This window comes from Vanessa cardui, chromosome 29, assembly GCF_905220365.1.
Source record: "Vanessa cardui chromosome 29, ilVanCard2.1, whole genome shotgun sequence".
In the NCBI taxonomy this organism is placed as follows: domain Eukaryota; kingdom Metazoa; phylum Arthropoda; class Insecta; order Lepidoptera; family Nymphalidae; genus Vanessa; species Vanessa cardui.
Window position 1 is genome coordinate 4790848 of NC_061151.1, and position 72089 is coordinate 4862936.

Below are 72089 nucleotides of genomic sequence, written 5' to 3' on the forward strand. Positions count from 1 at the left end.
TATAAAAATGAATTTTTCAAACGTTTGTCACTTTCTTGTAAACTTTGCTTTTCTACTATATGTACTACAGATTAAAATACAAGAAAGTGACGTCACCGACTCCATTGCAGCTCCATATTGTCCAATTAGTGTTTTTGCGCGCTATTTAAATATGGAATTTTTAATATGACAATTTTCGGCAAATATGTACTACAAAATAAAAAAATCTACTTTTACTGGGTACCTTAACCTCTACTAAATAATATAAAATGGATTTTAAGAACCAGTCAAATAGTCTATTACTGGTTTTCGTATTTCTTCCTTTACTTGAGCTTTAAGCTACTCCTTGCCAAATTTCATGGTAATAGGTCAACAGGAACCATCAAATAGCTTTTGATTTTCTTGCGAATGTATTTGAAACTAGGTGTGCCCGCGACCTTGTACGCGTTTGAATTTAACAAAAAAATATTATTGTAGCCTAAGTTACTCCTTATTATATCAGTTATACGCCAGTGAAAGTCCCGTCAAAATCGGTCCAGCGTTTCCAGAGATTATCCGGAACAAACAGACAGACAGACAAAAATTGTAAAAAAAATGTTATTTTGGTATATGTACCGTGTATACATACATATGCATTGAGTTAAAAGGGCTATTTTAATATTAAAAATCGGCCATATCTTTTGATACCTTTGACTTAGAGGTTTAATATATATTATGCTCCAAGTGATCACAAATTTCAGTATTTGGTATTCATTTCGATTTTATCTATGCGAAAACAACAACAACAACAACAGCCTGTAAATTTCCCACTGCTGGGCTAAGGCCTCTCCCTTTGAGGAGAAGGTTTGGAACATATTCCACCACGCCGTTCCAATGCAGGTGGAATACACATGTGGCCGAATTTCTATGAAATTAAACACACACAGGTTTCCTCACGATGTTTTCCTTTACCGCTGACTCGAGATGTATTATAAACACAAATTAAGCACATGAGTATTCAGTGCTTGTCTGGGTTTGAAACTACAGTCATCGGTTAAGATACACGCTTTCTAACCACTGGGCCATCTCGGCTGTTCCAATGCGGGTTGGTGGAATACACATCAGCATAAATACGTTTATTAGAAAAAGGTCTTAATAGATAGATAGAAAGCGATGTGATTGGTCCGTTTTTCGTTTCGAGGTACGGAACCCTAAAAATGAAAGACAATAACTCACACACGCCACGCTTAGTTCAATTCATTATTAATGGCTATGAGAGTTGGAATCACCGTTACTAAGGGATTAGTTATACAAAGGGCTCTAGACTAGTCACAGAAGTTTAGCTATGTATTACATTACATAGTATAAAACAAAGTCGCTTTCTCTGTCCCTATGTATGCTTAAATCTTTAAATCTACGCAATGGATATTGATGCGGTTTTTATAATAGATAGAGTGATTCGAGAGGAAGGTTTTTCGTATATAATACATGGACAATATAAAAAAGAAACGCTGACAATTATAGTAGTTTTCTTGGTGGTAGAAGCTACTTCTAGCCAAATTTCATGGTTCTAGGTCAACAGGAACCATCGAATAGCTTTTGATTTCCTTGCGAATGTATTTGAAACTAGCTGTGCCCGCCACATAGTACTCGTTTAAATTAACCAAAAAAATACTATTGTAGCCTAAGTCCTTATTATATCAGTTATACCTATGCCAGTAAAAGTCCCGTCAAAATCGTTCTAAACGTTCCAGAGATGAGCAGGAACAAACTGACAGAGACAAAAATTGTAAAAATTGTACATATGCATTGAGTTAAAAGGGCTATTTTAATATTAAAAATCGGCCATATCTTTTGATACCTTTGATTTAGAGGTTTAATATTTATTCTGCTCCAAGTGACCACAAATTTCAGTATTTGGTATTCATTGTGCTTTGTGCCCGCCTGGGTACCCACCCACTCATCAGATATTTTACCGCTAAAAAACAGTACGCAGTATTATTGTGTTTCGGTTTGAAGGGTGAGTGAGACAGTGTAACTACAGGCACAAGGGACATAGCATCTTAGTTCCCAAGGTTGGTGGCGCATTGACGATGTAAGGAATAGTTAATATTTCTTAGTGTCATTGTCTATGGGTGATGGTGACCACTTACCATCAGATTGCCCATATGGTCGACCGCCACTCTTTTTCATAAAAAAATTCAAATTCTGTAGGATATTTAATATCAGTATTACACCGAAGCGCTGACGGGGCGGGTCGCTAATGTATTAATAATTAATTCAATGTTTTAACACATTGGCAGCGGCATTATTTTTTCCATTCCTGCGGTACGGGGTGGTTTAGTCCACGTATGAAAACTATCATACCGGTACTGGGCTTAATAGACCCCGTAACGTTTAAGAAACTAAAACTCGATGTGATCTGATCGAATTTTATTTCTTCAGTGCAGTACGTGGTCAAAGAGACCCCGTATTAAAGTAGATTCACTATAGCATGCTCTTTCAATAGGCATCATATAAATATATTTATCTCTTTCCCACAACACATCAAATAGATGTTACATCCTCCGCACGACAGAGAAAATCTATGGTTTTCTTAGCCTTACCGCAAGTGAGACGTACGGGGCATATTCGACCTCGTTCCGCATTGAACATGTTAATATTTAATAGTTCATAATTAAACGTTCCAATTAGTTTAATATATAATTCCATTAAAGTAATGGATTGCAAGACTTCGGACCCAACCGCTCAATGATTTAAACTACCAGTAGTGTGAAATTATCTCGTTGTCAACTTCTTGGAACTACCTGCTTTGTATAACAATAACAACAACTGCTGCTGTGTGCTGCTGCTGTACTTGGCTAAGGCCTCCCATCGCTGAAAAGGTTTGGAACATATTCCACCTCGCAGTCTCAATGCGGTTTGGTGAAATACGCATGGGGCAGAATTTCTATGAAATATGCATGCTGGTTTCCTCACGATTCCTTAGCAAAAATTTTACATAACATACAATTAATATATACTTTTCGTTAATAACAAGACGTGAAATTAATTATTTATCGACTTCCAGGCAAGATATATAACATACATATACATATATAGTATTTAACTAACATGACTTTGTATTCTTAAATGTTGAAAAATTCTAACTACTGAGTCTCTTGTCTAAATTGTCATATATCTAAATATTTTACTTAATTATTAAAATTATTATTAAATCTATATTTAATATTATAAATGTGAAAGTAAATCTGTTTGTCTGTCTGTTGATCTTTCACGACTAAACCAATGAACCCAATTTGATGAAATTTTGTTTGAAGCAAACTTAAACTCGAAGAAAGGACATAGGCCTCTTTTGCCGATTGCACGATAAGCAACCTCTGAAATGCAAGCGAAGCCGCGGGCAACAACTAGTATTATATATGATACAAATATATCAATGGTCCAATAGCTCGTTAAGCTGGCCCTTGTGGGATTCTATGGTCAAAGAAAAAATATTCCATTTAATTGGCTGTTAATCATAAATTAGTTAAAATATTTTTTCCGATTCTTCGAACATAGGCTTAGAGAAATAATTACTCCCAAGAATAACAAGCCATTCTGAACTTTAATGTCTTGAACTTAAGAATCAATTTGAAAACGATAAAAGAAATATCGACATGATTTTAAAAGACTTTCAAGGATACCCCACTCGTTGGATTAAGTGGAAATAATCGCCCTCCAATTTTGAAGTGGGGTCGATAAAAGAAAAAATTGATATTTGCTATTTTGATAAATAATTGAATATCTGAGGAGTCCTTATATTCCATATTTCAAGTTATAAATAATTTTTATCATTACATATAAGGCCAAGTTGCTTACCGTTGTCCGTCTCTATATATGCTTAGATCTTTAAAATTACGCAACGGATTTTGAAACGGTTTTTTCAACAGATAGATTGATTCAAGAGGAAGGTTTTTTTTTCTTTATTTAAAGAGTTTGGTCACACAAATGACTAAGGCACTCTATAAGTCTTCCTTAACCAGAAGACTGGGCTTGAGACATGATGATCTGGATCATCTTACCCTCAAACCCAGTCTTACAAGTTTGTAAAGCGCCCTGGCACCCGCAGACAAAGGAAATGCCAGAACGCAGTTTAGTTCCCCGACGTCTCTAATTACACTTTAAGATATTAAATATTTCACGACGTAAAGATTCATTCCGGACACATTCTATAGCAATATGATACACGTCTTTCTAATTTTATCACATTCCCTACAATTAGGGGAATCGTTCTTCTTCATCAAATAAGCAAACTTGTTCAATGGAATGGTCCAGATCGTATTCTTAGAGCTATTTCTAAATCTGATCTATTTAAACTGTTGTTGATCCAAGGTTAACTCATCGGTTCCGGCTGAATAGTCTTATACCAGATTCCCTTCTTGGTGGACCTTTCATCAAAATATATTTTCCATAGATCCAAACAATGACTCTTAGAAAAAAAAAATGGCAAAGTTGCTTACCACCGTCCCCATGTATGCTTAGATCTTTCAAATTACACAACGGATTTTGAAACAGTTTTTCCAATTGATTGATTCAAGAGGAAGGTTAAATGTATAATATATACACAATATAGTATTGAATGACTGAAAAACCGCGAACATTGTAAGAAATTCTGCAGAATATTTAGTCTCAGCATTGTAACCGTGCGAAGCCGAGTCTATCATGTCTGAGCTGAACTGATTTTGATAGAATTAGACACATGCAGGTTTCCTCACGATGTTTTCCTTCACCGCCGAGCACGAGATGAATTATAAACTCAAATTAAGCACATATAATATATAGTGGTGCTTGCCTGGGTCTGAACCCGAAATCATCGGTTAAGATGCACGCCTTTTCTTTTTCAAATTATTATTGTTCAAGTTTTATTAATATTTCTTTTTTTTTTATGGTATAGGTTGGCGGACGAGCATATGGGCCACCTGATGGTAAGTGGTCACCATCGCCCATAGACATTAACGCTGTAAGAATTATTAACTATTCCTTACATCGTCAATGTGCCACCAACCTTGGGAACTAAGATGTTATGTCCCTTGCGCCTGTAGTTACACTGGCTCATTCACCCTTCAGACCGGAACACAACAATACTGAGTACTGTTGTTTGGCGGTAGAATAACTGATGAGTGGGTGGTACCTACCCAGACGGGCTTGCACAAAGCCCTACCACCAAGTAAATTTCCTTTTTTATATAATGTAATTTTGTCAGTTTTTACAACTTTCTCTGTGTTACGGCGGCCTTAGTAACAAATGCAAAATTAAATCTATCTGGCTACCTTTAAGATAACTTACAATACAGCATGTAATCTACTTTTCTAGTAACATATTACATAACGCCAGCACGTAGCAACACTCGCTCTATGTAATCCCTAGTAAATTAGATTTGTTCAGTAACATAATACATTCACACTTTAGTAAAACAATCTTCGTGTTATAAATACAGCTGAATATTAATACTATAAATATATAAGTATATATAATAAAATTGGAGTGTCTTTTTGTAATAATAAAATAGTCTGTTTGTTCCGGCTCATCTCTGGAACAGCTAGACCGATTTTGATGGGACTTTCACTGGCAGATAACTGATATAATAAGGAGTAACTTAGGTTACAATAATATTTTTTTTGTTAAATTCAAACGCATACAAGGTCGCGGGCACAGCTAGTAATTTATAGAAAACTAGTAATCGCCCGCAGCTTTGCTGGTTTAAAATGTTGGTTGTCATTGTGTTAGTTAAAGAGTAGCTAAGAGTTTTTCCGATTCTTCTCGGTAGAATCTACTTTCAGAACCGGTGGTAGCTTCAATTATTATAGTTGTTAAATGACGATTCAAAAGTGCTTGTAAATATATATTGATTTGAACATACTGCATTTCGTATGTATAGTGCGAGAGTGAGCAAGCGTATATGGTGATCATCCGTCTCGCTCTTTCAAAGTCATACGATAATAATAATAAGAGTCTTTGGTGGTCATGGATAGATAAACCTGATATTCAACGAGCAATTTGATTTCTAAAATTATTTCAACTTAATTGGATAAAAATTAACATACAGTTAATTTTTATCCAATTAAAATTGTATTAGTTTTTATTGGTAAGCTTTGGTGATGCAAATTGTAATTATTTTATGTAGGTACTGACACATCACTACCTACATAGTATAAAACAAACGCTTTCTCTGTCCCTATGTCCCTATGTATGACTCTCCGTGGGTAAGTGATGTGATGAGTCGATGTACGTTGTCTTGGGTCTGGGTGTTTGTGGTACCGTCGTTACTTCTAATTTTCCATAACACAAGTGCTTTGGCTACTTACATTGGGATCAGAGTAATGCATGTGATGTTGTCTCATGTTTATTTATTTATTAATCTTTAAAATTATGCAACGATTTTGATGCGGCTTTTTAATAGATAGAGTGATTCGAGAAGAAGGTTTTATATATAATATACGACCAATTTAGTAAAGAAACACTTGTAATTTAAGAAGTTTTACTGTCTTCTGTGACGTCATATTATTGCACCCGTGTGTAGTTATCTAAGTCTGTCTGTCTGTCTATCTTACGTCTAAGTTCCTTGTGATGTTTTTTTTTTTGTGTAATATGTTTTTTTTCTCAAGGATGAGGGCTCTTTAGTTTTAGTTTTTTGTTCCTATAATTTCATTTGTTTATTTTCGTGTGCGCGCATTTGTGTATGTTTACCCAATAGTCAGGGGCCATCTGAAAATCAATGCTGTGCATTAGCACAGCTTATACTGAGATGAACCCCTTGCTTACACTGTGTTCTTTAAATTTAATTATTTTCTTCTGTATAATCTATTTAATGTATGTGTGTAGCAAAATAAATGGTTTCAAATGGTTTAAGTGGTTTATTGAGATGATTGATGATGAGTTTTTAATCAGAGTTAGATACATTTCAACTTAGATAACAGTGTAAGTTACATTAAAATCGGTCGAGTAGTTTCATATACATATATATAGTATTTTTTATTTATAGTTCACTCGCTGTTTCTTATTTTAAAATCTATATAAATATTATAAATGTGAAAGTAAATCTATCTGTCTGTCGCTCTTTCACGACCAAACCGCTGAAGCGAATTTGATTAAATTTGGTGTGAAGCAAAGTTGAACTCCAATGCAATAGGCAACTTTTTTCCATAACACATGACAATCAATACTCTGAAACGCGAAATACTAAAGATATATTTTCAGGTTTCCTTATTAGTCATAGAAGTAACATTAATATATTCATTAATGTTAATTTATCCTATTATATTATCGTTGGTATTCATTGATTTTTGATTTTGTAATTGTTTAAATTAATTTTAAGTGTTTTTGTCTGCCATGCTTCCTGCCTCTAATTTGTGTGAAATAGAAACTAAAATAGTTCGAAGCTTGATTTGGTTATATGTTATATACTTTATTCAAGAAGGCTTGTACAAGCACTTTTGAATCGTCATTTAACAACTATATTAAGGGAAGCTACGACCGGTTTTGAAAGTAGATTCTACCGAGAAGATTCGTCAATAAACTCAGTATTTAGTCTTTTCAATATTTCAAAATACAGTCAAGTTAGTATGCTGATGATGTTTTATGTTTTTTGCTGATTTATTATTTACAAAATATATATTTAAAAACAGCAAAATACATTCAGAATATCATCAATGATGATCAAGTAAATCTACAAGCGTTTACAATGCATAAATAGCCGTTTTCAATTACATTTATATCTTGTATTATTCAGAGCGAGTTGGCGTGATCCAAACAAACCAACGTGGGCCGTACTTCCTCAATAAACATGATAGGAATATTCGTCAACAGATGGCGCCACATTCTGATGCTGATATTTGTCGTGCATAAGAAAAATAAGGCTCAATATCAATAGGCTAAATTAGAAACGTAATTAATATATAGCAAAACCTTCTTGCACGGTATTATGAAGTATTAGTTTTATGGCTAATTTTTTTTCTTGACTATCAAAATTTTTTAACCTGATTCCATTATCTGTTCCAAGGTATCTCTTTCGATAGTCTAATGGCTAGATATCATGTCGCAGATTCCAAGGTCATAGGTTTAAATCTCAAGTCGGACCGATAGAAAGTAACTGGGATTGGAACTTTAAGGTGTGTACATTCCCATACCTCGGAAAGCACGTAAAGACGTTGGTCCTATGCTGAAACTGTCCGTGTAGGTACCACCCACTCGTTACAAAAGACCTTAATTCTCAAAGATGGTGGTATTATATCAAAATGTAGCTATAGTCGGTCCTCAGCTACGATAAAAGCAACACTTTGCTGAACCACTGTATTCGCTACGAAAAACGATCGAAAACAAGTAATTGTGACGACCTCTGTGGTCGAGTGGTGTGTACACCGGTTTTCATGGGTACGCCACTCCGAGGTCCCGGGCTCGATTCCCTCCCAAGTCGATGTAGATTATCATTAGTTTTCTATGTTGTCTTGGGTCTGGGTGTTTGTGGTACCGTCGTTACTTCTGATTTTCCATAACACAAGTGCTTTAGCTTACATTGGGATCAGAGTAATGTATGTGATGTTGTCTCAAATGTAAAAAAAAAATTGTGAACAATGGAAAGTATGTCCCTAGTTTCATTCATCTTTCAGTCCTCTGATAATACTTCAGCGAAAACAATGATAACATATGAATCCGATATACTCCATGGCGCGCCAATATATTGCACATCAAAATAGACGCTATGTAATAAAAAGACAGTGGTAGGACTTTCTGCAAGCCCGTCTGGGTGCCACCCACTCATCAGATATTCTACCGCCAAACAACAGTATGCGGTATTGTTGTGTTTCGGTTTGAAGGGTAACCGGCACAAGGGCCATAACTTCTTAGCTACCAAAGTTGGCGCATTGACGATTGGCGAAGACAACATAGAAAAGTAATGAACTATTTAAGCAACTTAAAAAAAAGGAGTGCACTCAATTCCACCTGTACGTATATATATATATATGTTTGTTCGTCGTTTACTTCGCCATTTATGAACCGATTTTGATGAGTTTTTGTTCTGTTAGAAAGAAGATACTCCTGGAATGGTACCATGATGAGGATATCAGAGTCTGATGATGAGATCCAGGAGAAATCGAGGAGAACCCTCAAATTTTAATGCACATGTACCGTGTTTTACATATTTTCTGAAGTTATATAGTTATTTGCTTCTGGCAATCATAATGTTATACTGCTGAGCTGATGATGGAAGGTGTAAGTCTTCAATTACTGAGAGTTAGGAAATAGTTCTTTCAACATCAATATATGGATTTATACTCCTCTTCGTAGCTTTTATGAAGAGAAGTACAGGTTCACTAAATATTTCTTTTGTAATGTTATTGTTTGGTATATCATGCTCCAGAAGTGGTCCCATATAAGTTTTATTGAAATAGGTTCAGCGCTTTTTGAAAAAAACAACAAATAACCATTTGTCACACAAGGTCTTTTAATTTCTATTTTGCGAAAATAACACTAAAAAGAGTAAAATAAAAGATTTAAATAATACGTGTTTAAATCATATTATTTTATTAATTTTTTAGTGATCTTTGAAGTCGGTGTTATTTTTTTTTAAAAAAATATTTTATTCTACATCGACTCTACCTGGAATTGAATACGGGACCTCGGAGTGGGGTACTCATGAAACCCAATGTACACACTACTCGACCACTGAGGTCATCATATATGGAATAGGGATGCCATAGGGATGCAAAGAGATGCCCTTTGTTAAGTAAGGAACATCAATAAACTATAAGAGTTAATTGAATAATGCATAACTTATCTCCAGTACGACGCTTAAAATTGACGAGTCGTGTTATCACAATACAATGTGCATTATCTGATAACAGCTTACTAATGGTTTTATTATTAAATTGGTCCTGAAAGGATACCACTTCGATGTGTGAAGTGTCATTATGAATTTGCATGTCTTGTTATGGGTGCTATGGAAAGGGCTATGCTCGGCGTTTCTCGGCGGGAACGCATCAGAAATGGGACGATCCGCCAGAGAACCGATTAGGTAGAAATAACCTTGAGGACGAGGTGAATAGAAGAATTCAGCTGGGTTGGGCAGCGTTTGGGAAGTTACGTCGAATCTTTACATCGTCGATCCCACAGTGCCTTAAGACGAAAGTCTTTAACCAGTGCGTCCTACCCGTTATGACATACGGAGCCGAAACGTGGACACTCACGGCAAGGCTGGTCCACCAGTTTAAAGTCGCTCAGCGTGCTATGGAAAGGGCCATGCTGGGCGTTTATCTGAGGGATCGCATCAAAAATGAGGTGTTCCGTCAAAGAACCAAAGTCATCGACATAGCCCACCGGGTTAGTAAGCTGAAGTGGCAGTGGGCTTACGCAAGACGGCTGGCAGGAGCTGGATGCGAGTAGCCCAAGAACTATCTCAATGGCTTGCAATTGGAGAGACGTAGGTCCAGCAGTGGACGGAAATGGGCTGATTGATTAATTGATTGACTGATTGATTGATGTCTTGTTGTACGGTTGAAGTAACCATTCTCAACGATGGTCAAACCAAGAAAATCACTTACATGAGAAACAAATAAACAAAAATACAAAAAAAAATTGTTGGGACAAAACGGAAATAACTAAACACTTACTAGATTACATAAAACATAGTATTTAAATATTTAAGTGTAGGTCGAAATAATGTATTTATAAAAATATTGTGTGGGTAGAAATGAAATAATATAGTCTGACCAGCACGACTCATTCAACGTCTGTTAGTTATATCATACAGGGTAAAATATGTTAAATTATTGTGTGATTATTCTTATTATTTTTATCAAACTGCACAACACTTTATTTTACACTAGTAGTTGCCCGCAGCTTACCTCGCGTTTTAGGATAAAGAAGAACCCTATGTCCTTTCTTGCATATAATTTTGCTTCATACCAAATTTCATCAAATTCGTTTCGGCGTTTTGGTCGTGAAAGATCGACAGACAGACAGACAAACAGAGTTTCTATCACATTTATAATTTATATAATAATGTTAATATAGATGATACACTTTATTTTGCAGATCCCGTTATGTTTTTAATAATAATTCAAGACACTTACTAATTTTATGTTATAATTATTTATTGGCCAGAACACCTTTCTAAAACGACATTTAGCAAACAAATGGCTGGTTTTCCGATATTTATTATAAGTTCAATTTCGAGTCAAAATAAAAACCATATTCTGCGAAATAAATATTTTAATCTAAACGGCAACACTCAAGCAAACACTTAAATATTTGTAGAATATAGTTTTGTGATTTATTAAAAGAATGAAATACTTAAATTCGGCAACAAAAGTATTTCTTAAAATCTGATTTGATCTATCTGTAACATGTAATTCTCATCGGACTAATGGCCATAAGGCAGTTCATTCAATCACCATTCATTCATTCATTCAACAAAATAAAATAAATGATGAATCCCTATAAATAAATATAGATCCAACGTTTCAAATAAAACCTTAAAATCGAATCTTCTGTTAGCTGCCAGCAAACGTTAAATCGACAGATTATATAACGCGTCACGTCGTACGTTTTATCAATGAAAAAAATATTTTATCAGATAAATATTCAGTCCGAGTTTAGTGTTATAACATAATCGGTAGTAACACGACGATATACACGTGTTGATCGTATATGTTATACAGATATAAACTATATATGTGAAACTGTTGAATTTTGACTCGAAGAAAATGTTTGGACTGATATTTACTTTCAAGTGACAGGTAATCCTATATTTAATATTACTAGCTGATAGCTATGAGTTCATATGCGTGGCATATATTCAGGTGGATCCTGTGATTATATTAGCGATAGTAATCGGTTAATATGATCGCTGCAATCTAAGGGAATACTTGATATAGTTTATCAAATTTCCCACACCATTTGGGTCCAAATACTTTTCATATCTTGTTATAAAGTTTAAGTTTAAGTCATTGTTATGTTTATATTTGTGTATATCTGATGATTTATTCCTTATATTTTTTATTTTATTTATATATATAAATTTGGTAACATATATTTTCTGATCAATATAGATATATTACACATTTGTATAATGGATGTCTTAACCTGACCGATTCTTCTCAGGTCAGGGTATTTTCTTTTCGAACTAGAGGTACGTTTTTCAATTGACCATCAGTAAGAAAGTGTAATACTTCTATATTGAATAAAGCAATTTGAGTTTGAGTTTGACCTTTGCATATTTTTTTGCAGATTTTTGAAAAAAATATTTTAATTTTATCTAAATAATAATTATCAACTATTTATATGTGTCATACAGATATATATATGGTCACCTACACCTTGGAAACGTAAGATGTGATGTCCCTTAAGCTCTAGTTTAAATTATCGACCTGATCTTCCAACCGGAACATATTATACTATATTTATAATCGGTGCTAGGTTAGGTACCTATCAAGACGGGTTGTACTTTCCTATATTATCCACCAGCCTGTAAATTACCCACTGCTGGGCTAAGGCCTCCTCTTCCATTAAGGAGAGAGTTTGGAACATATTCCACCAATGCGGGTTGGTGCAATGCACATGTGGCAGAATTTCGATGAAATTAGACACATGCAGGTTTTCTCACGATGTTTTCCTTCGCCGCCCAGCAAGAGATGAATTATAAACACAAATTAAGCACATGAAAATTCAGTGGTGCTTGCCTGGGTTTGAACCCGCAATCATCGGTTAAGATGCACGCGTTCTAACCACTGGGCCATTTCAGCTCGAAAAAAAAAGAATAGTAAAGTTACTTAATTAGAAATTAATTAGGTGTTGGTTATTTGAGAAGAATTAAATAATCATTTATATGAAATTGTCATTTTATAATAGTGTAATAATTTGAGCCATGTTCAATGAAAATAATAGTTTAATTAATATACAATATAAGAAAGTAATGCAAATTAAAATTAAAGCAAATAAATGAAACTCGTAGTTATTAAAAAAAAAAACAGAAAATAGCAGTGCTTAAACTTGTTATTTTTTTCGTTTGAAGGGTGAGTGACCCAGTATAAAATGAACAGTACATGTAATTAATTTACTTCATTAAAATATAATGCGAGTGAAACTTGAAATAATTAAATTAGAACTAAAGCCATTTTAAAAAGAAACTGACTAACAGAACATATGCTTTGGTTTTTTGTTTTTTGGTTTGACAGCGAGGGTGACCCAGTGTAATGCTCAAGTCCTATAATATCTTTCAAACTTGGAGCTGTGTCTTAATAATAGAGTCCCATATTATTGGATAGGGAACCATAAAAAGCTAATTTAGTTTACTCTCCTAAAGTTTACTCTCCTAGAGAATGGAGGGCGTTTAAACTTAAACTCATATTTACATAACTGTTAACAATCAAATCAAAATATACTTTATTACACTTTTTACTATAACACTTTTGAATTTAATAAATTAAATTAAGTGAAACTTCCGCTGGTTCGGAAATTAGATTCTAACTAGAAGAACCGGCAAGAAACTCAGTAGTTACTCTTTTTCAACATTTAAAGAAAAGTCAACTTGGATGTCTACAAGTATTAATTTTTTTTAAGTCGCCACGCTTTTTTAAGTCTGTATAATCTTGTATTAAATAATATGATTTCTTAACAAATGTTACATTTTTTCCAAATGATTTAAATTTATGAAACGGCAAATTTAAAAATGTCTGTGGATCTTTATTACAGAAACAAATAACTTGCCTCAAAATTTACTGATCGTTGGACTGACTATTTATTTTCATAAAATCCTTAAAACCCACAAATGTTAACACGCGTCAAGCTTAATTACTAAATATAGATAATTATAATACTCGTTTCTGTTATCTGACTTCTGGTATTTAAATCTTTCACAAGTTGATTTGTGAAGTGGTTTTTGTCAGCTACAAAATTTTCCTTACAGTTCAGAACTAGTTTTTTCTTAAAATTTAATACAGGAAGTCTGATATAAGCTCGCATTAGTACTTTTACATTATTAAGTATTATTAAACACTAATAGTCCAGTTATTTCGTCGGTATAAAAGGCTGATGAATGAAAATGAAATTAACGAGCTATTTTTTTTATATGTAGTAATAAAAATAATTTGATAGAGTATTCTTAGAAAAGCTTAACGATGAGAAATAAAATTTTTACAAGAACCTATTTTGTAGCCCCACCACAGGTATCCTCTTTTTTTTATTTATGAAATAGGTTGGCATGCATATGGGCCACCTATTGTATTTTCATTTTCGAATGTGTATAATGACTGGATAAGTTATACTTATAATTTGTAAAAATATATATATTCTGTGGCATTTTATGTTTTGATGGCGGATTCTGTTCCTTTTTGTATCTTCGTCACTATGTATCTGAAAAAAATACGGCGATCGATAACACAGCTGTCATTCCGTGTATGATTTATCATGATTGTCACGTCACCTAACAGAATGACGAACATACAGACTAGCTTTGGAATTTTATTAAAGCAGCATATCGATTATTATAAAGAGGACAATTTTACAGAAACTTTTTTAGTGGAATACAAGTGATCTTCATTTGAAAAGCGTGGTGCCATATGCTGGAGGAAGCCTTTTCTTAGCATATATGTATAAATGTGTGTTATCACTACATAGCATAAAACAAAATCGCTTACTTAGTACCTATATCCCTTTGTATTTAATTAAAAATTACGCTACGGATTTTGATGCGGTTTTTTTTAAATGGATGGAGTTATTCGAGAGGAAGGTTTTTATATATAATACATGGTCAATTTAGTAAAGTAACACTTATAATTTTAAAAGGCTCCACTGTGATATCATATCATTGCGTGCAACACCCGTGCGAAGACGGGGCGGGTCGCTAGTTGGATATAAATAAAATATACGTTTTAATTGTAGTTTTTTTTCATACACATATTAAAAATACTCTGTTTTTTTTTATATTTTTAATATTTCTCTCATGACAATCGTGCTGTTTTCGAGCCACTAAGTTCACTGAAGAAATACTCATTGTGATTTTCCATTGTTCCAGTCGGCCATGTTGGGAATAGTGACATTCGCAGAGTAAATCAAGATTAATATAAACACGGCGCGTACGTCACAAGAAACTGATGCCTTCAAAAAATTAACTTTGAAACGTTTGAAAAGGGAATAAAGATGGCGTCTTGCCTTGGCGGGCATTTTGGGCCGAGTCAGGAGTATATGCCTGTGGCGGAATTTTACGCGGACAAATCGGTTTTTGTTACGGGTGGAACGGGCTTTATGGGAAAGGTGAGCAATATCTGGATATTATTTTATAGTAATCGATGGCTGCAGTTGAATTCGGGGCTGGGATTATGGCCTTTTTATGCTGGAACGACCAGTCATACCAGAAAATAGCTGATTCATCAGTCATGAGAAACTTTTGGATATATTTCTGTGTGTGCTCTGGGAATATTTTGCCAAATATATTAGGTTGGAGGGAATGGTCTGCCGTATTTGAAAGATATAATAAGCAGTTATTTTTTCTAATAAATTAAATTAAAAAATCTGGCTGGTGATTCATTAGGATTTTTACCAGAAAAATGGTAGCAATATGTAACAAACAACGAGGCATATATAATTAATTGATTAATATTAAATAATCTTGCTTAAAATACGACAGGGCGTTCCCTCCAATCTATTACCTGTATCTATTAATCCGTAGTGCAGAAGCACTGTGAAATAGTCGAAGACTTTTAGCTCATCCTTTTAATCGAGACTTGCCGTCCTACTCCAACAGATATATCTCTCTCTTTCACTCTTTTGGGCTTAACGGTATACCAATTATGGAAAATTGTTGCGGTGCTTCTATATGATTATATGTATAGATCTCATAACAGGTGCTGGTCGAAAAATTGCTGAGGAGCTGTCCAAAAATCAAGAAGATCTACTTGCTGATGAGGCCGAAGCGCGGTCAGGATGTGGCGTCCCGTCTTACAGAACTCACACAATCCCCTGTAAGTATTCATTTATATATATGTGTGTGTGTTACGCATATGTATGTGTTTGGACGTATTTGTATTGATTCCCATTTGACTATTCCACGAATGTCCTGAAAAATAGGTTTTTATTGTTATTTAATACGGGATATATATGTACTATGTTTTTTATCTAGGAATGTCTTGTTCTTGGGGATAATTTCGAAATATCGAGCTCCACCAAATAAAAACAAAAAAGAAATGTTAAATACCCTATATTAAAAAACTGTAACAATAAATATAACCATGTTAATTTAAAATCTTATATAAAATTTGGTTTAAATTTAATGATTTCAATGCTAATCCTATTATTCTGATAGTCAAGTGGGTTAAAGAAAGGAAGAAGAAGGTGGGTTCGTCACCTTAAGATCTATTTTCGTGTGCTCAGTATGAGCGATAATCTGCTTTACCGATCGAGAATGACATATTGTGACGCAATCATTTGATGTTTAGATTCAAATGGCACTAGAAAGAAAGAAAGAAAGAAAGAACACTTTTATTTGGGACAACATGACACTTGGTACAAAATAACAAGTAAAAAATAATAATAAATATACACAAAAAAAAAAAGAAATAAAATGAACAATAAAAAAAAGTAACGATACAAAAACAAATATAAAGAAAAATAACAACTACAATATACGTGACGTGTCCCAAATAGGTATACCATTCAGCAATTCAAAGGTGTGGACACCTAATGCTGATTTTCAATGGTACCCTTTTTTTTTTTAAGACTTGATAAAGGAATGAATATTAAAACTGACGAAGGTTTTCTTACTCTGACTGTACTATAAGAAATTAATATAACCGTATATTTTTGCCAGCACTCTCAACTCAACTCAGTAACGTAGACCGTTTTCAAAATTTAATCGCACATTCGACCTGCCTTCGAATAGGTATATACCGAAACGTATGTCGTGACTATTATGTTATGTATGAACATAAAATACCATGTAATCAACCAAGATCGATATTCGTTGAAAAGAACAGAAAAACTTGAACAATGACGTAAATCACGCGACTTTTGGTCTATGGCTCAATATTATTTTGTCGTTGAAAATCTTTTTTTCAAAAAACGTAGTTGTATAGTCTATAATGCTGATGTCAAATCAAATCAAATCGAAATGCTTACTCCTTATTGTACACCAGTAAATAAATCACATAGACACGGTTAGGAAAGATGTACAAGAGGCGGCCTTATCGCTAACACAGCGATCTCTTCCAGGCAACCTTAAGGTAGAGGAAAACAGATATAAAAAGAGGTAGGGGTGTACAAAGCAGATATAAACATAATAAATAAATACAGTGTAATATTAATATATTTAAAAAAATAAAATAAAATAATGTACAGTACCTGATATACTAAATGCATACATATATGTATCTATCAAATTAAATTAAATTTATAATATACATGATGATGATGATGATGATGATGATGACTGATGTCCTAGCCAGTTGAGTCTGTGCGCCCCAGATAGATATGTGTGGCGGAGACATCGACCGCCGTTGCTAGCGGTGCCCACCGGGCGAACCAAGTTGCTCAAGGAAGCACCACTGACGCGCACGTTACGTACTCTCAATGTGATGGCAGACAAGATGGATTTGTTTTGTTGGAGTCTGAGTGAACTCACAATAATTGTTGCTTGGACTATCTTATACAACACAGATAGTCATATTTCCTATTTAGAATATTTTTGTTTTTTTTTATGGTATAGTTGGACGAGCATATGGGCCACCTGATGGTAAATGATCACCATCATAGACTAGAACATAGACAATGACGCTGTAAGAAATATTAACTATTCCTTACATCGTCAATGTGCCACCAACCTTGGGAACTAAGATGTTATGTCCCTTGTGCCTGTAGTTACACTGGCACTCACCCTTCAGACCGGAACACAACAATACTGAGTACTGTTATTTGGCAGTAGAATAACTGATGAGTGGGTGGTACCTACCCAGACGGGCTTGCACAAAGCCCTACCACCAAGTTAATTTTTATAAATGAATAAATAAATAAAACAAATTACCCCATAAGATTTTGTCGTGCCAAAACTTTTAGAGAAAATTTTGTCAGTTTTGAGGTTAGCTCTGAACTTATGATTATATACGAACGTATTGAACTATCCTGTGTTATCTGTGATGTAACGGTCATTGACCTTGACATAGAGAGGTCGTTCTCTCCTTGAAAGTTCAGTTGTCGGTTGGATATAATTTGGTGAATAATTCAGGTGAAAATTATTACAAGTTTATCCTGAATTTTGAATTTGATTGAAAACAAAAGAACATTGTGTGATTGGGTGTGTAATCATGTATATGTCATTATTTTTAGGGTGTGTAATTATGTATCATCATTATCATTATTATCATCACATAGTATAAAACGAAGTCGTTTACCGCTGTCTGTCCCTATGTATGCTTGGATCTTTAAAATTACGAAACGGATTTTGATGCGGTTTTTTTAATGGATAGAGTGATTCGAGTAGAAGGTTTTTGTATATAATACATGGACAATAAAGTAAAGAAACAACGATAATTTTAGAATTTCTAATCAGATAACATCAACACATTTTTAGCGCTTACATTGTAAACTATATATTGTCTAATAATTGAAAAATTGTGAATTTTGTGAGACATTCTGTATCATATTTAGTATCAGCATTACACCCGTGCGAAGCCGGAGCGGGTCACTAGTATCCAATAAATTTATCGACTATTTTAGAAGCTTTTAGATTAATTAATCACTTACATCAAACACAAATGACAGCGAATATAACACGCGAATCAGATCACGAATTCAAATCTTGTTTAGTACCACAAATGTTCGAAGAAACCCGTTGTGAGAGAGCTAGAGGGTTGTGGATAATTTGTCAAATATGGATCAACAATTCAATCTATTTAATATACAAAGCCTGAAGAATAGACGAAACATATTGTCAATGAAATTTTTATTTAATTTATTTAACAATAATGTTGACTGTCCGGAACTTTTATCAAAATTATATTTAAACGTCCCTCACATTAATTGTCGTAGCATGAGCCATTTCTTTTATACTAGATATTGGAAAACGCAACTAGGTAGGAATTCCATTATATCGAGATTATCGTTTTACATCACGATCAGTATTAAAGTAATTGATTTAGACATATGTCATGATAGTCAGTCAGCATCTATGCGATCAAAATGTAAAGAATTTCATTTGTGCTCAATTTTAATTTTAATCGTATATTTTAATGTATGTTTTTATTTTCTATTATATAATTTTAGTTTAAATAATGTTTAATTTATATTTTCAATGATATGCACGTTGAGATACCTGTAAATAGTAGAAGTGTTACTTTGATAATTTTGAAATGTTATTTATTTTTCATGTGATATTGTATCTACTGTTGGTTGTCCTAATAAAAATAAAATAAAATAAAACAAGTTTTGATCCAACGTGGTGAAAAATGTTATATTAAGAGTACAGTCTTTAGTCCAGCAATGGGAAACGTTACTTTACCATTGGAACGCTTTACCATTTGAATTTAACCACATATATGCTGTCTTGGGTTCGTACAAATGGTAAAGTCGTAATATGTCTTTATTTACTCACAAGACGGCTTCTAATCTTGGGTTGATAAATGACCAATAAAAAGTTTAAAATGTAAAATCATCATTACAAATTAAAACAAAGTCGCTCACCGCTATCTGACCCTCTGTATGCTTAGATCTTTGAGATTACACGAAGGGTTTTGGTGCGTTTTTTTTAATTAGATAGATTGATTCAAGAGGAAGGTTTATGTGTATGTATGTATGTATTTTATTGAGCCGAGATGGCCTATGATTGCGGGTTCCAACCCAGAACCACTGAATATTCATGTGCTTAATTTGTGTATATAATTCATATCGTGCTCGGCGGTGGAGGATAACATTATGAGAAAACCTGCATGTGTCTAATTTCATCGAAATTCTGCCACATGTGTATTCCGTCAAACCGTATTGGAACAACGTGTTGTAATATGTTCCAAACCTTCTCTTAAAAGGGAGAGCTGGCCTTAGCCCAGCAGTGGGAAATTTACAGACTGTTGTTATTGTTGTTTATATGAATTTAGTATCAAATTGGTACCCATGCGAAGTGAGGGCGAGTATCTAAGGAAGGATATTTAAAAAGAGTTTCTTTTCGCAGTTGTTCGAGACATTAAGGAAAGAACGGCCTCAAGAACTAAACAAGATCGTACCAATAGTCGGCGACATCACGGAACCAGAATTAGGTATCAGTCCAGCGGATCAGGCAATGTTATGTCAGAAGGTAAGATTAAACTATGCTATAAACGCGAATATAACTCTGTCTGTATTTATTTTTTATTTGTAATGGAATTGGCGTTCGTCTTCCATCTCATCTGATGGGAAGTGTAGATGAAGACGAAGGTTGTACATGCTCATCTCAGATATACCTGTTCACTCTACTCTTAAGGCTCTATATATCTTGCGTTTGTTTCTCTTTTTTCACGACCAAATTCAAGAGCCGATTTACTTTTGTCACCCAATTTTGCTTAACTAAAAATTGACGACCAACTCCTGAATTGGGAGCGAATCATGGAGCTATGACAAGTCCTTATCATTACACAGTATAAAACAAAGTCGCTTACCGCTGTCTGTCCCTATATATACTTAGTTATTTGAAATTAGGCAACGGATTTTGATGCGGTTTTTTTCATATATAGCGTGATTTGAGAGAAGGTTTTTGTATGTAATACATGTAATATTTAGTATCTGTATTGTGTCCGTGCGAAGCCGTGGCGCGTCGCTAGTTATAAATAAAATTGACATATTTGAACACTCAAAGCAACAATCTAATCAGTGTACTTAATCTATCGATTATATATAAAAAACAATTTTTATTTAGCGAAAAGTGAAATTTGGTTTGGCAATTTTATAAGCTATTAGGCACGATTTGTCAAGATATAGGTATCTATCTATCTATCTTTTACTCATTTTTTCAGTGGTCTGTCATCGTTTTTTATTTTTTCCAAACATGCTATATATAATTCTTTGATTTTCATTTGTTTTCGTCATTTAATACTATGTACACCACGTTATTGTCATAGCTATAATCCAATCAAAATAGCAAAACCTTTAACGTACATCAATATGCGGTATTCATAAAGGCTATTCAAAAATATGTTCCAAACCTTCTCCTCAATGAGAGAGGAGGCCTTAGCCCAGCAGTGGGAAATTTGTTGTTGTATTCAATTATAAATAACCTCGATAGTTTTGCAAACGGTACACACGTCAGTTGTCATACATAATTTGTATATTATATATGTTCTATTCAACCGAAATTATCGCGCTTATCGTACCCCCTCCCATTTCGTGCTTAGCATACTTAACCTAATTACTTTGATCGTGTGATGTTTTTGCATGACGCATAAATAATAGCTGTTGCTATGCTCCAAACCTGTTGTCCACTGTCTATAGAGAGAAAAAGGTACTGGGAATCGAACCTCATACCCATCTCCCAGTGGTTGGAATAGACACGTGCTAATAGACACATGAAATAACAAATGATGATAAGAAAATAAGAAATGCAAACGCATTTAAAAAATGGTGTAGATCTTAAAAAGAGATCGCATTTTTAATTAAGGTACATAGTAACTCGCTTCTAAGAGATTTTATGACATATTGTTGGTAAGAGAATCGTCCAGCGTGAAGGTGCCTTTGTCAAAGCCAAAGTCAAAAACCTTTATTCAAAATGGAAGTGTTTACACTTTTTTACTGATAGCCGAAAATCTACCACCGGTTCGGAATATAATACCTCGGACCTGAGAAGAACCGGCGAAAGACACTCAGCGGGATCTTTTTTTTATAATGTCAATTTACAATATACAATAATAAACATATTATTTTCGTTATTTGAAACATCCTTGAGGCGATCATCTAATTCCCAAGGTGTGCCGTCAACTAGAAAGTCATTAGTGTTGTAATATCCTTTAGCACACAAACGCTCTTTAACGATTCTTTTGAATTTTATAATTGAATATTGTTGAAAGTTTTCTGGGATCCTGTTGTAAAAACGTATACATTGCCCCAAACAAGACTAACCCTGAGTAATCGGGTACTGGGCGTAACAAGTTTTTTCTTGTAAGTAGTAGTAGTATTAATGAAATGTACGTCACATTTTTTGGGAAAATCATTTATGCTTTTGCGTAGATACATACATAACATTATAAAAAACAAATTGAGAAGCGACAGTCATTATTTTAATTTCTTTAAATTTACACCTCAACGAATCTTTTGGGCCCAAGTTATAAATTGCACGAATAGCCCTCTTCTGCAATACAAAAATGTATGGTTTTGTGAATGAGCTTTAAAAGACAACCTGATATAAACTCACACAAACACACGCACGACATAATATATTTCATTTACATTATCACTTGCTTCTCATAACTCAACGTAGATTGGGTGTATTGGTATATTGATTTGGAAGACTTCTACTTTTTTATATACCTTTTCACCTGATGTTAGGTCTGCATCTATTATATTGTATAGGTTAGTTTCTTGTGCCCAAACAGGTTATGATGAGACAGTTCTGCGAAATGGTTTGGGGACTTAAAAGGATTGCATAATACTAATCCTCTTTGGGAAATTCCTTTTATGATGGTTTCCTTGCAACACTTACTACGCCCGAAAATAGCCTCAAAGCGATAAAGACGTTATAAGTATTAGTTTGACCTGTAACTTAATACCTTTTCCCTCTGTGCAGGTATCTGTGGTCTTCCATTCGGCTGCGACGGTTAAATTCGACGAGAAACTAAAGCTATCAGTGACCATCAATATGCTGGGGACGCAACAGCTGGTCCAGCTCTGCCATCGTATGCTGGGGCTGGAAGTAAGTTTACTTCCATTTGGAAAACTTCATAATTTTTTTTTAAATTTTAAAGTTAATTATTATATGATGTAATATACCTAAGCAACAGTGGTTAGCACTATGGCTTAGGATGATGTGAAGATTACCACACTGTTAACAGTATCTATTATGACGTTGTATGACGTGTAACTAAACTCAATTATGAGTTATGACAAAAAAATTCGGTAAAAATGTAAGCCTACGAAACTTATCGATGATAAGACCATAAAATTATATCCAAAACAAATCAAGATATCAAAAACCGAGTATATATGTCGAAAGAGATTTTTTTCTTATTAATATGCCATCAAAAATATGATCAGATGAAGATGAAGCTCAATTAACGCCTATTTAACGGCTGAACGTACGGATGTACGTTAAATAGGCGTTTGAATAGGTGTTTTTAAGCCGTAAAAAATTTGTTCAGGTATTATAAATTTTGGGTGAAATAAGAAAACTTCAACAAATAGTCGAGTCGACATGATCGAACTGAGTCTTAGGTAGTAATTTTTAACGATGACAAACTAGCAAATTGCTCAAGATATATTTTGGTTTTTGCACAAGTTTTAGCGCAAATACAGGCATGTATGTAAAGCTGAGATGACCCAGTGGTTAGAACGCGTGCATCTTACTGTTGATTTCGGGTTCAAACCAAGGCAAGCACCACTATATATATGTGCTTAATTGTGTTTATAATTCATCTCGTGCTCAGCGGTGAAGGAAAATATCGTAAGGAAACCTGCTTGTGCCTAATTTCATCGAAATTTTGCCACATGTACATTCCACCTACCCACATTGGAACAGCGTCGTGGAATATGTTCCAAAAACCCTCTCCTCAATAGGAGAGGTGGCCTTAGCCCAGCAGTGGGAAATTTACAGGCTGTTACTTTAGGCATGTATATTCTCCAATTCAAAATCGTATGGTCTTCGAACACCTAAAACTTATGAGGAGAGTGGACTAACAGCCGAGCTCTTGTGAATTTCTTGACAGAAAAACCTATTTACTTACCTGACCTGGTTTTCTAATTCACGGAGTACGCTGTCGTGAATACGATGTATCTGTGTGCGTATTTTGTACGTTTACACACACATCTGTGATACGTCTCGAGAACTATAGGACGCTTTGAATGATCATGTAAATTTGCACTTTGAAATCGTCACATACTATGTAGACTCGGCATAATATGTATGTGATCGAAGATTATGTTTTAGAATGGTGAGTAGGTACCAATCTATATAAATATAATAATATATTGACGACCTCCGTGGTTGAGTGGTGTGTACACAGGGGTACGTCACTCCGAGGTCCCGGGTTCGATTCCTGCCCGAGTCGATGTAGATTATCATTAGTTTTCCATGTTGTCTTGGGTCTGGGTGTTTGTTTTACCGTCGTCGTTCTGATTTTCCATATCACAAGTGCTTAAGCTACTTACTTTGGGATCAGAGTAATGTATGTGATGGTGTATCATATTTATTTATTTATATAATAAATATTGTAAATGTGAAAGTAACTCTGTCGGTTTGTTGATCTTTTGCGATCAAACCGCTGAACCGAATTTGATGAAATTTGGTATGAACGAAACTTGAACTCCAAGAAAGAAGATAGGTTACTTTTTTGCCCAACACATGACAGCAAACATTCTAAGACGCAAGCGAAACCGCGGGCGATTACTAGTGAAATATAAAATATCCTTCCATCGTTGATTCGCCACAGCCTTGGAAACTAAATATTACGACCCTTATTTACACTGGCTTACAATTGAAACACAAAAACCCGAGCAAGTTGATATATAATATCAGTAATGGTTTTAGACCATGATTGAGTTCGTCTGTGGGTAAACAACGTAATCCACATTGTTAGGGGAACCCATCCTTGGATTAACTTGGTTTACTTGGATCCTGAGTCTTATTGTAAGGCATACCAGCACTAATATGGCATTTATTATATATATATAAAAAAAGGAAATATAGTATTATATAAAAAAAAAAACAAAAGGAAATATAGTGTTATATTTTTAACTTTGGATGAATGAATCTTTTAACACGTTGGCAGCATCATTTTGTTATTATTCCATTCCTGTGGTACGGGGCGTTTAAGACCTCGTATAAAAACTTTTATGATACCGGTACGGGGCTTATTAGACCCCGTAACGTTTAAGAAGCTGAAACACGATTTGATGTGTTGTGGAAGAATTTTATTTCATCAGTTCGGTGCATGGTCAAAGAGACCCCGTATTTACTAGGTACACCATAGCATTCTGTATTCAAAATATTTCATATATATATATATATATATATATATATATATATATATTTATCACTTTCCTACAATATATCAAATATATGTTACGGCCTCCGCACTAAAAAGAAGCTAATGTTTATCTTAACTGAAAGGGATACGAGGCGTATTAGACCTCGCTCCCCATTGAACGTGTTAATCAATCACGGCTGAACGGATTCGAATGAAATTTGGCACAGAGGTAGATTATTGTACGGAAAATATATTTCAGCTTTAAACTGTAGTACCTACGTACCGCCTTTTAGATTTACACGCAGGTGAAGTCGCGGTCGGCAAGCAGTATTGTTTTAAATAATACCATGTTCCACTTTTAAGTAAAACTCCAAGTAGAATGTCGTGTGTATGCATAATTAATGCGTTCTAAAAATGTTGTTATGGTATTGTGTTATACAAGAATACATATTATGTATAAAGTATTTATTTCTAACTATATATATATACATATATGTCTGTTTACCTTGTTCTCCACTTGTTGGAATATTTTGTTGTAGATTGAATTGTGAAAGATTGATTTTTTTGTTGTGACACAATGATCAAAATTTTGTCGTTTTTTTTAATTTATTAATTGTATTTCTAATTTCTATTATAAGGATAAACCTAGATTATTCTTCAGTGCTATAGGGAGTTGCACATGTGCGTAGTCGGGGCGGGTCGTTATTATACATATTTATATGTAAATAAGTACATACGTTCATAAAAAACTTTAAAAAATTTTTGGCTTAATTATTACAAATATAAGAACAATGAAATCGTAAAAATCAAGGAATCTAAGTGGCTCCTCACAAGCATACTTAACTTTACAAGATCAAATTAAATAATTAAACAGAATGCATATTCTCAACTTAGTAGTTATTCAAGACAGTACAAGTGGTACAACATTTTTTTAAGGTCATAGTGAGAAAAGCTGTATTTCTTTAATATGTTTCCGATCCAGGCTCTAGTACACGTTTCGACCGCATACTGCAACTGCGAGAGAGAACGGGTGGAGGAGACGGTGTACGCTCCACCCGCTCACCCAGAGCACGTCGTCACCCTGGTACAGACGCTGCCTGACGAGCTGGTGGATCGAATCACGCCGGATTTAGTTGGTACGTTTCAGTTGAAATTAAGTTTTGGATCTAATTCCAGCCATCAGAATTTCATTAATACAGGTTACCTAATGATGTTTTTCCTTCACCACTGAACACGAGATTAATTATAAAGACATAAGACACATGGGAATTCTTTGGTTAAACAATGCCTGGGTTCGAACCCTTGAAATCAAAATCAAAATATACTTTATTCATGTGGGCTTTTTCAAGGACTTTTGAGTCGTCATATAACAATTAAGTGAAGCTACCATAAGTTAAGTTACCATAAGATAAGTTCCAACCAATATCTCGGTATCCACTTCTCATATATTTTAATGATGATTTCAGGAGACAGGCCTAATACCTACACGTTCACCAAGGCTCTCGCCGAGGACATGCTGATCAAGGAATGCAATAACCTTCCTGTCGCGATCGTTAGACCTTCAATTGGTGAGTTTAAAGAGACGCGTAGAGGTCGTAAAATTGGTAAATAGACCATCTAATGATATTTGGGCACCACCGTAAATATTGGCACTTTGAGAAAACTTGAGCACTAAGATGTTATGTCACTTGTGCCTGTAGTTACACTGGAATATCACCCTTCAAACTGCTACATAACAATTCTAAAATATATCTATTTGACTAATATGTGGCAAGTAGGTGGTGCCCAGATAGTGGTGACACAAACGGTCTCTCACAAAGCCCTACCACCTAGTGGCGTATATAGGGCGGTGCCTCTCGACTCTCGGGGGCGCAAGAATAGACAGACTGGGCAGGACTATTGTTTTTTCGTTTTGCACTAAGGATCTGCTGTGGGCCTAGAACTCGATTCCAATACAGACGTACTTAAATGCTAGTATCATTAAAAACATACATCGCGCTCATTTTTTTGGCAGCGCACGAGCGTATTTGTGTTTAGTGTTTATCGTTAATGGGCAACGCATTTGCAGTAGCGAAACTGTGTTTAAGTTTTAGTGAGTGAAACAGTAAAATAGGCAAAGGATCTGCTTAAATAGGGCGCAGTTATAGAAGCTCGAACGGGACTCAGAAAAGGCTATTTACGGCACCGTTACCACCAATATCAACATATGATTGATTTCGTTTTTTAAACATCGTTTAAGCGATTTTAAAATTCCGTTAAATTGTTACGGAAACAAATCATGCACTTTATCTATAAATGATGATTTATACAGTATTATAGATATCTGATAAGGACATACGATAAGGATGACTCTTGATGTCTTATTAGTCACAAATGAAAACTATTGGAATCATTCGATTGACGTAAATTGCATTGATTAGAATATTGAATATATATTTTTATTTCAAATGTCGATTTAAACTTTTTTTACTATTGCTTTGTATTTTGACAAAGTCCCATTGCTGGGTCTATGCTTTTAGTTTTGTCCGTGTGTCAGTTTTGAATCAAATACATGAAAAGACTGTCAAACTTTCTTGCCTCTTATCTGTAATCTATTTTCTAAGCCGGTGGTAGTTCTACATTTAATCCAACAATTTAAGGGCAGTACTCAGTATAGTCGTGTTCCGGTTTGAAGGTAGATTTCTCAGTGTAACTACAGGCACAAGGGACATGACATCTTAGTTCCCAAAGTTGGTGGCGTATTGGCGATGTAAGGAATAGTCAATATTTGTTACATATCAGACTCCGCAAAGTCAATAAATCCTTCTTGGGGCAAGGTATCCGTTTCTATAATAAAATTCCGCAGACATTTTTAACTTTGCCGTTTCGTAAATTCAAATCGTTTGTAAAAAATATATTGGTAAAAAAGTATATTATTCGATACAAGATTTTATAAATGATAAAAAAGCATGGAGTTAATACCTGTTGACTTCCAAGCAGGATAGATTAATTTAAATAATTGTATTAACTAACATGATTTTGTATTTTTTAAATGTTGATAAAGAGTAACTACTGAATTTCTTGCCGATTCTTCTCGGTAGAATCTACTTTCAGAACCGGTGGTAGCTTCACTTAATTGTAAAATAGCGCTTCATAAGTGCTTATAACAGCCCACTTGAATAAAGTTTATTTTGATTTTGAGCAAATGGGCCACCTGTTGATAAGTGGTCACCATCGCTCATAGACAATGGCGCTGTAAAAATGATTAAACCATTCCTCACCTCATCAATGCAACACCAGCCTTGGCAACTGCAATGTTTTGTGTCATGAGCCTGTAGTTACACTGGCTCACTCACCCTTCAAAACGATACACAAGAATATTGATATAATGAATCAGAATATGTTACAAATACAGAGGAGTAGTTAGGTGAAGATAGGGGTTCATAGAAAAAGAATCGGGCCCTCACCCCCTCTTTCTCATACCTCTTTGACTAGTAATTACCCTTTAAAATTATAGATAGACCAAATAAGAAATCTTGTGCGCAGGGTCGTGTTTTTCTGGCTTCAGAAGCTTAAGGTTTATTTTAGAGGGCCCCCTAAATTCCGGGGCCCTGGTGCACTGCACCTCCTATCCCTACGATAGCTATGCCACTATATAAATATTGTTCAAAATTATTACTTAAAATCATGTATCCAGTCAATAATTTCCAATATGTTTTTTGAAGGAATTAATCATTTCTTTCTACGAACCATTTCGAATTTTTGGACGATAATCTTATCAGTCAATAAATTTCGTTGGAAGATAACACAATGACACAATTTTTAAAATATTTTTAATCGCATGATAAGTATACGTGTTTAAAATAGCGGCTTATTTATCGTTTCATAATCGATCATGTGATAACGATGACTGCAGTATAGTACACAACTTAGATGTAGCATCGGCAAATTTAATAAGACCGATTTCTGCGGATTTATACAACCAATAGAAATAGCTCCCTATCGCGCCATTCGACGCTATTCGTCGCTACAGATTCTCGCGTCAGTTTAACCCCAGAAAACAAGTGCATGTAAGTCGACGTGTCAAATTGACGAATATATTAGGTCATGTGATATAACAAGTTATTGCGTTTGCGTAAAGATCATATTCGCATGAGAAAAAAATATTCATAATTTGGGATAGCGTACTTAATTCGGGTATTTTTTATGGTATAGGTTGGCGGATAAACATATGGGCCACCTGGTGGAAAGTGGTCACCATCACCCATAGACATTGACGCTATTAGAAATATTAACTGTTCCTTACATCGTCAATATGCCACCAACCTTGGGAACTATGCTGATATGTCCCTTGTGCCTGTAGTTACACTGGCTCTACGTGTGATCGGTTTTACGAATTTTGCCGATGCTACATCTGAGTTGTGTCGTACTATACATTCCGATAGTAGAAGAAGTTGCAGTGGGCAAACCTTTGATGTTCATATTCCATGCGATTTGCTGATAGCTATGCGATATTGTTCACTGCAAACCGTTGTTTGATATCTTTATTTGTACTATTAATTACACGAAAGTTACTTACTTGGTGGTAATGTAAAGTAAAAAGTAAAGTAACAGCCTGTAAATTTCCCACTGTTGGGCTAAAGGCCTCCTCTCCCATTAAGGAGAGGGCTTGGAACATATTCCACCACGCTGTTCCAATGCGGGTTGGTGGAATGCACATGTGGCAGAATTTCTATGAAATAAGTCACATGCAGGTTTCCTCACGATGTTTTCCGTCACCCCGCCGAGCACGAGATGAATTATAAACACAAATTAAGCACATATATAAAGTGGTGCCTGCGTGCCTCTAACCACTGGGCCATCGCGACTTGGTGGTAATGGCTTAGTGAAAATTCCTCTGTGTAGGTACCACCAACTCATCTTGACACAACCTCCCATAGTAATTGACGCTGTTATAAATATTAACCGTCCCTTACTTCGACAATGCGCCACCAACCTTGGGAACTTAGATCTCCCTTGTGCTGGTAGTTATGAAAATCAAAATATACTTTATTCAAGTAGGCTTTTACAAGCACTTTTGAATCATAATTTAACAACTATATTAAGTGAAGCTACCACCGGTTTGGATAATAGATTCATCCGAGAAGAACTGGCAAGAAAATCAGTAGTTACTCTTCCAGTTAGCTTAAGTTAGTTAAAATTTCTCACTACTCACACCCAATCACCCTTCAAATCTGAACACAACAATACTAAGTATAGCTGCTTGGAGGCAAATGTCCAGAATACCTTTAACATGTGATTTTATTTCTCAGTACTCTCATCTGTCCGGGAGCCGGTTAAAGGTTGGGTGGATAACTGGAACGGTCCCAATGGCATCATAGCGGCGGTTGGCAAGGGCGTGTTCCGCACCATGCTTGGCACGGGTGGTCGTGTCGCGGATTTGGTGCCAGTCGACACCGTCATCAATCTGATGATCGTTTGCGCTTGGAGGACTCATTTAAGACGGTGAGTAATTAATAGCAACGATAAGAAAGTTTGAAAATAATTTGATCCTGAATGCCGATTGGTCGATATCAAAAGATGATGCAATCGGCAACTAATGAGCATCGTTTAGTCTTTTTTTTATGGAATAGGTTGGCGGACGAGTATATGGGCCACCTGATCGTAAGTGGTCACCATCAACGGAACACAACAATACTGAGTACTGTTGTTTAGCGGTTAACCCAGGCGGGCTTGCACAAAGTCCTACCACCAAGTAAAAAGTAAAGTCCTAGTTAATCTCACTTTGATCATTAGTTTGGGTACTTTTTGTTCTTCGGATTGAATGCATTTTGATAATATTCGTAGAGGTATGTGAATCAGCTTGCGGTAATCTTTTATTTGAGGTATAGCGTATGGTTTTCTGAACGTAACAAATCCTGAGTCAAATCAATTGCAAATTATCTTTAATATTAATATCCACTCAAATGTACCAGATCCAATTCCCGGCCGAGTCGATGTAGAAAAAGTTAATTAGTTTTCTATGTTGTCTTGTACCTGAGTCTTTGTGGTGCCGTCGTTACTTCTGATTTTCCATAACACAAGTGCTTTAGCTATTTACATTGGGATCAGTGATGTTGTCCAATATTTAGACGATTGTGTCAGTTTTTGGAATTTTTGTTCTGCTTAAGTAGAAACAGATACTCTAATCAATTTTTTACTGGATATTTTAGGGGTGACGGCGTGGTGGTCTACAACTGCTGCACGGGTCAGCAGAATCCGATCACGTGGCAGCGTTTCGTCAAAACCAGTTTCAAGTATATGAGAAAACATCCCTTCAGTAAGTATCTGATATCTTTCATGGTCTACTGCTTGTTTAACTTTATCCAAACCAATAGTTATTTCTTCTTTATCTTTACATAGTATAGTTGCTTCCCGCTGTCTGTCTTAAGCATACTTAGATCTTTAAAATTACGCAACGGATCTTGATGCGGTTTTTTTTAATGGATAGAGTGATTCAAGAGGTTTTTATAATACATATAATATAATAGACAATATAAGAAAGCTGACAACGTTAGAAGTTTCTAATGTGATGTCGTGAATAAACAAATTCTGTAGTATATTTAGTATCAGAACTGCACCCGTTTGAAGACTAGTTAAGGAATAAATTGTTATGACCAATAATCTTAAATCTTTAGAATCAATGCGCACTTCTTGGAACATTTTAAATCGATCTAAAAAAATTATCTTAAACAAGTATATTTGCGTTATCATATGATCTGTTAATTTTGGTAAAATTCACATTTTGAACCAAAAGGCAAGATGGCTACATATTGAAATATCACGACAGCAAATCAGACGTTATTTTTATTGAAATGTTTGATTTGTTTTGTTTAAAGATTTATATTTTTCGTTATATTATTTATAGACTGAAGAGTTTTTATTAACATAAGAATTAATAGCATTAAATGCTTAAATACACAAATATGAATTAATAAAAACTAATTGTACTAATCTTAACCGCGTGCAATGGTGGCAAGAATGCTAGCAGCATTTCCCCGTTGAATCGCAATTCCGATCCTCTGGGCAAAAACGAAGCAGCCCTTTTGTCACTAGTGGAGGCAATTAGGCGAAGTGTATTTTAGTGTTTTCACTCTCTTTCCAGGTGAAATAACTTGGTATCCCGGTGGAGATATTACGAATAATCGTCTCAAGCACAGCACACTGACGTTGTTGCAGCACAGAGCACCGGCCACCATTATCGACCTCATCGCAAAACTAACTGGAAACAAACCTATGTATGTTTTCTCAATGATAAAAGCTATACTAAGATTAGATAACTGTTTGAAGATTACAAGATATTATGGTCCAAAAAGTAGACCCAAAATTCCGCAAGATGTGATGATGTCTCTTTACTCAGCAGCTATTGGTTCTGCAAGTGATATATATTTACGTGGTAGAGAAGTGTGTACACCAGTTTTCATGAGTACGCCACTCCGAGGTCCCGGCTGAGTCAATGTAGAAAATTCATTAGTTTTCTATGTTGTCTTGGGTTTGGGTGTTTGTGGTGTCGTCGTTACTTCTGATTTTCCATAACACAAGTGCTTTCACATTGGGATCAGAGTAATATATGTGATGTTGTCTAATATTTATTACCATTTATTATTAAACCTTATATCGTCAATGTATAGGCAATTTAGATGCTACGACAGATTCGAGCTAGAATAATGTAATATCATCATAATATACACGGTGTATATTTTATGTTCGGAAAAGACAAAGTCTGGTATGCACAAAACATAGATATGCAGCTATTTGTATCGAAGGTAGTCTCTATATATATCCTCGATCTATTAAAAATATGTCTCATAAACCTTGGCAAGATGATTTTGAATAGCATGTTAATAAGAAGATCAGCTGGAAATGATAAAAGCAGGTTTAAAGCGAGTGAATATTTAATGTCAAATATTTTGGGATTTCTTTGCAAATAAAGCATTTCGAAGATACATGTATTTATTGATTGATTATTTGTTTAACATTATTATACGATACCATAAGTACTGCCCGAGGAAAACTACGTAAAAAGTTCAAAATGTAGATATTTTTTCCTAAGTTATTAGTTTTCACTTGGTGGTAGGGCGCCCGCCTTTGTAGATACCACCCACTCCACAGATATTCTACCGCTAAACAACAGTACTCAGTATCGCTGTGTTCCGGTTTGAAGGGTGAGTGAGCCAGTGTAACTACAGGCACAAGGTACATAGCATCTTAGTTCCCAAGGTTGGTGACGCATTGACGATGTAAGGAATAGTTAATATTTCTTACAGCGTCATTGTCTATGGGTGATGGTGATCACTTACCATCAGGTGGCCCATATACTCGTCCGCCAACCTTCCATAAAATAAATAAATAAAAAGATTTTTAGAAGTTAAATTCTTCAGGCAGAGATTTTAATGATAGATCATAAGTGAACGAGAATTGAGAATTATTATTAAGGGTGGTTCAGTTTAGGCACAATCCGTTATATGATTTTCATTTTATACATATTTTTTGTGACAAACTTTGAATACATATTTTGACAATTTCAGGATGGTCCGCGTTCAGAACAAGTTGGAGAAAGCCTCAGCTTGCTTGGAGTACTTCACTACTCGCCAATGGGCCTTCGCTGACGACAATGTACAGGCCCTTTGCACCGCCCTCTCGCCCGAGGACCGGAATACTTTCGACTTTGATGTCACTAACATAGACTGGGACGCCTATATCGAATCCTACGTCTTAGGTATACGGAGGTTCCTCTTCAAGGAAAGTCCGGATACTTTGCCTAAGTCAAGAAAATTACTACGTAGGTGAGTGAAAGAAACTGCATTTTTTATTATTATTTGGGAGGCACTAAACCTCATACGACACAGATGTAGCATCGGTAAAATTCAATAAAACCGATTACTGCCGATTCACTCAACCAATAGAAACAGCTCCCTATCGCGCCATTCGAGGCTATTCGTCGCTATAGATTCTCGCGTCAGTAAACTGACGAACCGAGAAGCAAGTGCATGTAAATCGACGTGTCAAATTGACGAATATATATTAGGTCATATGATATTACAAATTATTACGTTTGTGTAAAGATCATGATCATAAGAAATGGTAGTGATAATTTGGGATAGCGTACTTAATTCGGATGTGATCGGTTTTACGAATTTTGCCGATGCGACATCTAAGTTGTGTCGTACTATACTTAAATATCAGTCATTTTGCAAAGCACACATTCATATAATATATTGTTGTTGTTTAGCGGCAGAATAACATATGTCAGTTCCAGTAGGAAACATAGTACTACCACTTTTAGTAGTGTTATAGAAATCATATAATTGATGGTGCTATATTATGTTTTCACTGCTTTTCAAATGCATCGAATAATTGGTTATAACTAGATTCCTTTTGCATTTTACTCCATTTTGTGCACAAATTATTATAACGAAGGGGTCACGTGTCTTGAGATGGTTTCATTCGACGACAGAGAAATTGACGAATTCTAAATTATTCAATAGAAGTTCTTAAAACCAAGTTTAATAGTTTTAATAATTCAACTGAAGATTAAACTTGTACAATGCAGTACAGTAAAAGCCTGTAAATTTCACCCTCCTCTTACTCTCCCTTTGAGGAGAAGGTAAGGAGTATGTTCCACCACGCTGCTCCAAAGCAAGTGGCTGGTTTTACATGTGGCGGAATATCGTTGAAATTAGACACATGCAGGTTTTCTTACGATGTTTTCCTTGCCTTCCTCATATATTAGGCGCATGAATATTCTGTGGTTCTTATCTGGGTTTGAACCCGCAATCATCGTTTAAAAATGTACGGGTTCTTACCACTGGGCCATCTCGGCTCTATTAAACTTGATAAAAGTTTTGCATTATTTATGGGCTTTATATGAAGTGTGTTTAGAATATTTACGGTATAATTTCTTGACTTTCAGGTTACACATAGTGCACATTCTTACTCAAGTGGCCGCCGTATTCTTCCTATGGAGATTCCTTTTCAGCCGTTCCAATGCACTGCGGAACATATGGCGCCGAATCGTCGACCTATTAACGCGAGCTGCGAGACTCTTAGCCATCGCCTGATGACCCGCTTCCTCATTATATAATAAACTTCGTTGACATCGCCACTTACAGCTTAAGAACGCTTTAAACAATAAAAAGAACCCTTTCGACGTTTTCTTTTCATGTTGACATTAATATAACGACAAGATGGCGGTCGTAAACAGTCAAACACCGATAGTTTTTAAAGCTTCACGAGCGGCTTGCGGCTTTAACGTCAACTCGACGCTGCCATGACATATGTCAACGCACGTTCCACATGTCAAATTGAAACGTCAACTGTCATCCTGACAGTTAATGTCGCGTTCGAATTATCGAACGCTAGACGTTAGATTTAAAAAAAATGTTAAGGTGTTATTCCGGATTATTTTGTACCGTTACAGCTCAATGATAAATCAAATAAAAATAAAATGATAAAGTTCAAAACTTTATGCATAGTAATAATTATTGTAATAGAGATGCAATAATTCCCGTTATATTAATGATTGTAAATTGAGCCATAGATAATATAACTGCCTTATTTGTAAGTGCTGTATTTTTGTCACTCGAACGGTGTCACAACGACTTAATAACTTAAATCGGTTCTACGCGTTTAATTATAGTTTATAGAAAAAGAGAGAAAAACACCACCTTAAGCAGTAATATAAGTGCAACCAATTATTGTTGGTACTTCTTCTTTCGACTACTGTAACATTTGTAGCGTATTTATTTCTTAAATAGCAACATTGAACACACATAGCTTTACCGGTAGCGAAATAAGATAAAAATTGTGAACGTAACATTTAATTTTTAGACTAAAAAATTCCAAGTTGATTTTGATTATTTAAATTAAGAGAATTGGTAATGTTATTGATTTTTTTGAAAAGAAGGTTGTAATTCTAGCTACCGGTCTGTCTGCCAAAGATATCGATTTAATTTATGTAAATTAAAAAAAAATGCTTTTCAATATTAATATATATATAATTATTGTTTTAATCGAACGCGGAATAAAATCACTAGGAAAATTTTCAATCTTCGCTAGGCTAATCTTAATTAAAAATGAACAACTTATTTACAATGAAAATGTTAGTGAAATTTTTGCGATTTTTTTTTCTAATTATTAGAAACTAACGCTCAAAATTTAGCGAATAAAACAAAAAAGGTTATCGATTATTTTAAAAATTTATTGTTTGTTAAATTTAAATTTGTAAATTAGAAATACATGAAACGCATTTTCTAAAAAATAAGTGACTGTATTGTTTCTGTCTAGAAAGTTTGTATGTAGCTTGGAAAGGGTTTGGATAAAAAAAAAATATCGTTAATTTACGTTTGAATTTGTTATAATAAACTTATAATTCCAATTTAGACATAATCAAAGTTATAACGTAATTATTCACTATAAATTAAAAATAAAGGAAATACAATTGAATCAATAATAATTAGGTGACAGTCTTCGATATAAAAAGATGTCAGAATTAATCTTTTTACAAAAAAATATAATAACTCGTTAGTGATTCGATTTATGACAGTTGACTTTTGAATCCTCTAGACACGTTTAAAAAAATAACGTTAGAATGAATAAGCTGACGGATTGTTACCACGCTAGAAAGAGACAGCGAATATGCCGCCATGTCTATCTCCGTTGTGTAGTATGTAATTATAAAATGTTTACAATTATTAGACGCATGATACCTTCGTCTTTCACAATTTTATGCTTTGCTGTCTGTTAGGGAACGCGCACCGTCCATTCTATGTATATGGGTTTGACAAATTAAAAAGAAATCGACAAAATAAGTAATGTAATAAGACGTATTCTTCTGACGAATGAAATCGAAAGAATGTATGTATAATGTATGTTATGAATGTTATATGGAAATCAGTTTGCCAACAAAGTTTGACGTCTATGAGTTAACAGATTATAAATATTTCTTTTTTTTTGTTGTAACAATAACGTGTCTAGAGATAAAATGTCAAATTAGTTTACTGAATTTTTTTTCTAGTTAGAATTACACGATGACTATAAAAAAAGTGAAATATGACAAAGGAGATTATAATGGTTAAAGATAAGAAATGGCGCTGTCGGCCATCTTTTTTGGTCATTTCGTTCCATGTCATGACGCTTCCTTAATATAGGTATATTGTAAGGTATTTATTTAAAATATTTAAATGTAATTAATTTACAATTTTATTTATTTTAATGTAATGCTAGTTATTATTCGTAATATACCGAAATGTGAAAAATTTTGAAATACAAATTTAGTATAGTGTGAATTTATGTCCTGTAGCTCTTTTTTAAGCTGACGATAAAAAAAAATAGTTGTTTAATAATTGTTTTTGTAATTCTATTCGAAATAATTGAAAACATATTGATGACACACAAGATCAAGAAACGGCCCTGATTGAACCATTAGTTCGAATCTCAGTAAATGGCCTATTCTGAAAATAGTATCAAAATCGTTTCAGTTTTTGTAACAAAGAGCTATTTAATCTGTGCTTTGAAATGTCACATTTGATATTCCATATAGCTTTTAAATAAAATATTCCGGCTTACGTCTTCCTTTTAACGGACTTTTACATATATAAAATATAAAGCGTCATTTTTGTGTTGTACTATATCCAATGTTTTCTATAATTTTTGAATACAGAACTCGCTCGCTCATTGGTTAGTCAAATGGAATGCTATAAACCGACTTTCACAATAAGCGTTCACTTTATTCAATATTATGGTTAATTAATAATGTTCAAATCTTTAAAAAAAAAAATGTGGTAAGTAGGATTTAAAATAGGAACGGTACGTATTACGCATTGATTGTGAACGCCGGCTTATCCGCCGCTATTGGTTAATATTTGTAGCCAATAGCAAACGAGATCGAGACGTGCTGACTTAACATTACGAAAATAGACTATAGTAAAGTTTTTAATCGATTTTACTTCCATGATTATTATTCGATTTATTTAAAAAAAAAAGAATACCTACAGGATGTTTGGTATATACGTACTGTTAAGTAATGCCTAAGTTTTTGTTAAATGTTAGCATTTTACTTAATATAAGCCTAATGCTTTCGCTTTCGATCTATCAGAATGTGTCGCGAAACGTTGGAATCGATTCAATCAATACCCGATTATTTGCAACTTGTACTCAAATTTAGCTGCCATTAATTTTAGTCGAATATCAAAACGATTCTTTTTTTATTTGCTATAAAATATTCGGCATTGAATATCGATTCCGATATCTTCCAGTGTTAAATATTATTTAAGTTAACTTAGACGTTGTTATACGTGTTTATTGGGACGATTAATTGTATGTCTCTCGATTATCGTATCGATTCGCTATATCGATTACGAATCGTGCTTCGGCAGCGTAGTACAACGGATTAGTGTATAATAATAAAATTCCTAAAAACGAGTTTCTTTATTGATTATTTGTTTTATTTGTCGCTTGTAAGTAATATTATATGTAAATTTTGAACAAACTTTTGTCATGAAGTTTATTTTAGCGTGTAAAATTAATTTATGCTTATGTATATTCGATTGTCCTTTTTTTTCATTTTATTTTAGTAAATGCGACATATTATTGTGTATATAGAGTTTAGTTACCCAAAGATACGATCCATATACACGAAAGCGAATTTTGTTTGTACAATTCGCGATATGGTGTAGATTTTCGGAGTTTTGTGTGAAATTAGACGGTTTTCGAACGGACTGTCAATCGTTTGACGCCATTCTATTTGTAGTTCGTTTTTTAAAATATAAAAAAAAAATCGAGATATTATAAAACGAATCGATCGCTTAATAACGTGTAACATAATTAATATTCTCTGTAAAAAGAATCTATATCTATGACATTAATATATAAAATGGCGTTTCGCGCCTTAATAATACAAAATGGCGTCATGACAGTTCGTTTGGAAACCGTGAGAGAAAATGCTTTAAATTGTATTTGTTTCGCTTAGATGCCAGCGGTTTATGGTAATGGTATTAAAAATCCGTAAAATCTTGGTGGAATGTTATTAACTAGTGCTGGGTAATAAATGCTCAACGATCGATGGTCCCCATTCCGGCTTAATTAGGCTTCCATTTTCACGATATAATCTGACTAATTTCGGTAAAACATATTTTATTAATAAAATTAAGAATCGAACGGCATTCTAATATTCGTCACGATATATAGCTTTTTTAAATTGAAATAGAAACAGAGTGAGATGAAATTATGTAGTTTACCTGGTTAGAGCGGGATGGGGATAGTCCGCAGGCAGCCAATGTGTCTCGGTGATAGGATGGTATATACATGGGGGGTTAATTTATTATTCCATATATATTAAAATAAAAGAATGTAAAGTTTTATATGTTTTATTTTGTAACCCCTGAGTCTAAAGTAATAATAAAATATTTAGGGTTAAAATGATCTTACTAATATTATATTTTTTTTTATCTGTTGTCATATCATGACATAACAGCTGGGTTCCATTGCTACAATATTATTATAAAAAAAAAACTTTTTATTTGTTTGAAATCAATTGATTATTATGCTAATATATTAATTCTTAGCAACAACAAACAAGCTGGAGTTTGCTATGCTAGTAATATGGTCCTGTGATTCTAAAATGTGAAAATATTCATTCTTCCATCAAGCATGATGCGCAAGAAAACTAGTGTTACAAAAGTAAACCTAGCCGGTATACTGTTTTGTGTTGTTTAATTCTATATCATAATTTACATCACATTATTATTGCATATTATGAATATAACAGGGGCTATTGAATTAACTTTATTATATACCATTATAATTGTAATTAATTGATCAATAATTTGTAAAACTGTAATTAATATTATTTTATATGGTATAGCATTTAATACTGGCATGTTACACTATTTCTCATTTTAAATATGATTGAGCTGTCATTAGAAAACAATTGGACGATAGCGGGGCATTTAAACAAAAGATAGAGAGATTGGAGCATCATTGTAAAACGATAATATTATTTTGGCCACTTTTTTATGACATTGGTGGCAAACGAGCAGGAGGCTCACCTGATGGAAAATGACTACCACCACCCATGGACATCTGCAACACCAGGGGGCTTGCAGGTGCGTTGCCGGCCTTTGAGAAAGGAGTACGCTCTTTTCTTGAAGATTGAAACCAACTACTGAAATTACACTAGCGATCCTTTGAAAGATCAGATTATTAAGAACTGGTACTGGTTGTAAAACTGAAACTGTTAGGAAAAAATCACCTAATAGATTGAGAGCCAGTGATCGGCAGACTTACGTTATAGTAGCAAGCTCCATATTACTGTCAGGTATACTGCTTCGCCTACAACAACAGCCTGAAAATTCCCACTGCTGGGCTAAAGGCCTCCTCTCCCTTTGAGGAGAAGGTTTGGAACATATTCCAGCACGCTGTTCCAATGCGGGTTGGTGGAATACACATGTGGCAGAATTTCTATGAAATATATCACATGCAGGTTTCCTCATGATGTTTTCCTTCACCGCTGAGCACAAGATGAATTATAAAGACAAATTAAGCACACGAAACATCGGTGCTTGCCTGGGTTTGAACCCGCAATCATCGGTTAAGATGCACGTGTTCTAACCACTGGGCCCTCTCGACTCCAACTGCTTCACCTGCTGTTGGTGAAATGGAGGCTAACTATTCCAATCGAGGATTCCTTTGAGCGTGTCATGGAGTCGAAAAGCATAAAAATCGACTTACAAAACGCAGCAAGTTTGCCCTTTTGATATCTTAAAAGATAATCAGAACTTCAATGGCAGACACTTACTCCGGTTCCTTTTATATCTTCTATCTATATAAAATAACAAGTACTGACTGGCTGACTTATCAGCGCCGAGCGTAAAGTATTAAAGTTAGGGACTTGAAAATTGGTAAGTAGGACCAGTTTATTAAGTAGACACCCACTAAGAAAGGAATTGTGGAAATTGTACCCCTAAGGGGTTAAATGTTTGTATTGAATTCCGTCATATTTAAAGTTAGAAACATGAAATTTCATTTTTGGGATATTGATTAAATATAAATGGATACCTATTTCAGCGTTTTTGGATATTCTATCCCTAAAGGGGTGAATTAATGTGTTGAAAGTTGGTATGGTTGTCCGTCATTTTTTTAAGTTGGAGACATGAAATTTGTTTTTGGGATACTGATTAAAAATAAGACGATAGCTATTTTAGCGTAAGGAGTCAGTCAGCAGTTCTTAGTGTTACAATCTCGTAAGGAAACCCCATGGTACTCTTAGCATATCTTTCCGGGCACCCGTCAATATGACCTGAGCCGTTGGCTACATTTTTGGTAGCAGAAATTGATCAAAATGACTTGACAATAAATAAATTAAACAAAAATAAATTTTCAATAATTTATTCATAACTTCATTTAACAAATGTGCGTTTGTGCTATAAAATATTATAAAGATAAAAACGTTATTATATATTTCATGATTGTTAATAAAACATTTTCTTTAGGGGGCATAAAAATTTCAAATACCCCCTTTTTCCGAATAAGTGTTAAGTTTGTGTTGATAGAGGATATGGCAAAAGAGTTTAAGGATTTAATCGAAGTCTCTTAACGCTTCAATATACCATAGAGTACGTAAAAAGAGTTTCATCTTTATTCTGTGATAACTCCGCCCATTGCCACTTCTTCTTTTTTCATCTGATGGCCTTCGTACTTTGGTTCGTCATACCTACAATATATTTAAGACATTTATAAAATCACGTATTATATATAACACCAGATTTCATTTGAGTCCACGCACTCATCAGTTATTCTACCGCCAAACAACAGTACTCAGTATTTTTGTGTTCCGGTTTGAAGGGCGAATGATCCAGTGTAACTACAGGCACAAGAGACATAACATCTTAGTTCCCAAGGTTGGTGGTGCATTGACGACGTAAGGAATAGTTAATATTTCTTTCACTTTCACCATCAGGTGGCCCATATGCTCGTCGCCAACCTTTTCCATAAAAAAATGTAAGGATGGAGCAAAGGCTGATCTATCCTTTTAGTCCAAATCCAAAATCAAATTCTACATACCTTCAAATTTGCAATGTATTACTTAGTCATTTTGCCATTCACCATATCTAAGATGTTACGGCCATTGTGTCGTATAAAGTATGGGATGGAAGAGGTTGACATAGGTACAATCGAATATTTTTAAATCAGGCTAATTTTGCCCTGAAGACCCTAAGGAGATAACCCCACATGGAAGATGTACTTGTACTAACTTTACACAAACTCATAGTACATTGAGTAATATTCTGCAAACTTTTGGCGCTGAATCTTGTAACTTACCTTTTTTTACAGGATAGAAGATCTGATGTTTTCCAACAACTGTTACGTTTGATTGATACCGATTATTTTACAGGATTATTGGTAACAAATTTTGAAAAAAGCTAAAAAACGCGATAACTCTAAAATGGTTCACTTTTGGATAATGCATATGGGGGTTAAAATTATTGCAAATAGTCACCCCTATCACCTCCTAACGGATATACGTCGAATTACCAATAACCCTGTATAACTGATAACTATCTCGATAAACCATTAGATTTAGATAAAGTTTAGCAATGTTAACACAGTTTTTAATAGTTAAGTAGAGAAAATTATTCGTATCGATATATTTCATGTGAAATCTGAAAATTTTGGTAAATTGGTACGTAAAAAAATGTAATCCTGTTTTAGCTTGTTAGCCGTGTACTCTCTCACTTTATGGTTTACGAATCTTGGTGCAGGTCCCCAAATTAATGCTTTACACATAAATCACAATATAATATAGTCAAATGGTTTTTTAAAAGAAAAACCTCAGTAGCAGTAAAATATTTAAGATACGAAGTTATGTAAGTTAAATACAATTACATGATATACCCTGCCTGAAAGTCAACAAGTACTACCTCGCTCTTTATCACCTGTATAATCCTGTGTTGAATGTTATGCCATATTTATTAATGATTTTTAGCAAACTATTTGAATTTATGAATTGGCATTCGATACAAGATTGAATGTAGATAATAAAAAAGCTTGGAATTAATACCTGTTGACTTCCAGGCAGTATCCATTACATACACATATATTTGTATTTAACTAATATGATTGTATTTTTTAAATGTTGAAAAAGAGTAACTACTGAGTTTCTTGACGGTTTTTTCTCGGTAGAATCTACTTTCCGAACCGGTGGTACCTTCACTTAATTGTTAAATGACGATTCAAAGGTGCTTCTTAAAGCCCACTTGAATAAAGTTTATTTTGATTTTGGCAAAGTAAAAATATCTGCGGAATTTTATTACATAAATGAATACTTTGCCCTACGAATGACTATTTTATCATGGAAAGCGGATACTTGGCGTCGTTAGCTTATCTCTAAATCTTGTTACCATAATACGTATTGTTGAATATAAAGCATTGTTGTTAATATACTGTGACGCAAACATAAGTGTGCCTACTTCAATAAAAGCAGGAGTCTCTGATATTAAATACAGATCGGACAGCGGAACAGAAATACTTACTTTTCCAAAGGCGGACACAGAAAATGTCGAATATTCCTTGGCATAATAACATCAGCTTGTAACTTGCACACATCCAGAGCGTATTCTTCGAATTCTTCGATCAAATCCTCTTCAACTGGAGACCCGATGCCTGGTACCGCGTATACAACGGTAATCTAAAATGTATATTAAGATTATTGAACAAATACAAATCTAAATCTGAATGATTATAGAATCGGTTTTGGAAATGTGAAGGCAAACTGACAATGCGAGATCTATTTTCTTAAGGATATAGCTTCTTTGCTGAGATAGTGAGTGTTATATCGCAAGGTTGGAGTTAAAATAAGTGCCGGCGTTACGGGCATGCACCATGGAGCGACGAACCAGAATTGGGATTGTTAAATTTGAGAGGGCGCCGACGTTTGGAGTCTCCTGCCTCCCGTGCTGAATAACTTCAATACTATGGTCTACATATCGTTAAAGTACATTCTCGATCCAACCATTAGTATATAAGATTTTAAATTAAAATGTTTATTTTTATTATTAAAGTTATTCATTTCGGGATATTTACCATGTTATGATATGATATGATATGATATTTCAACATTACTGTTCACGAGACAAGTCTCGATCGAGCTCCACCGAACAATAATAAAAAACATGGTAAATATTGAATGAATAACTTTAACAACCATTAGTAGTTTACGATTTCTACTGTCAAAAATTTTGAAACCCAATAGATCTGATTGAGCGGACCTTAACGAATACAAAAGGTTGAGGAATGAGCTTAATGCCTACTCTGCTTCAAACACTACTTGTTTTATTGAACTGTTAAAAAAATTGACGTTAATGACAGTGGTTATAAACAAAAGTTATTTCTTATAACAAATATGAATTTGTGAATTTTTTTGTAATTTACAAATAAAAACAAGAGGTTGACATTTTTGTTTATTTTAAGAGAAGTCTTACTTCCGGTATCGCCTGTTCCTCTTCTTCGACTTCTTCCATTTCAGGTATGATCACATCCATATTCTCATCGAGAAAGTTGTCCAGAATTTCCCTCACCATGGCCACCTCCTCAGGCTTAGCCTGAAACAAAATTAAATATAAAGTAATTTCACACTTTGATGAGACCACAATATTAATTTCGCTCCAATAGGTCTCAGTTGGAAAGTATTTGTAATAAAAAAGGGAATAAAACCTTACCTTCTTTCTCTTCAAGTCCGGATCAGGTAATATTGCAATTTGTTCATTTATGTAATCCATGATATCTTTTTCGATATGAGCAACTACGAATTCGCCGCTCGTTGTCGACATCTGTCTACCAGCGACCATACCTGAAAACGAAATCAAATTCATTTCAAAATCATCGTAAAAAAGTCCATCAAAAAAATCCTTCTCCTTCAAGGTATCCGTTTCTATATTAAAATTCCACAGACATTTCTAACTTTGCCTTTGAAAAAGGCATATTATTCAATACAAGATTATACAGACGATAAAAAAAGCTTTGAATTAATTCTTGTTGACTTCCAGGCAGGATATAGTACGTACATATATAATTGTAACTAACACGACTGTAATTTTGTATATTGAAAAAGAGTACTCGGTAGAATCTACTTTCCGAACCGGTGGTAGCTTCAATGTAGTTGTTAAAAGACGAATCAAAAGTGCTTGTAAAAGCCTACTTGAATAAAGTAAATTTTGATTTTGATTTCAAATATCGAACACTTGTAGTATCAACGCTATGTCTCTATATTTAACATAACAATGTTTAAACTTATTCAAAGATAGGAGAGGAATTAAAAGTTAGTTAAATACTTTAGAAAAATAGATGACAGATAGATAATCACACTAATTTACAACAACAACATCAGCCTTTCAAGACCACCTCTTCTTTTGAGAAGAAGGTTTAGAACACATTCCAACTGTTCCAATGGTGTTTGGTGAAGTACACATGTGGCAGAATTTCGTTGAAATTAGGCACATGCGGGTTTCCTCACGATGTTTTCATTCCACTGAGCTCGAGATGAATTACAAACACAAATTATGAACATGACAATTCAGTGGTTTTTGAACCCACAATCATCAGTTCAAATATACTTTCTCTAACTACTGGACCATGTCATCCCCAAAATATTTATTGTACTATTCTAGATAAACAACTGCTGAATTCTAACCTAGATCATAATTAGCCGAATTGAATCGATCCACGATTTCTGCAATCTCTTCGAACGTACGTTCCAAATCTTCCCGACGTCTTTTTCGTTCTTCAAAACACTAATTAAGATATATACTTCTATACTTAATATTATAAACGCAAAAGTAACTCAGTCTGTTTGTCTATCTGTCGCAATATTCACTACCAAACCAATGAACCGAAATTGATGAAATTTGGTATTAAATAAACTTCAAGTCCACGGAAGAACATGGGCTACTTTTTTGCCTAATATATGACAACGAACCCACTAAAAAGTGGACGAACCCGGGGGGGGGGGGTCTATATAGTCTCAACATTGATACACTATAATTAGTCAGATAGGTAGGTAATTGTTCAAACCCTTCTTATTAGTTACAACCTTCTCATCCTAAGCCAAAGAGCAATACTTATTTTTTACCTAATTATTGTGCTCCAAGTTAAAAGGTCAGAGGTGTTATTTTCCACGTCTGTTAACATTTGTCTGCTCAAGTATATGATACATTACATTGTACAACATCACATACATTACTCTGATCCCAATGTAAGTAGCTAAGCATTTGTGTTATGGAATATCAGAAGTAACGACGGCACCACAAACACCCAGAGCCAAGACGACATAGAAAACTAATGAACTTTTTCTACATCGACTCGTCAGGGAATCGAACCCGAGACGGCGTACCCATGTAAACCAATGTACACACTACTCGAGCACGGAGGTCGTCAAAACATACTAATACTTTTTTAATTCAATTAACCATCTACAACAAACTTGACCCAGCTATTAACTAAATGAAAGTATACAGGAGGCTGTATACCCTACACGGATATTAGTATCTTGGATTCAAAAGAGTAAATACATTTGTTTTTAAAGTCTTAATTATACTCAATATTAATTTTTCCATCCATGCGGAACGTTTAAGACCTCGTATGAAAACTATCATGATATCCGTACGGAGCTCATTAGACCCCGTAACGTTTAATCAACTAAAACTCGATGTAATGTGATTGAATTTTAATTCTTCAATGCTGTACGTTGTCAAGAGACCTCATATTAAAGTAGGTACGCCACAGCATTCTCTTCTCTAAAGGCATCATATAAATATATTTGTCGCTTTCTTACAATTCATCAAATATATGTTACGGCCTGTGCGCGACAGAGAAATCTATGTTTCTCTTAGCCGCACCGCAAGGGAAGCACATACGAGGAGGAACTCTTTCATTGAACGTGTTAAAGCCTTAACATCTATAATTTCAAAAGAAGATTATATGAACATAAAGTGTTACTAACACTTTGTTAATATTTCAACCTTAACTACTATAGCATAAAGTATATTTTACTTCATCAACAAACTGTCTTATCTTCTCTTTCTCATCGACCTCTACATTTTCCTCTTCTTTAACTTCTTCCCCACCTAATATATCACCGTCTTCAGTTTCATCATCAGTGATTACTTGTTTTGGTTCACCTATAATTTTATGATAACTAAAAATTATTTCAACCAAAGCAGACTCCTAACTACTTATATTATAAATGGAAAAGACTGTTTGTTTATATATAAATTAATCACCACAAAAATTTGTAGTGGACTTTTCATGAAGACTTTTTCGATGTTATGCTGTTTCTATAATATACATATATTGTATGACTAATGTACCAACTTATGGTAGCTATAATGTCGTCCTCAGATTTCGTTTATAACAACTACGCACCACATATTAAAGTGACAATATGTGCAAGCACACACAAAAGCGCTTTCTATACCCTCACTCTCAGTAGCGGCGTAAGATCGAATCTTAATGTGGGCAAGATACATTTTGCGAGGCCCTTGTTTTTTCAGTACTCTGATCCCAATTTATGCACCGAGGCTGTTTGTTACCAGTGGCGCGAGATAGGATCTTAATGTGGGCTAGAGTTTGCAAAGCCCTTGTTTTTTCAAATTTCGGTCGCGAGGCCCTTTCTCACTGCAAGTGGTCCACACCGCCCACGCCTTACGCCGCCACTGCTCACTCTCACGAGGCAGTGGCTGTTTGTTACCAGTTGCGGCGCAAGATTGGATCTTAATGTGGGCAAGAATTTGCAAAGCCCTTGTTTTTTCAAATCTCGAGAGCGAGGCCCTTTCTCACCGCGAATGGTCCACACCACCCACGCCTTACGCCGTCACTGCTCACTCTCATAATCCATAGGACCTTGTCGGCTTAACGTGCTGTCCGAGGCAAGGGAATGTACCACACTCTTGAAAAATTTTCGATGGAAAACGTCCAATATTTCTTTCGATTCTAACTTTGAACCCAGGACGACAATCTACGTCTAACGAGGCAGAAATTAACGAACCAGTTACAGAAATATTTAATATATAAACATACTATGTACTATGTTATATTAATAGAAGAAAATAACCATATATCTCTAACGGTATCTCCTCGTCGTTTTCATCTGTCACAATAATTTCGATCCCTTCTTTTTTCTTCTCGAATTTATCTTTCGTTTTGGGTTCACCTAAATTTCACGAAAACAATTAATGAAATAAACTTTAGTAAGGTTTCTCATGGGTTGTAAAAGTTCTTTAACAATTATTTGTAATTGCTAAAAATAACTACTAATAAATAATCAATATCATAATTACTTTAGGTTTATTATTCAAAATTGGGTAATTATAAAAAATATTGATATTTTTTGAATTGTCAAATGGACATGTTTCTGTCCCCATCTATGCTTAGATCTTTTATATTACACAACGGATTTCGATGCGGTTTTTTTTAATAGATACATGGATTTGTGATTCGAAAGGAAGGTTTTTGTATAAAATACATGGACAATATAGTAAAGAAACACGATTGTTTGACGTTTGTTTGTTGAGTTTGCAATGATATTGGAATATCATTGCACCCGTGTGAAGCCAGGGCGGGTCGCTAGTATATTATAAATCCTAAGAGTTAGTTTGCACGTGTTAGATATAGATACAAAACAAAAAACTATGTGCGTCTCGGTCTCGTCTCGCCGAGACGCACTTGTATTTTTTGTCCAAAATCCTAAATACGGCTAGCGCTTTGGGTTAGAGTGAGCGAGGAAGAACCTGCCTATCGTTGTCGTATGCGTAATAGAAAGAGACGCCAGACACATAAGCGCCGTAACCCGTTACGTGACGTTTATTCAAAAACTGTGCTCCGTGACACATTAAAGTAAAAAAAGTAAAAGTAATAACAGCCTGTAAATTTCCCAATGCTGGGCTAAGGCCTCCTCTCCCTTTAAGGAGAGGGTTTGAAACATATTTCGCCACGCTGATCCAATGCGTGGTGGAATGCACATGTGGCAGAATTTCGATGAAATTAGACACATGCAGGTTGCCTCACGATGTTTTCCTTCACCATATATATAATGGTACTTGCCTAGGTTTGAACCCGAAATCATCGGTTAAGATGCACGCGTTCTAACCACTGGGCCATCTCAGCCGTTACACATTATCGATATCAATTCATTTAAGTTACCTATATACAGGACCAAAACTTACGTGAAAATACATGTAAGGAGACAAATCCATTGGTTAGCTGAACTAAACATTTCAACTTTCAACTATAGTTGAAAACATCTATAATTATATTATTTAACGGAAAGTAACTTTATCTATCTCTCTGTTACGCTTTCAAAACTAAAATCTTCAACTGAGTTTGACAAAATTTGGTATATTATAATAATAAAATATTATCCTTAATTAAGGAATGACTCAGTCTTTTTTATACGTAAAAGCATCTACCATCTTATTTATTTATTTATTTATTTGAAACACCATCGGCATATTCACAAAAACACTTATGTTATAAAAGTACACGGACCAGTGCAGTGTGATACACCACTAGAAACATTTACAGTACCATTGAATTAAATATAAATACAAATTTTAACAACGAGAAAAACCGACTTCAAACAAAACACTATCTTAAAACAAATAAAAATGCACTAAAAAGTAATAAAAATAATTGCATAATATTTAACATACTTTTTTAGAGTCCTCCTAGGTGAAATGAAATGAAAAATATTAGACTACTTAAAAGTCGATTTACGATTATATAACGTAGTTATAGTTATTGTTATATTTGGAGCCGGTGAAAAAAATACAGACGAATTGATAACCTCCTCCGTTTTGAAGTCGGTCGGAAAAAGCAAAACACTCCTAAATAATAATAAAAACTTAAGCTAGAACAAACATAGGTTTATCTAGTATATCTTATCAAACGAATGTAATCAGCTTCCAATAAGCGAGACCGTGATGGTCTTGATTGAAATCTCTACAATATTTGTACTATATACTTACTTGGTGCTGTTTCATCTGCGTTGATTTTCGCGCCACTCAATTCACGAAGCTTTTTCTGTAATTAATATAATTAATTATTGAAGATATCTATTATAAAAATTATTAAAAGTGGTAGTGATACTTAATGTTGTCTTAAATTTATTATTTATTTATTTAGAAATAAAACTAGTTATAACGGATTTGAATCGCGTAAATTAATTATTTTTGGCATCCCGACGTTTCGAGCACTTTACAGCGTTCGTGGTCACGGGTAGACCTACCCGTAATAACTAGTTTTATTTTGGTAGTGATACTTTCATGACATGGCATTTTTTACTTTATTGCATCTTTATAAACATATATACAAACTACAATACTAATATAATCAAAAATCAAATGATAACAACAATGGAGCTCAATTCTTACATATAGCGATTCTAATACGTTCCTAATTCTATTACGAATCAAATTCAACGATTGATTTGATATTGAAAATGATTTATATTTATATTTATAAATCATTTTCAATATACTTATTCATTATACATACGCCAAGTGTCCGACTCCGTTTCTATTATATAATATAATTCCGCAGACATTTTAACTTTGCCTTTTCGTAAATTCCAATCGATTATAAAAAATAAATTGTTAAAAAAGGCATATTATTCGATACAAGATTTTGTAGATGATAAAAAAGTATGGAATTAATACCTGTTGACTTCCAGGCAGGATATATTAATTTAAATAATTTTATTAACTAACATGACTTTGTATTTTTAAATGTTGAAAAGAGTAACTACTGAGTTTCTTGGCGGTTCTTCTCGGTAGAATCTACTTTCCGAACCGGTGGTAGCTTCACTTAATTGTAAAATGACGATTCAAAAGTGCTTGTAAAAGCCTGCTTGAATAAAGTTTATTTTGATTTGATTTGATTTAATATATATTGCGAATTATCTTCGACCGAACCGTAACTGGATCGATGTGTTAGTGAACAGAAAAACGATTTCGATTCGATTACGATAAAATGACAATTTGTCAATAGAATTGGCGCCCAAGTCACTTTTGCTAATATCTATATAATACTATACCCAAACATCAATTTAATTTTAAATAAGAGTGTACAAACGGAAGTGACGTAAGTACAATATACTTACGTCATTTTGTAGCGAAGTTAATACTATCAAATTCTAAATTGATAACTAAAGTAAAGACAATCATTCTAAAACTATCTACACTATTATAAACGCGACGCTACTAATATAATGGTTGTGTGTATCACTTAGCCGAATTTGGTTGTAGGGCTTTGTGCAAGCGCGCCAGGGTAGGTACCACCCACTCATCAGATATTCTACCGCCAAACAACAGTACGCAGTATTGTTATGTTCCGGTTTGAAGGGTGAGTGAGCCAGTGCAACTACAGGCACAAGGGACATAGCATCTCAGTTCACAAGTTTGGTGGCGCATTGACGATGTAAGGAATAGTTAATATTTCTTACAGCGTCATTGTCTATGGGTGATGGTGACCACTTACCATCAGGTGGCCCATATGCCACCGCCAACCTATTCCAAAAAAAAACATTGATGAAATTGCATGAAGTAATCAAGAAAGGACAATGAAACCTACTTTAAACGAATATATTTATATAGGAATTCATATAAGAATAATTTTCAGAAAAAACTTCTACGTAAATTCCTTAGTAACAAGATTCGTTTTTCTCTCGTAGTAAAACATTTATCAGTACAATGTACAAGCAAGAAATACTAACTCTAACTATCTGTCCATTGAACCAATTTTGATAAAATTTGGTACCAAGTCAATTTGATGTCCAAGGAAGAACACAGGCTTAAGAAAAAGTCAAGAGGAACTTAGATTTCTTTTGCCAAATGTTCAGTTATGAGAGTCAGCTATCAACCCTTAAAACGCGGGCAAAACCGAGAGTCACAACCCCTTTAATATTTATTTAGTTAAGTTTCTAGAAAGTTCTTAATAAACTTCTCCTAAGCAGACTGTATATAAATATATTATATATATTGTAATTTAATTCTATATACGCTAAATAAAAGTATATATTATCCAAAGTCATTAAATGTATTGGACTAACTTCAACTGCCTCGCTTGGCGCAGCTCTTCCTGAAATATATTTTAGTATATTTAACTATATTAACATTATATATGTGAAAATAACTCTGTCTGTCTGTCGTTCTTTCACGAAATTCGGTATGAAGCAAACTTGGACTTCAAGAAAGGACTTAGCCTCCTTTTTGCCTAACACATGACAAAGAACAATTTAAAACGCGGAGAAACTGCAGGCGACTACTAGTATGATATAAATATTTAAACGGGTCTTAACTATTTTTGTAATTAGTACAAAAATTAATTTTGAATATCGTTTTAGTAGTTAGATATCTAAATTTTGGAAGTAGCATTAAAGCAAATATAAGTAGTTAAGTAGAATAGACTTCAATTACAAATAAAGTAATGTTAATCAAGTACTGTCTGTAGTGTACAAAACAGCAGAACTATTAGTAAAACGTATAGTAAACGTAAATCTGAATAGTGTAGTCTCTTGGTGGTAGGGCTTTGTGCAAGCCCGCCTAGGTAGGTACCACTCACTCATCAGATATTCTACCGCTAAGCAACAGTACGCAGTATTGTTGTGTTCCGCTTTGAAGGGTGCAGTGCCAGTGTAACTACAGGCACGAGGGACATAACATCTTAGTTCCCAAGGTTGGTGATGCATTGACGATGTAAGGAATAGTTAATATTAATTCTTACTACGTCATTGTCTATGGGTGATGATGACCACTTACCATCAGGTGGCTCATACGCTCGTCCGCCAACCTATTCCATAAAATAAATACCTAAATAAATAAATAAATAGTATAGCGTTCCTCCTCCTGCCATTGAATTGTACTATAAATAGATATGTACATACATACAAACAATGTTTATAGTTGGGACTATTACTTATGTCTGGCAAATACACGGTCTGAAAAACATTTTCCTACGACCAAAGATTGTCATTTACTAAATAACCTTTTCTCTCTCTTAAATAGTTCTCCATTTCTATCTGACCCGCTCTCTCGACGGAGGGTGAACGTTTGATCTTGCCAATAATTGGCATGTTCAGTTTGCCACTCAATCTCGCCGATTGGGACACGTGATCGTTTATTAGATTCAACTTCTGAAGATTCTTCGAGTCTTGCCAATAGTCTTCTAACATCGACTAGGAATAAATAATTGGATAGTTTTTACGTGATTACGTATATAATCTTGATGGTAGGGCTTTGTTCAAGACCATCTAAGTACCTACCACCCATTATCAGATATTGTTCCGCTAAACAAAAATAGTCAGTTGTTTTTGCGTTCCAATTCCAAGGATGAGTGAGCTAGGGTAACAACAGACACAAGAGACATAACATTTTAGGACCCAAGCATCCAAGTTTGGTTGTGCATTGGCAATTCACTACCAACCTTGGTCAACATTTCTTACAGCATCCTTGTCTATGACTGGTGATAACTACAATATGTACCATCAGATGACTCATTTGCTCATGCACCTACCTGTTCCATAAATAAAAAATAAAATAAGCAGCTTGGAGTAAGTAACTTAGTATAGAAAACTGGCTTTAGAACTAGCGCGCACTGGTAAATTGTGCCACGGCGACTGTTTCGTCTCTCTCGAGTCCATGAATATGTATGGAGGTGCGCGCACGTTACAAAGTGACAATTGGGTGACATTTGTGTCTGCATCTGTACATATTCACGGACTTGACAAGATTGACGAAACAGTCACCGTGACTAAAATCACCAGTGCGCGCTAGTGCTTAGGTTACACACATTGAAGATTTTGAATTTCGAACGTAACTCATCACTTCCATTATATATAAGGAACATAATTCATCCTATATATCAACGCATAGTACGACACAACTTACATGTAATATAAATCCAATAGAAACAGCTCCCGCGCCATTCGATGCTATTCATCGCTAGATATATATTAGATCATACGATATTACAAGTTATTACTTTTGTGTAAAGTTCATTTCACATAAGAAATGATAGTACTTCATTCGGATGTGATCGGTTTTACGAATTTTGCCGATGCTACATCCAAGTTGTGTCGTACAAAACAACTTTCTTAAACATAACACCCTGAGTTTGAGCCCACAAATTTGTTTCTTACTATCCAAGATCAAATAAAAGATTTTAAATTAACATGGTTATTTATATAACTACACACATTTAATGCAGTCAACCCAATTTCAGTCTTGTGAACGAGACATTCGTAGATAATGTCGAAATATCGAGCTCCATTAAACAAAAATAAAAAACATAGTAAATAGACCAATTTTTAATAATTATAATAATCCACGATCGAAATTGATCATTCTAGATCTGCGAGGCTCCCAATTCTCTAAAGCATTTCAAAATGATTTCAAAGACTTATTGATAATACCAGTTATCGATATTAATATAATAATTGTGAAAGTAACTCTATCTGTTTGTCGCTCTTTTACGATAAAACCGCTGAAACGAATTTGATGAAATTTGGTATGAATCAAACTTGAACCCCAAGACAGGACATAGGCTACTTTTCTGCCAAACAAATGAATCGTGGGCGAAGCTGCGGGCGACTACTAGTATTTTGATAAATGACTTAATTTCTTGGTCAAATTATAGTACGACACAACTTAGATGTAGCATCGGCAAAATTCGTAAAACCGATCACATCCGAATTGAGTACGCTACCCCAAATTATCAATATTTATTTCTCATGCTAATATGGTCTTTGTACAAATGTATTACATTTGTACAAAGACCATATTATATACTTGTAATATCATATGACCGAATATATTCGTCAATTTGACACGTCGATGTACATGTACTTGCTTTCTCTGACGCGAGAATCTATAGCGACGAATAGCGTCGAATGGCGCGATAGGGAGCTATTTCTATTGGTTCTGTAAATCGGCAGTAGTCGGTTTTATTTTCATTCATATTAATTTAATAATTGTATTAACTTAAAAATTAACTAACATGACTGTAATTTTTAAATGTTGAAAAAGAGTAACTACTGAGTTTCTTGCTGGTTCTTCGCGGTAGAATCTACTTTCCGAACCGGTGGTAGCTTCACTTAATTGTTAAATGACGATTCAAAAGTGCTTGAAAAAGCCCACTTGAATAAAGTATACTTTGATTTTGATTTTGATTCCCTTGCATTTTCCGATGCTACATCTAATTTTTGTCGTACTATACCCTCTTAAATCATATATTATACATTGTTATAGTAGGCTATCTGCCTCGACTTCATACGGGTAAATTCGTATACCCCACCCATTGTCCCCTATTATCACTACATACATATATACATACAAATCAAAGTCCCCCGAACGCGTCTGTCTGTATATACGTTTGCGATAAACTCCAAAACTACTGAACGGATTTTGATGCGGCTTTCACTAATAGACAGAGGGATTCATAAGGAAGGTTTAGGTATATTATTCATTAAGGTTTTTGTGTAAATAAGTTGAAATAGAACGAAAATTGTTAAGCATGTCGGAAAAAGCAACAAAAAGTTATATAAATTAAAACGTATGTCCCTTGCGAAGCCAGGATGTGCCGCTAGTATATAAATATAATACTTACATCAGTATCAGTTTGTTCTTCTATCATCTGAGGTTGCTCCTCTTCCTCAACTGGAGTATCAGGTTTCGGTGCTTCACCTAGTTTAAAATAATAATAAGTTACCATCACGTATTATACAATAAATTATATGACAAAGGCGAAATGACCCTGAAGATTAAAGATGTGAAATTTACCCAAGTACTACGGACCACAACCGAAAATATTCAATTATTATACCAAGAACATTATAATTTTTCAGACAATGATAATAATATATGGGATAAGGGCATGAGGATGATTTTTATGTATAAAATAGATAGATTGGCATGTTAATTTTTATTTATTATATAGTTAGCCACCGGTCCCGGCTTCGTACGGATGCAATGCTGGTAATAAATGTACTGCATAAAAATAATATAGTACAGTATCATACATACACCTTAAAGAGATCTATGATAAAGTCCGCGATGGTATATGTCTATATCTTAGGGACACAACTCACCAAAACAATTTTATTTGATACTTATATTATAAGAACTACAAAAATAGCTATTTTACTAAGCGGTTTAAGCAATACATGCATATAATTCCAGCCCAGATAAGTAATAAAGAACATTGTGAATTTAATACAGATCAATATGGCCTTTTAAAGAATGCAATTTAAATTAATATTTTCGATGATATACAGATTTAAAATGCAATGACATGGCAGTTTCAATTGTCTAATGACAAAGAGCTGTGAAAGTTATATATAAAAACACTCTATAGTACATAAGCGGTTCTGTAAGTTTAACGTATATTAGTCTATACAATACATAAATAACCTTCCCGATATCCATTGAAATACTTCACGTCCTTAGAAGCGTCTATGCGCGCCAGGAACTTGTACATAACCAGGAAATCTTGGACTGGTATTGCCGCTGATCCTCCATCAGGTTCCTTGGTCAGAGTCTCGCAGAGAAGGATCATAGTGTGGGTGAGTGTCTAGATACAAGAAGAGATACAATCATACATTTTTAAACGTGTACAATATTAAGAATTTAGGAATATATTTAATTAGAAAAAGTTGTAAGATTGCCTTTTTCTAAATCTCATTGTATTGTCGGGGTAAGAAAAGGTTCGTCACCTTAAGATCTATTTTCGTGTGCTCAGTCTGTTTTCCATTTAAATTAGTTCCATTTTTTATATGGTATAGGTTGGTGGACGAGCAGATGGGCCACCTCATGGTAAGTGGTCACCATCACCCATAGACAATGACGCTGTAAGAAATATTAACTATTCCTTACATCTTCAATGTGCTATCAACCTTGGGAACTAAGATGTTATGTCCCTTGTGCCTGCAGTTACACCGGCTCACTCACCCTTCAAACCGGAACACAACAATACTGAGTACTGTTATTTGGCGGCAGAATAACTGATGAGCGGTGGTACCTACCCAGACGGGCTTGCACAAAGCCCTACCACCAAGTCAGATATAAGGAGCAAAAAGAAAACCTTTCTTCAAAATTCGGTAAACTTTCAACTTTTTTATTATTACTCATTATTGCCGAAAGTCAAAACTATAAAACTACAGTTAAATTAATGGTTTGAAAGAATGCAATGTAATATCGAAATACTTATTGTGGTCTGAGCTGATCTTGTACCTTTTAATCTAATTTATTATTAATCTATATGCAAAACCTTTTCTAATTTAATGAGCAAAACCATAATTTAACACAATCTTACTTTAAAAATAACTGTTTTGCTCACAAAATCATCAAATATATCAGAAAATCTAATTGCATTATAAAGGCTACCGACAATTGTACTAAACTAAGAACGACATACCTTCGTTAACAAGCCTCCAGCAACAGCTATGAAATGCAAGAACGGAACCGAACTCTCCCTTAGATACACTTCACACAAACAGAATATACGTCTCAGCTCGTTAGGATCGAGGCAGAAACCGTCCCACGCTTTACGGACGACTGGCAGAGGCACGTCTGATACACCAGCCAGCTGAAATATGCAATTTATTACAAGTTTCTCGGTGCTCATGGTATGGTTATGGTGTTTGTGACGACTTTGGCACGGCGACAAATCTTAAACAAAGTGCACATGTCATAAGCTGATGGGTCCTCAAATGGGATACGACCATATATTTTAGGCCATAAGCTTTACGTGTTATTACGTCAAAGAACTGTACGTTTTTTTTTTTATATTTATTTTAAGAGCTTAGTCACCATTTGTGACTATGTCGCTCTGTTAGTTATATTACAAGTTTTTACTTTTTTATTTCCTTAAACATTTGTTACATAATTTGTATAATAATTTTGCTTCTCACTCCCAGGAAATGCCATAAAACTTATACAATCCACAATAGTTAGTCTGCTTTTAATATTCGAATAAATGTCATGTCTAAGTGACTCACTCCGAAAACATTCCAGTAAAATATGGTAGATATCTTCAATTACACCACATTCGGTGCAATTGGCGGTTGTTACTTTTTTCATTAAATATGCAAATGAGTTTAATGGAAGGTGTCCGGAGCGAAGTTGTGCCGTAATAAGTTCTTGGCGACTAAGGTCACATTTATCTATCCAGGGTTTATTCCAAGGTTGTGGCTGCATTGTTTTATACCATATGCCTTTTTCTCTTAACTGTATGTTATAATTTGCTAAAACTAAAATAGTTGGTGATTTCTGGTTATTAGACTATTTTAAATTGCTCATAACTAATAATAAATGTACCTGATTAGCCAAAACCTTCAAGCATCCTCTGGTAAGGCCACCCTCGGTGCTGTATATGGGGTATTCCAATCTCAACTTCACAGGGGGTGGGCGGTTCTGCGCAAGCGCCGTAAAGTACTCATAGGACCAACGGAGAAGGTCGTATGGCTGAGTTTTTATAGCTGCTGTTAATGGAAAATAATAATTAAAAACCCTTAAATCAGCAATTAAAAACAGTTCCATTACTTGATATATATATCCTAATTTAAATAATCGTATTAACTAACATGACTGTATTTTTTTAAATGTTGAAAAAGAGTAACTACTGGGTTTATTGTCGGTACTTCTCGATAGAATCAACTTTCCGAACCGGTAGCTTCACTTAATTGTTAAATGACGATTCAAAAGTGCTTATAAAAGCCCACTTGAATAAAGATTATTTTGATTTTGATAATATGAAGATTTAACAAATAAGGCCTACAATTTTCAACTACTGCGCGACGCCTGTCTTCACTTAAGAAGTTCTTCACAATTTTTTGACAATTAGATAAATTTATGAATAAAAATTATTATAAAAAATAATATATATATAGCCCATAGCCATAGCCCATACGAAATTTCACCAAAATCGGCTCATCATTTCGTCCTTGAAAAAGCAACATACATGCCTACAGACACTTTTTAATTTCGCATTTATAATATTGATAAAAAAATCACATAACACGAAGCACAATTTACAAAGTTTAAGAGCCAAGGGTTGTACCCACTCAGCTGGTAAAGCTGGTAAAGTACAACCTTATAAATGAACGCACCTTTACAATACCTCTTGAGGATGTACGGAAACTTCGGTGGGATTACGATCTGCTGGGAGCAGTACATCTGTTCTATTAATTCCGGCATCTTGGAGTCTACTTAGCTCCTAAAATATTTAACGTTTATGAATAAGTCCAGTTTACACAAACAATAATATATTATATGTATGTACGTTCTTTAATTGTATTCTTACTACCGACCCGCCCCGGCTACGCACGGGTACAATACTGATACTAAATATACTACAGAATTTGTTTATTTACGTCATCACATTAACTTCTAAAATTATCAGTGTTTCTTTACTATATTGTCCATGTATTATATACGAAAACCTTCCTATCGAATCACTCTATCTTTTAAAAAACCCGCATCAAAATCCGTTACGTAGTTTTAAAGATTTAAAAATACATAGGGATATAGGGGCAGAGAAAGCGACTTTGTTTTATACTATACTAGCAACCCGCCCCGGCTTCGCACGGGTGCGATACTGATACTAAATATACCACAGAATTTGTTTATTAACGACATCACATTACAAAATTCTAAAATTATCAGTGTTTCTTTACTATTTTGTCCATGTATTATATACAAAAACCTTCCTCTCGAATCACTCTATCTATTAAAAAACAGCATCAAAATCCGTTACGTAGTTTTAAAGATTAAAGCATAAAGTTATAGGGACAGAGAAAGCGACTTTGTTTTATACTATATAGTGACTAGTGTCCCTAACGTAATAGGTGCCCTATTTCTTTGTATTTCAGAAAATATTTTGTAAGCATATTTACTTTCGCCTTTAAAATATTCGTTAAGATGAAAAGGCGTAATATGCTTGATCATAAGATTGGAAAAAAACAAGTATCGTATATATACTTACGATACTTGTTTTTTTTTTGTACAGTTTTTGTATAGTCAGATTAAGAAAACCTTCGTCAGTTTCCAAATTCATTCCTTTATCAAGTTTTAAGCTTTTAGTACCTTTTGAATCTAAACATTAAATCATGGCGACGCAATATGTCATTCTCGATCGGTAAGCAGAGTATCGCTCATACTGAACACACGAAAATGGATCTTAAAGTGACGGATCTTTTCTAACCCCGACTGTACCTAATTACTATTACGTTTTTGATACATATACTTAATAAAATTTTATAGAAAACTCAAAATGTATACCTACCTACGTATCTTAATAGTTACTATTGTTTTAATTAATACATTAAATAAAAGATTAATATGTACTGGATGGTATTAACTTTAGTACTTTATTATAACCGCGTGGAATGTTCGTAAGCAAGCAAGCCTTCACAAATTAGAAGCTCCAATTCTTTGGGGGAAAAAATGAACTAGTTTGTTTGAATTATTAAAAGAAAATAATATTTTTTTTATTATAATTAAAGTAATAGCTCAATAAATTATGGAAACTTAATACTTTTTTTATAACCTAAAAACATCTAACCAAAAAATTTAAAGGATTTTTTTTTTCACAATTACATTTTCAGTACTTCATATAATTAACAGTTCTAAATATTTTTTTTTAAATATAGCGAAATCCTGTTAATTTAGATTAAAAATATATTTCACTCACCAGTCACCTCGTCAAAACTGTTACCGAGTTTGTTATATCGGTTACCATGGCAACGCGTTTGCGTTGACGTTTGAGATATCCGCAGATTATTATCATAAAATTAGACTGGTCGCTTTGGCAGAAACATTTTTTTTGCGTAACGTTTTTTAATAACGGCTGAATAGTGCTTCACTTAATATTTCAACAATAAATTTAGTTAGAGAGCCGAGATGGCTCAGTTAGAACTAGTGTTGCCAACATTTCATCATCGAAATATAGTATTTTCCAAAATAAGGTATATATTTAAATAATGGCGTCGCTATCGCCTATCAGGTATATTCGCGGACCTCATCAAGGGAAATGGTACATGCGCAATTGGTTATATGACTAAGCCATCTCAACAGTTAAAACATACTTTAAAGGCGCGTTCTTATTATTTATTTAAATGAAGGATTTGTTTGTTACATTTGTCGGTGTTGAAAATATAGTATTTTTGCGTACTATATATTTTTTCAACAGTATATAGTACGCAGACCCGAAATATAGTACAATACAATACTATGTACGGTTAGCAAGCCTAGTTAGAACGCGTGTATCTTAACCGATGGTTCCGGGTTCCAACCACTGGGTTTTCATGTTTTTTTTAATGTTTCAGGGGTCCAACGACCAGGCTCATCTGATGGAAAGTGATTACCACCGCCCATGGAAATCTGCAACACCAGGGGGATTGCCGGCCTTGTGTGCTTAATTTGTGTTTATAATTCATCTCGTATAACACCAATTACCCAAATGAGAATATTAATAATCAAATCAAATCAATTTCAATCCAGTAAACTTTACAATGAAGTGTATTTGAAACGTCGATATTTAAATGCTATATTTTTCGGAAAGGAGCCTCCAACGAGGTGAAACGGCAAGAAAATCGCATAGTTGCTCTTTTCAAATAAACAGATATACAAATGTAAAATTTAAGCTTAACATAATTATATTAGTTTATGAGCTGAGATAGCCCAGTGGTAAGGACGCGTGCATCTTAACCGACGACTTCGGGTTCAAACCCAGGCAAGCACCACTACATATATGTGCTTAATTGTGTTTATAATTCATCTCGTGCTCGGCGGTGAAGGAAAACATCGTGAGGAAACTTGCAAGTGTCTAATTTCATCGAAATTCTGCCACATGTGAATTCCACCAAACCGAATTGGAACAGCGTGGTGGAATATGTTCCAAACCTTCTCCTCAAAAGGTGAGGCGACCTTAGCCCAGCTGTTACTTTTTTTTACAAATGTAAAAAACAGTTACATTAATTAGTGTCCTGTATTGGAACCGAGGCTAAATCCAGGCGCGTTATTATAAAAAAAGTATTGTCATAAATAAAAAAAAAGATTTATTTATTAATTTCGTCATAATAATTACCACCGACGTGCGTGGTTAGCTAACGAGATGATTGATCACGTGGGCAACAATAATGTAAGGAACATTAAATGTAATGTCAGCCAAGATACCTTATTTGATTGTGTTAGAGATTGCAAAGTAAGTATATATCCCACAGCTGGGCTAACGTCTGGGATAACGATATTGCACTGTGGCATGGCAGATTTTAATCCGCCACATTTAAGTTTTCTCACAATGTTCAAGATGAATCAATAAGATAAAAAATTAATTGTATATGCTCGGACCTAAATTCGTAATCATTGTTTAACATTCACGTCTTCTAGCTACTGAGCCAATGCGGCTTATCTTAATATTTTTTTATTTTAAAGTAAAACCTACTTAAAAGCAATCTATTTAAATTAAATTAAATCTATGTAAATTTTAACTTTTATTGGTACATATGTGTAATAGCTTTTATATTTGATAAGGAGTGTAATGTATCTACAACATTACTTCAAGCAACCTAAAAACTAATTTAATTATTTAAACAAATTACAATGTTGTAAGATTAAATAATGAATAAAATATTTAATAATACTTGACAGATTTAACTAGACAAAGGAGAAAATAGTACAGATTTCTACCATATTATAAAAAAAAAAACAATTAAAAAAAGCAGTTGTCAGTGAAAATGTCAAAATGTTATCAGTCCAATCAACATAAAATTAACATCACGTCGAATGGAATTCACGACATTAATAATTTTTTTACGGTTAGTTAAACATCGAGGAAATAATAAAGCAAATCTTTCAATTTGTCCCGCTTATTGGATACTACTAACACCATCTAGCGGCTGTTCGTCGAACTTCTTGCTAACTATCGGTCACGTGGTACGTAGTTCGATGAAAAAAAAAATAACAGAACCTGTTTGATACGATGACGTTTCGCCTATGTTTTTGTGAAGCTTTTAGTAGCACAATATTCGTGTTAGTGTTTTAAACGAAAATTAAATCGTTTAGTGCGTGAAATACTCGGTTATTATCTAAATATAATCGAAATAAAACGTCAGTGCGTCTGCGCGTGTTGAATTACATCGTATAATTGTATAAACGTTTAGCTGAGTGAAATTAATTGTGTGATTGCAAATCGCTTTATACGGAAAAGTATGTGACGAACTTATTTTAAAATGTGTATTTCGTGTATGTGGATAGTTCAATGTGCAAAAAATTGTGGTTGAGAGATGGGTGACAGGTTGAAACACCCATTTAAAGTGAAAGAAAAAACATATATAGTGAATTCCCTAACATGGATTTGATCACGGATTTGTCACAGCTAAGTAAGTTTTTCGAACTTTATCAATCCAAATATTATTTTAAAAAACCGTATACGTAATGGATATGTTAAGTTATTAATCCGGTTTTATGATGTGACATATGAAATGAAAATCAATAATTTAACTATAGATTATTAAATAAAAAAAAAAATAATGACCTACTTTCAAATATGTAACTGTTATTCGAAAATTAAAAAAAATTAGAAATAAAAAAAAAACACCGTACGGTGAACTGTTAATGTGTAATGTCAAAAAAATCTAAACTATTCGTTATCGTAAGGTCATTTCCCACGATCTCTGTCTCTCGCTTATCGTTAAATACAAAAAGGTCGTATGTCAAAATTTATTTACAATTTCAAACTTCGAATAGTAACATTCACCGACTTATTAATAAAGCAATTTATAAATAATGTCATTCGTTTTTTAAAATAAAAATGACATAAGAGGAAATATGTTTTTATGGTATTGTAGTAAATTATAAATGGAAGATATGCTCTTTTGTTAATTAGACGATTTTTACATACGTCCCTTTTGTACTAACAGCCGCGTTATGTAAATATTATAACAAAGCGTTTTACCGTCTGTTCGAGATAATAAACCGACTAAATAGAGTCGTACTGTTATTTTATTTTAGTTTCTCTCAATTGTTAAACATTTATTTGTAAAGACTTTTAATTGTCAATTGTTCGAACTACATCGCCAGTAAGCTTTTTATTATCTGTTATGATCTAAATTTATTCTAGATTTTTTTTTTATTAAGAATAAATAATGATGATTTATAGAGAATTTTTTGGCGCGTTTTTTAAATATTTATCAAAGTTACGATTGAATTGTTTTGATGCGCGCGCACAGACTAACATGAGTAAACCATTTGAAGTGTTCTAGTATTCGTGAAAAAATAAGAATTTACGTTTATAATTATAATCGTAAAAGTAATTATTATTAATAAGTAACGATAATAGTTCTTAATAAGTTATTTTAATTGTTTGTTTGCTTTATATTTAAATACTATTTTGAAATGAAATTCTCACAACCAATACGTAAGTAAATTTTATTTATTAAACTTAACAGTTCAAATACTTTTTATTTTTTACTAGGGGCAATACTAATACTAAATTTACACCACTATGCAACAAAATTTGTTTATTTACAACATCACTTTAAAAGATCTAAAATTATCAGTGTGTCTTTACTATATTGTCCATGTATTATGCGAGAACTCGTATACAAGAACATTCCTCTCGAATCACTCTATCCATTAAGAAACCGCATTAATATCCATTGCGTAATTTTAGAGGAAGAGTTAGAGATGTAGATTTTTGACTGTCAATAAGAAAGTGTAAGCAAATCTATTTTGAATAAAGATTTTTGACTTTGACTTTGAGAGATATAAGCATACATAGGGACAGACAGCGGTTAGCGACTTTGTTTTATACTATGTAATGATAATGATTTGTCAAAAGATTTTGATAGTTTTATTTAGAAAAATATCGAATTACGAATACTAGATCCAAATATTACAACGAAACACTGAATATGTACCAAAATGTTTGCTAATTATAACTGCAAAAACGAGGTATAGTACGACACAACTAAGATAGATTCAACATAGCTCCCTATCCCGCCATTCGACGCTATTCGTCGCCATAGATTATCGCATCAGCGAAGTGTCAATTTGACGAATATATTAGGTCATATGATGTTACAAGTTATTACGTTTGTGTAAAGATCATATTCACATAAGAAATAAATATTGATAATTTGGGATAGCGTACCCAATTTGGATGTGATCGGTTTTACGAATTTTGTCGATGCTACATCTAATTTGTGTCGTACTGTACATTAGAACTTTTTGCAATTGATTTTCAATTTCTAAGGCCATCAGGACTTGAAGACCCAACCAGTAAACGGGAATAAGAGGCTTTAGAGCCTGGATTAAAATTTTCTCATAACTACTCTGTTAAGACCATATCAGAACAAAAGCAAAATAAACATCATTTGACATTGAATTGACTCGACATCATTTATTTTTTCATTTTCATTCATTCATTCATTCATTTATTTAATTAATCTATGATATTAATTTATTATAGAGTTACGAAAAATTAGTTTTTGAACGTCGATGAAACTGTTATCGGTATTTAGTAAGTAAAATCGAAGTGAATATAAGTAGTTGTAAGTAACCTGTAAATTTCCCACTGCTGGGCTAAGGCCCTCCCTCTTCCAAACCCTCCCATTCAGGGGAGGGTTTGGAACATATTCCACCACGCTATTCCAATGCGAATTGGTGGAATGCACATGTAGCTGAATTTTGATGAAATTAGACACATGCAGGTTTTCGAGCACGAGATGAATTATAGACACAGATTAAGCACATACATATAGTGGTGCTTATCTGGGTTTGAACCCGATATCATCGGTTAAAATGCACGCGTTCTAAACACATGCAGTTAAGTGTAAAGGCGTTGTATTATAAATGAAGATATATTAATAATTAACTCTTAGTAGTGCTCAATTTAACTGAGTTTTTAGCAAATCGCGTGAAATACGTGAAATATAAGGTTTGTTTAACTTTTTTCCTACGTCCTATTTGAGTCGTGTCGTGCAAGTGTATTATTAATCTATACATATAATAAAATTGAAGTGTCTGTTTGTAATATTATAAAAGCCTTCTTTATGTATACCTGTCTGTTTGTTCCGGCTAATCTTTGGAACGGCTGGAACGATTCTGATTTTCACTGGCAGATAACTGATGTAATAAGAAGTAACTTAGTCTACAATAATATGTTTTTTTGTTAACTGCAAACGCGTGCAAGCTCGCGGGCACAGCTAGTGTAAAAATAAATTACATAACAAAATACTTCACATAAATACCTTTAATTGTAGATTATTTTAATTATCATTAAAAAGGATTGAATCGATTATCGCAATTATTGTATTATAACTAATTCGATGCCCTTAAAATATTTCACTTATAACACGTAGGAGCTGAGATGGCCCAGTGGTTAGAACACGTGTATCTTAACCGATGATTGCGGGTTCAAACCCTGGCAACCACCGCTATATATATATATATATATATATATATATATATATATATATATATATATATATATATATATATATATATATATATATATATATATGTGTGTGCTTAATTTGTGTTTATAATTTATCTCGTGCTCGGAAACCTGCATGTGTCTAATTTCATCGAAATTCTGCCACATGTGCATTCCACCAAACCGCATTAGAACATCGTGGTGGAATATGTTCCAAACCCTTTCCTTCATGAAAGAGGAGGCCTTAGCCCAGCAATGGGAAATTTACAGGCTGTTACGTTACTTTTTTTATAACACATATATACGATTAATTTGTACCGTTTGGTTTTTAATTCAAGTCTTAGTAAAAGAGTGTAGAAATACTTTAAAGTGTATATATTATATCTATATACATACTAAAGATGATACTTTTAATATGCCTCTCAAATTTGGAACCCTTTAAGAAGTTTGAAACTGGCACCGGTACCCGAGAAGCTCTGTGGAAACCGGCTGTCATGATATGGGCATATTATGAAGAGGAATGAGGACAATATTATGAGGATAATTGAGCATGGATGTGGATGGATATACAGGTAGAGGACGGCCTGATTATTTTTTTATCGTATAGGTTGGCGGACGAGCATATGGGCCACCTGATGGTAAGTGGTCACCATCGCCCATAGACAATGAAACTGTAAGAAATATTAACTATTCCTTACAGCTCTTCGATAATGCGTTAAAAAAATGCGATTTTCTTAATTAGGGTGCCAGGTTCACACAGGTCTATTCCTTACATCGTCAATGTGCCACCAACCTTGGGAACTAAGATGCTATGTCCCTTGTGCCTGTAAACACTGGCTCACTCACCCTTCAGACCGGAACACAACAATACTGAGTACTGTTATTTGGCGGTAGAATAACTGATGAGTGGGTGGTACCTACCCAGACGGGCTTGCTACCACCCTACCACCAAGAAAACGATGGATGGATTGTCTGAAAGACGATACTGTTGAAAGTTTTTTTTATTTTTTTTGGATTAGACGGGCTGTTGTTGTTGTTGTTGTTGTTGTCGTCGTCGTTAATTGATGTCCAGGAGTTTTATTATTGAATTGGATTATATAAGGTCTAGATATCACCGATTTTACGGCGCATTTTAATCGATACAATTGTGAATGGCGCTGGTCTCGTAAACGATAAGGAAGGCTAGTGTGTTTAGAAGATAAAATTTTTGTTGTATACGTTCTTATCTTTCTGACTTAAATTAATTTAATATTTAAACTAGTGACTACATGTATTGCACCCATGCAAAGCCGGGGCCGGTCGCTAGTTTAAATATACAAGATTAGAACGTATACAACAAAAATGTTATTGTATTTATTATATAATACATGTATTATATATACAAAACCCTTTCTCTCGAATCACTCTATCTATTAGAAAACCTCATCAAAATCTGTTGCGTAATTCTAAAGATCTAAGCATACATAGGGACAAACGGTAAGCGACGTTATTTATACTATGCAATGATTGTGTCAAGTTGTAGTTTCTAGAAATTATAGAATGACATATCGAGTATATCGCAACTCGAATGTCACCATCGGATGCTGGACCGGTTATGGAACGCCGGTATTTCGCGTGAGATTCGAGTTTTTAATCTGTTTTTGTATGCCGTTCATATTTATTAAACCTAATCAATGTTTTGAGCATGTATTATGTATATGGACAAGTATTCGTGCTTTATGATGTAACGCATCTGTATTAGTACCTAATTCTATAATTTGAATTTGAAAGAATGGGCAGCACCAACCGGCTTGCCCAGCGTGGTGGCTATGGGCATTTCCCCCAAGTGAACAACAACAACAACCTGTAAATTCCCACTGCTGGGCTAAAGGCCTCCTCTCCCTTTGAGGAGAAGGTTTGGAACATATTCCACCACGCTGTTCCAATGCGGGTTGGTGGAATACACATGTGGCAGAATTTCTATGAAATTTGTCACATGCAGGTTTCCTCACGATGTTTTCCTTCACTTCACGAGATGAATTATAAAGACAAATTAAGCACATGAATCAGCGGTGCTTGCCTGGGTTTGAACCCGCAATCATCGGTTAAGATGTACGCCTTCTAACCACTGGGGCATCTCGACAAATGCCTCATTTCACTGGCCCAAGTGAAATGAGGCACAAAAGGAAACAGTCCTCATTTCCATTCTGGGGGCCTATGTTCATCAGTGGACAGCAATAGGCCGATGATGATGTTGATAATTTGGACATGTTTCACGGTTCCGTACTCAAAAGGTCAAACGGGACCCTATTACGTAGACTCCGTTATTTGTACTGTCATCATACTGTATCTCATGATAAAAAAAAAAAAACAATAAACAGATATTGATTTCGGGATATTTACAATGTTTTTTGTTCTCATGAAAAAGACATTTTTAGAAATGTCGAAATATCGAGCTCCACTGAACAAAAATAAAAAAAACATGGTAAATATCCCGAAATCAATACTATAACTTGAATAATAATAATAACCATGTTAGTTTAAAATCTAATAAACAGATATATAAAGGGACTGCCTGTCATACAACAGACATGACTCCTTCTGCCGTTTTTATAGTACGGAACCCTACGTGTGTAAATTCGACTCGCACTTGTTTTTCTTGATACTCCAATGAGGATGACAAATGCAGGTTTTATGCTCAGAACGACATTAATTATAAAACAAATCTCAAAAGTCTAACATAAAGATTAGCATGCTTGATTTTGCCTAACCGGTTATAACCAGTTAGTTTCTATTAAGATTCAAGCTTTTTAGCCGCTGGGCCATCTCGCCTTACAATCACTTCATTCTATAAGAAATGTCGCGTATGTCTGCTAGGCTATTTAACAGATATAATGAACTAGTAGTCCCCGCAGCTTCGCTCACGGTAGACAAAAAAGTAGCCTATATATCGCCTTTCTTGGAGTTCAAGTTATATAATATAAATACAATAAAATTTATTTTGTTTATAATCTAGTTATGGGTTATAAGGATCTTTACGTGCTCAACGAAGCACGAATGTTTACACTTCCAATATGTATACAACTGGCTGTTATGAAAAATATAAATATTTTAGTATAAAAAAGCTGGGTTTCGAACCTAAGACCTCGCGATCTTTATATCTATCCACTGAAAGTAAAGTAAAGTAAAAGCCTATAAATTTCCCACTGCTGGGCTAATGGCCTTCTCTCCCATTAAGGAGAGGGCTTGGAACATATTCTACCACGCTGTTCCAATGCGGGTTGGTGGAATGCACATGTGGCAGAATTTCGATGAAATTAGTCACATGCAGGTTTCCTCACGATGTTTTCCTTCACCGCCGAGCACGAGATGAATTATTCATTTTAACAAGCACAAATTAAGCACATATATATAGTGGTGCTTACCTGGGTTTGAACCCGAAAACATCGGTTAAGATGCATGTGTTCTAACCACTGGGCCATCTCGGCTCGTCCACTGAACCCATGAGGTATTGCATTATATATGTCAAATCAATTTCATAACATTAATCCATATTTTTGTTTGAACAAATTCACTGTTTTGCATTTATTTGTAATATTCAAATGTTGATTGAGCAATCGATAAACGAATGGAAATGATCGAATCTTTGAAATATTATGTTCGTTCTTTGTTAATATTGAATAAATATCGCTGAGTTTCTGTAATAGATGTCTTAAAGAGATCTCCATAGCGATAAGACCGCCTTTGCACGATTTTAACCTGATGAATATTCACTGCTGTGTATATTTATAAAAGTATCCAGTTGGAATGCACGCGGCATTTTAACCTATGTCTGTGGGTTCAAACCTAGGCAAGCACTATTTAATTTGTGTTTATAATTCATCTCGTGTCTCGCGGTGAAGGAAACTTCTCAAGAAAATCTCTTTCTGCTTAAATTCAATGAAAATATGTCAATAGTTATCTTTTCCAATATTTAAGATTTCTTTTTTTATTTATTTGTTAATGCCAACAATTAGTACAATAAAAATAGACAGTAAACCAAAAGTAATAATGTAAATGGATAATTCCCTATTTTTACAGGTGTTATAAGATTATTTGGAACCTGAAATATAAGTCAACATTGTAAAAAGCTAATGTATAAAATAAAACATTATAAAATTAATATAAATAAAGAGGCAATAGGAAAACAGTTAACACGGTGATGATTATCGAAATTAAGTGAATATCGAATGTGAGTTTAAATACATTGTTAAAATTTGTAAAAAGTCATATAAAGTTTGAATTATACATAGGAATATTAACTGTCAGTTTGTACGTAACATCTGAAAATCAGGATAGCCAGGAGTAGATAGAGTAGGATAGATAGGAGTTACAAACTTATGCCAGTTAAATAAAATGATATAATATATATATATATACTGCTTAAAAATTATTAACTCCACGCTTTTCTTTATCGCTGGAAAAACGCTGTACGCGCTTACCCAACGTGATGGAAAGTGGGGGGGTGGTGGTACTCCCCGGAGCCCTGGACGCCGAGCACGCCCAAGCACGCCGGGTTTACCCACTAAAAAACCAGCGGTACCCTCTCCGTCTTTCGGCGGGCGCCACGGGATCGCTTACGCATGCTACCTTGACGACCTCTCCACGCTTTTAATGCTGTGTTGTGTGTGTGTGTGTGTGCTGTGCTGTGTTATCACCTTTATAATGCTGTGTTGATTAATTTAGTAAAGTAAAGTAAATTAACAGCCTGTAAATTTCCCACTGCAGGGATAAAGGCCTCGTCTTCCATTAAGGAGAGGGTTTAGAACATATTCCACCACGCTGTTCCAATGCGAGTTGGTGGAATGCACATGTGGCAGAATTTCGATGAAATTAGACACATGCAGGTTTCCCTCACGATGTTTTCCTTCACCGCCGAGCTCGAGATGAATTATAACACAAATTAAGCACATATACATATATAGTGGTGCTTGCCTGGGTTTGAACCCGCAATCATCGGTTAAGATGCACGTTGATTAATTTACCTTATTAATATTATTAACTTTGTAAAACAATTTGAATTAATTAACCGGCAAAGTTAAAAATGGGCACGGACTTATAGAATTGAAATTAATGTTTTGCCCCAAAAAGGATTTATTGACTTTGCGATATCTGTAACTTGTCGTTATAAGCTCGTATACCTACTTTATCCTACTAATATTATAAATGCGAAAGTTTGTGAGGATGAATGTATGTTTGTTACCCTTTCACGAAAAAACTACTGATCACATTTGGATTAAATTTTACAGTAATGTAGGTTATACATTAGAATAACACATAGGCTATAATTTACTATGTTTTGATGTAATTTGGTCATAATATAACGAACTTGTAACAGTACCCTTGCGTGGGGGGAGGGCTTATTGGTTCGTTTGTACTACATATGGGTTTATTTTATTACGTATTTATACTATATATAAGTAAAAAGTTACTGTACCCTTCCCATTTATA

At 34.3% G+C, this 72089-nt stretch overlaps 2 protein-coding genes across 2 annotated transcripts; one reads left to right on the plus strand and one right to left on the minus strand.

Annotated features, from left to right (window-relative positions):
- Positions 1–11579: 11579 nt before the first annotated feature.
- LOC124541889 (putative fatty acyl-CoA reductase CG5065) lies at positions 11580–39499 on the plus strand. The gene is made up of 12 exons (XM_047119801.1): positions 11580–11735; positions 15011–15249; positions 15840–15956; positions 20150–20272; positions 22730–22855; positions 26107–26260; positions 26591–26692; positions 30416–30608; positions 31316–31422; positions 32248–32380; positions 33671–33928; positions 35056–39499. The coding sequence occupies exons 2-12, from the start codon at positions 15136–15138 to the stop codon at positions 35201–35203; spliced, it is 1575 nt and encodes a 524-aa protein (XP_046975757.1). The 5' UTR covers positions 11580–11735; positions 15011–15135; the 3' UTR covers positions 35204–39499.
- Positions 39500–41544: 2045 nt separating this feature from the next.
- On the minus strand, positions 41545–59546 carry LOC124541861. The gene is made up of 13 exons (XM_047119770.1): positions 59293–59546; positions 58502–58665; positions 57600–57770; positions 56597–56756; positions 55794–55870; positions 53175–53364; positions 48247–48345; positions 47187–47314; positions 45829–45928; positions 44858–44988; positions 44621–44740; positions 43673–43827; positions 41545–41853 (listed from the first exon to the last, which is right to left on the minus strand). Exons 1-13 carry the CDS (start codon positions 59378–59380, stop codon positions 41778–41780), a joined length of 1659 nt encoding a protein of 552 aa, XP_046975726.1. The 5' UTR covers positions 59381–59546; the 3' UTR covers positions 41545–41777.
- Between the last annotated feature and the right edge of the window lie 12543 nt (positions 59547–72089).

What these genes read in the sequence shown, in the direction of transcription:
- LOC124541889 (XM_047119801.1), top strand. Translation starts at nt 15,136, where the DNA reads ATGGCGTCTTGCCTTGGCGGGCATTTTGGGCCGAGTCAGGAGTATATG. An exon ending in CAGAACTCACACAATCCCCT is followed by an intron (nt 15,957 to 20,149) that starts GTAAGTATTCAT and finishes TTCTTTTCGCAG; the next exon opens with TTGTTCGAGACATTAAGGAA. An exon ending in TCAAGAAAATTACTACGTAG is followed by an intron (nt 33,929 to 35,055) that starts GTGAGTGAAAGA and finishes CTTGACTTTCAG; the next exon opens with GTTACACATAGTGCACATTC.
- LOC124541861 (XM_047119770.1), bottom strand. Translation starts at nt 59,380, where the DNA reads ATGCCGGAATTAATAGAACAGATGTACTGCTCCCAGCAGATCGTAATC. An exon ending in CTGGAGGCTTGTTAACGAAG is followed by an intron (nt 56,757 to 57,599) that starts GTATGTCGTTCT and finishes TCTTGTATCTAG; the next exon opens with ACACTCACCCACACTATGAT. An exon ending in CGGACTTGAAGAGAAAGAAG is followed by an intron (nt 44,741 to 44,857) that starts GTAAGGTTTTAT and finishes ATTTTGTTTCAG; the next exon opens with GCTAAGCCTGAGGAGGTGGC.